The sequence below is a fragment of the Pongo pygmaeus genome, chromosome 1 (assembly GCF_028885625.2).
Source record: "Pongo pygmaeus isolate AG05252 chromosome 1, NHGRI_mPonPyg2-v2.0_pri, whole genome shotgun sequence".
Taxonomy (NCBI): domain Eukaryota; kingdom Metazoa; phylum Chordata; class Mammalia; order Primates; family Hominidae; genus Pongo; species Pongo pygmaeus.
In genome coordinates this window covers 72,422,299-72,494,387 of record NC_072373.2, presented here as the reverse complement: position 1 = coordinate 72,494,387, position 72,089 = coordinate 72,422,299, and positions in this window count along the sequence as shown.

The following is a 72,089-nucleotide window of genomic DNA, read 5'->3' as shown; positions in this document are numbered from 1 at the left end:
CACGCTTTGCAATTGAGAAACTATGAAACAGCTTTTGTTCTGTAACAAACTACCCCCAAAATTAATAGCTTAAAACAACCATAAGTGTTTACTTAGCCAAGTTTGTGGACTGACTAACTGACTTAGGCTGGGCTTAACAGAATTGTTTAGTTAGCCTTGGCTTGGCTCCCTCACCTCTCTGTGGCCAGCTGGGGTTCGCTGTCTTAGGCTGAGTAGGGCTGGGGGTGTGTATACTCCACGTGCCTCTCATCATCATCCTGGGACCAGCAAAGTAACCCAGTTGGCCCTCTTCATAGGGCTGGCAGAGGTACAAGTGCAAGCCCAATCATGAAAGCATTTTCAAGACTCTGCTTGAGTTACATCTGCTAACATCCCATTGACCAAAGGGGTAAAGCAGTGGGACCATTAATGTAATCTACCCAATTGCATTAATCTAACTGATTAACCTAATGAAGAGGCTCTTCATCCCTGTGAGAGCAAACAATTGTTTTAAAAGCCCATCTCAGACATACCATTGTGTGGCATGAAAATAAATGCTTAATTTGAGAGATAAAAAAATCTAAAGCTTTTAGTAGGAAAAAAAAACACCTAGCTTTGGTAGAAATTTAAATCACCAATCACAAAGTTAAATCTTCTTTCTAAAACCATAAGTGGTAATATATTGGTCAAAGATAATTGTGATAGGTCTAAGATTTTACCTTACCTGCATGCTAGCAAGTTAGCCTGCCACAATTTCATGGATATTGGTAAAAGATATTGGGCTCCTGGGTCAGAAATAAAGGATATTTTTATTAATCTCAGCAACAGCAGCATCAGCAGCAGCCAGAGAACCATCATTTTTGCCTCAGTTCCCCAAGCCCAATTCCCATAATGCAAAGCTTAGAGGGCCAGGTGACACCGGCATACTTAGTGTGTTGTGTTGCAGGAGAGGAAAATGGAGTTTAGGGAACCCAAACCCTACCTAATAAACAGTAAGCATCCTGCCGGGCGCGGTGGCTCATGCCTGTAATCCCAGCACTTTGGGAGGCCGAGGCGGATAGATCACGAGGTCAGGAGTTCAAGACCAGCCTGGCCAAGATGGTGAAACCCCATCTCTACTAAAAATACAAAAAATTAGCTGGGCATGGTGGCGGGCACCTGTAGTCCCAGCTACTAGGGAGGCTGAAGCAGGAGAATGGCATGAACCTGGGAGGCAGGGCTTGCAGTGAGCCAAAATAGCACCACTGCAGTCCAGCCTGGGTGACAGAGAAAGACTGTGTCTTAAAAAATAAATAAATAAACAGTAAGCATCCTTCCCTTACTGTGGAAAAAGACACCATGTCTATCTTCCAAGGCTCTTGGCTAAATAAACGTCACTGTAAAGATAGATAGGAACAAAGACAATCAGTGCCCCCTTTCACAAAATGTCTGGACATGCAAGAGATTCATGGAGAATTGTGTCTCAACAATATAAAATTATCTTCACCCTTCTATGCTGGCCTTGGCCAGAGCCAGGATTCAGGTAGGGCTTTCATTTCTGTTTTGGATGCCAACACTACCGGTGGACCAGGGTCACATGCATAGTCAGAATAATATAGGGCAAATACCAATCAGCTTCCATGCTGCGATCTTTGCTCTCAAACTGTTTGAGTTCCTTAGCTGGAGCAAGGCTTATCTTTGAGTCTCAGTTACCCTATCTGTGAAGTAAAGGGTAAAGTCTACAGCATCTTCCTTCCAGATCCTCTTTACTAGGTTGGAGTACCCATCTCTCAGCAGCTGAGAGTGTTGGACAGTAATCCTCTCTGGGAAATTGCCCTTAGCCAAACAAAAGCCTCTTACTCAAGATGTTAAGCCATGCCCACCACTATGCCAAAGGAAATTTATGCTCCCAAGCTCCAGTGGGGTCAAACAGAGACCAAATGCTTACTTAGCTCTTTCCCGTGCCCTACTTCCCTCACTCCTTTTCTCCTTAGAGCATTGTCTCTGTAAATCACATGCACTCAAATCCATGACTCAGACTCTGCTTTTAGGAAATTGAACTTTAGAATAATAGCTGCCCCAGAGGGCTATGATCAAACATAACTGGATACAGTTCAGAATGAAAGGAGTAATAATAGTTTTCCTACCATTTCTGCCTGTAACGCCCAGTATAATGTTGTACTCTAATTGTCCTGGTCTGTGTAGCTGCTCTTCCCATCTAAGCTGGCCTCTGGTCAGCCCGTTCTATCAGGCCCAAGAGTGAGTGCCAGACCCCTACCTCCTATTTAGCTGGTCATGGTCTTTTCTAAGGCATACCTGTTCTGCTCCCATCATGGTCTTTGATGACCTACACCAGCAAAATTCTGAATCATCCAGAGAAGTCATATAGCCTCCAAACAAAGCCATGTGGTGTGCATGCATGTGTGTGTGTGAGAGAGAGAGAGACAGAGAGAGACCAATAGAGAAAGAAACTGAACCTGAAACATACTCTGCTATAGAAGTGCATATAACCTAAAGTAAAAGATTATTTTCCAGGCTATTTGAACCTGGAATCATGTCAAGAAAGACAGTTGATTACTGGGACTGCGCCTAGCTTTCTGATCACTGCAGTTACCCACTGTTACTCCAACTTACACAAAAATTTATATAGATATATAGCAACAATGCCTCTGGCAATGCCAGTGTCTGGAAAGTGGCCTGTCCTCTTCCCTGGTACTTATGTATCATTAATGCTAGTTTCTGGATTAATCAGATTCTACTGTAGTTGCAAGGAGTCAACAATTTCTTAATCTGTGCTGTTAACTGCTTAGGTAAAAATATCAAACCAGACTCTTCTTACCAAAACTTTGAGTCATTTTTACAATTCTTTAATTTCTGTTTCCGGCACCCTTCCAAAATGAATTCACATGTCCTTCCTTTTGAATTCATGTGTTTGTCCCCAGAACTCATCTCAACTGCCACATTTCTACTTGGGAAATGCTCTTTTGTCCTCCCCAAACTGCTTCCAGTCAGCTACGTCTCTCCTGAGTTCAATCAACCCACTTGACTCAGGTCTTTCTTTTTTCTGACACTTTTGCCATCTAAATAAAGAATATTCTGGACACAATGTACTGTACCTTTCAATGTGACACTCTGATTGGCAGCATTTTTTATTAGTGCAAAAGCCATGTCCCTAAAGTCAAAGCAGCCAGGGGTAAGCCACAGAAGTTCAGCTCACATCATCAACCCCATCCTGCTCCTTCATCCCCCACATATGCAGGCAGAACTGCGTTTAGTTTTCACTAGTTAGAAAAGGCAGAGAACTGGTATAATCACCTAGGTAGATAATCTGGGCAAAATTCATCTCTTGTATATAAGCATGTATCTCCCAGAGGGTCTCAAATCAAGCACAAATAAAATAGCATAAAATGGGCATGGAATCACATCCCATCCATCCTAATGGATTTCGGAAGCATGTCTGGCTTCTCCACAGAGTCTCATTTTAGAAGCATAGAAGCTAGTCCCCAGAATGCAAATGCTTCTACTTGGAATGTTCTTTGACTCAACAAGGCAGCATCTGCATATTGGGAGACCTGCTAGCACTAATTTATTTTGGAAGAGAAGAAGAAATTTGTGAGCAATTGGTGCTCAGACTCATCTTACTTCTCAGTGCCTCAAAGGGAATCAGAGACGTGGCGAAGAGACAGGCACAGATGCTGCTCAAGTGCTTCCTCTTTTAGAACATTCAAATCACTCAGAACACCAAGATGCATTGATTCACTGCTCTGAATTGTATTTTTTTGCAAATCTAAAAATATTTACTCTTTTGTCAGGTCTTAGAAAATCAAGTTTTGAAAACCCATCCTTTTCCCCACGCCTATTTCTATAAACATTCACAACAATTCACAAGCGGTCAGGGATGAATAAAGACATAGACTATTCTGTGGAAATCTGCACAGTGACAAAGGTTTTAGAATCTAGTTCTGGTAGTCAAGGAATAGAATTAAAAGTAAAACAATCCGCCTCCACATCTGGTAACAAGGCAAAAAATTGTCACTTGGTGAAGCTGCCTCAGAGGCATCAACATATAGTGAGGAGGCTTTTCTTTAATCTCATTTTACTCTGGTGTATGAGCATAGCTAATATCCACATTAAGACATCTTTTTATGCTGTCTAAAAGGCATTTGTCCACAACATCCTGAAAATGAAAATGGATTATGAAATATTGATGAGATTGTAATAATAGAAAGTGAAAGTTCATAGTGTCCAAAAAATAGAGCAGGGATGTAAGAGTGTTTGTCCACCACTGTCCAAGATAAAACGACATTGTACATGTTGAACACTGTATATAGTGCCTGAAGACCTGTGCTCTAGCATAGAGCAAGGACAGTGGGTATAGCTTCTGTGCACATTTCCTGGGCAATTTTTTTTTTACTCTTATGGCTTCATTTACATAGAAAGTTAGATTATAGATAGATAGATAGATAGATAGACCGATAGATAACTCTTAAATCAAGCTCCAGACCGGTGTTAGACATTGCCACTTATATAACTCATAGATGTCTCACAATTCATAAATCCAAAACTGAACTCAGTGTCTTCTCCTCAATGAACAAAATTTGGAGTTCCTTCTCCCTCAACTGTCACAGTTAATCAACCAAATTCTGTTAATTCTTCACCCATAATACACTTCAAACTCGTCCCTATCTCTTCATTTCCAATGTTACCACCTGAGGTCAAGCTACCACGGTCTATTTCATGAATTATTTCAACAGTCTTCTAAAGGGTCTCCCTGCCTCCACCTTTCTCTCCAACAATTCATTTTTCTTCAAAACCCTCCCTTCAACCCAAAATGACTTTTAAAACAATAATTCATTATTGCATTCAGGCTGGCAATCCTTGCATTCTAAATTCCACCAGACTGGACAACTTGCAGTTCCCTGGAGAAATTACTCACTACTAACTCAGTCTCCCCCGGCCCTTCCTCTCCTCTGTCACCTAAGTGGATTCAATTCATCCCTTGAGACTCCACTCAGACATGACCTGATCTGGAACATCTCCTTATAGCATTATTGATTACACATCACATACTGTGAGAGCCCTCTCTTGACAAGGCTCTTGATGATATGTAATGTCTTACTTAATGGCTCAACAGGAATATATTCAATTTAAAAATTCTTTTGTAAAGTATGTGACATGTCTTGTAAAACTTTTTAGTTTCTTTTTATTCTGAACTCTTTGAGCAAATTCACATTATTTGTTCTGTACCCTGTTACCTTGATATTGGAAAAAAATCTAAACTAGAGGATATAAGAATTTCTGATACGTATTTTTATAGTATAAAGAGCTGGAATCTGAGATATCAAACTCTATGCATAATCACTCATCATATATCTATTCTGGCATTGCTTTCCCCACCCCACCCACAAGATGAACTGATGAAGGTGAGGGGCTAAAATGTCAAAAGATACTCCCTGAACCTTGGCATATCTCCTTCACCCCAGGATATAAATCATGGGACCCTGCCAGGATATTCTGTTGGCCTGGCTGCTTTAGGTGGCAATTATCACTGCAAGGGATGTGACAATAAAGCAAGCTCTGCCTAACATCAAGCAGTAAAGGAAATGGTGGCTGGCTGGCTGGCTGAATGCGGCAACAGATTTGCAGAGCCTTCTGCCTTCACCTCTGTAGAAACTGTTCAAAAGTTTACATGTGATTTTCAGCTGGTACAAACAGAATCTCAAAGTAAACACCTTCCATTCCTCTCACAGACGTTCAATCAGTGGGAATCTATCAGGTACAAAGGAAGCCATCTGTCTTTTCCACATACATCTATTGTTAGGAAATCTTAAGGGTCCTCTTAGCATTTGGCCTGCTCTGCTTATGGCAAAACAGCAGGGGTAGCCATTCCAGATCTGATCTTGGACACCAGACAAAGTGTAGAAAAAAAAAGCCACTAAGATGATTAAAATACATATACACGGGGGGAGGAGCCAAGATGGCCGAATAGGAACAGCTCCGGTCTACAGCTCCCAGCGCAAGCGACGCAGAAGACGGGTGATTTCTGCATTTCCATCTGAGGTACCGTGTTCATCTCACTAGGGAGTGCCAGACAGTGGGCGCAGGTCAGTGGGTGAGTGCACCCTGCGCCAGCCGAAGCAGGGGCGAGGCATTGCCTCACTCGGGAAGCGCAAGGGGTCAGGGAGTTCCCCTTCCAGGGGTGACAGACGGCACCTGGAAAATCGGGCCACTCCCACCCGAATACTGTGCTTTTCCGACGGGCTTAGGAAACGGTGCCCCAGGAGAGTATAGCCCGCACCTGGCTCAGAGGGTCCTACGCCCACGGAGTCTCGCTGATTGCTAGCACAGCAGTCTGAGATCAAACAGCAAGTCGGCAGCGAGGCTGGGGGAGGGGCGCCCGCCATTGCCCAGGCTCGCTTAGGTAAACAAAGCAGCCTGGAAGCTCGAACTGGGTGGAGCCCACCACAGCTCAAGGAGGCCTGCCTGCCTCTGTAGGCTCCACCTCTGGGGGCAGGGCACAGACAAACAAAAAGACAGCAGTAACCTCTGCAGACTTAAATGTCCCTGTCTGACAGCTGTGAGGAGAGCAGTGGTTCTCCCAGCACACAGCTGGAGATCTGAGAACCGGCTGACTGCCTCCTCAAGTGGGTCCCTGACCCCTGACCCCCGAGCAGCCTAACTGGGAGGCACCCCCCAGCAGGGGCAGACTGACACCTCACACGGCCAGCCAGGTACTCCAACAGACCTGCAGCTGAGGGTTCTGTCTGTTAGAAGGAAAACTAACAGAAAGGACATCCACACCAAAAACCCATCTGTACATCACCATCATCAAAGACCAAAAGTAGATAAAACCACAAAGATGGGGAAAAAACAGAGCAGAAAAACTGGAAACTCTAAAAACCAGAGTACCTCTCCTCCTCCAAAGGAACGCAGCTCCTCACCAGCAACGGAACAAAGCTGGACGGAGAATGACTTTGACGAGCTGAGAGAAGAAGGCTTCAGACGATCAAATTACTCCGAGCTACGGGAGAATATTCAAACCAAAGGCAAAGAAGTTGAAAACTTTGAAAAAAATTTAGAAGAATGTATAACTAGAATAACCAATACAGAGAAGTGCTTAAAGGAGCTGATGGAGCTGAAAACCAAGGCTCGAGAACTACGTGAAGAATGCAGAAGCCTCAGGAGCCGATGCGATCAAATGGAAGAAAGGGTATCAGCCCTGGAAGATGAAATGAATGAAATGAAGCGAGAAGGGAAGTTTAGAGAAAAAAGAATAAAAAGAAACGAGCAAAGCCTCCAAGAAATGTGGGACTATGTGAAAAGACCAAATCTACGTCTGATTGGTGTACCTGAAAGTGACGGGGAGAATGGAAACAAGTTGGAAAACACTCTGCAGGATATTATCCAGAAGAACTTCCCCAATCTAGCAAGGCAGGCCAACATTCAGATTCAGGAAATACAGAGAACGCCACAAAGATACTCCTCGAGAAGAGCAACTCCAAGACACATAATTGTCAGATTCACCAAAGTTGAAATGAAGGAAAAAATGTTAAGGGCAGCCAGAGAGAAAGGTCGGGTTACCATCAAAGGGAAGCCCATCAGACTAACAGCGGATCTCTCGGCAGAAACCCTACAAGCCAGAAGAGAGTGGGGGCCAATATTCAACATTCTTAAAGAAAAGAATTTTCAACCCAGAATTTCATATCCTGCCAAACTAAGCTTCATAAGTGAAGGAGAAATAAAATACTTTACAGACAAGCAAATGCTGAGAGATTTTGTCACCACCAGGCCTGCCCTAAAAGAGCTCCTGAAGGAAGCGCTAAACATGGAAAGGCACAACCGGTACCAGCCACTGCAAAATCATATCGAAATGTAAAGACCATCGAGACTAGGAAGAGACTGCATCAACTAACGAGCAAAATAACCAGCTAACATCATAATGACAGGATCAGATTCACACATAACAATATTAACTTTAAATGTAAATGGACAAAATGCTCCAATTAAAAGACACAGACTGGCAAATTGGATAAAGACTCAAGACCCATCAGTGTGCTGTATTCAGGAAACCCATCTCACATGCAGAGACACACATAGGCTCAAAATAAAAGGATGGAGGAAGATCTACCAAGCAAATGGAAAACAAAAAAAGGCAGGGGTTGCAATCCTAGTCTCTGATAAAACAGACTTTAAACCAACAAAGATCAAAAGAGACAAAGAAGGCCATTACATAATGGTAAAGGGATTAATTCAACAAGAAGAGCTAACTATCCTAAATATATATGCACCCAATACAGGAGCACCCAGATTCATAAAGCAAGTCCTGAGTGACCTACAAAGAGACTTAGACTCCCACACATTAATAATGGGAGACTTTAACACCCCACTGTCAACATTAGACAGATCAACGAAACAGAAAATCAACAAGGATACCCAGGAATTGAACTCAGCTCTGCACCAAGCAGACCTAATAGACATCTACAGAACTCTCCACCCCAAATCAACAGAATATACATTTTTTTCAGCACCACACCACACCTATTCCAAAATTGACCATATACTTGGAAGTAAAGCTCTCCTCAATAAATGTAAAAGAACAGAAATTGTAACAAACTGTCTCTCAGATCACAGTGCAATCAAGCTAGAACTCAGGATTAAGAATCTCACTCAAAACCGCTCAACTACGTGGAAACTGAACAACCTGCTCCTGAATGACTACTGGGTACATAATGAAATGAAGGCAGAAATAAAGATGTTCTTTGAAACCAACGAGAACCAAGACACAACATACCAGAATCTCTGGGATGCATTCAAAGCAGTGTGTAGAGGGAAATTTATAGCACTAAATGCCCACAAGAGAAAGCAGGAAAGATCCAAAATTGACACCCTAACATCACAATTAAAAGAACTAGAAAAGCAAGAGCAAACACATTCAAAAGCTAGCAGAAGGCAAGAAATAACTAAAATCAGAGCAGAACTGAAGGAAATAGAGACACAAAAAACCCTTCAAAAAATAAATGAATCCAGGAGCTGGTTTTTTGAAAGGATCAACAAAATTGATAGACCACTAGCAAGATTAATAAAGAAAAAAAGAGAGAAGAATCAAATAGATGCAATAAAAAATGATAAAGGGGATATCACCACCGATCCCACAGAAATACAAACTACCATCAGAGAATATTACAAACACCTCTATGCAAATAAACTAGAAAATCTAGAAGAAATGGATAAATTCCTCAACACATACACCCTCCCAAGACTAAACCAGGAAGAAGTTGAATCTCTGAATAGACCAATAACAGGAGCTGAAATTGTGGCAATAATCAATAGCTTACCAACCAAAAAAAGTCCAGGACCAGATGGGTTGACAGCCGAATTCTACCAGAGGTACAAGGAGGAGCTGGTACCATTCCTTCTGAAACTATTCCAATCAATAGAAAAAGAGGGAATCCTCCCTAACTCATTTTATGAGGCCAGCATCATCCTGATACCAAAGCCTGGCAGAGACACAACAAAAAAAGAGAATTTTAGACCAATATCCTTGATGAACATTGATGCAAAAATCCTCAATAAGATACTGGCAAACAGAATCCAGCAGCACATCAAAAAGCTTATCCACCATGATCAAGTGGGCTTCATCCCTGGGATGCAAGGCTGGTTCAATATACGCAAATCAATAAATGTAATCCAGCATATAAACAGAACCAAAGACAAAAACCACATGATTATCTCAATAGATGCAGAAAAGGCCTTTGACAAAATTCAACAACCCTTCATGCTAAAAACTCTCAATAAATTAGGAATTGATGGGACGTATCTCAAAATAATAAGAGCTATTTATGACAAACCCACGGCCAATATCGTTCTGAATGGGCAAAAACTGGAAGCATTCCCTTTGAAAACTGGCACAAGACAGGGATGCCCTCTCTCGCCACTTCTATTCAACATAGTGTTGGAAGTTCTGGCCAGGGCAATTAGGCAGGAGAAGGAAATAAAGGGTATTCAATTAGGAAAAGAGGAAGTCAAATTGTCCTTGTTTGCAGATGACATGATAGTATATCTAGAAAACCCCATTGTCTCAGCCCAAAATCTCCTTAAGCTGATAAGCAACTTCAGCAAAGTCTCAGGATACAAAATCAATGTGCAAAAATCACAAGCATTCTTATACATCAATAACAGACAAACAGAGAGCCAAATCATGAGTGAACTCCCATTCACAATTGCTTCAAAGAGAATAAAATACCTAGGAATCCAACTTACAAGGGATGTGAAAGACCTCTTCAAGGAGAACTACAAACCACTGCTCAAGGAAATAAAAGAGGATACAAACAAATGGAAGAACATTCCATGCTCATGGGTGGGAAGAATCAATATCATGAAAATGGCCATCCTTCCCAAGGTAATTTACAGATTCAATGCCATCCCCATCAAGCTACCAATGACTTTCTTCACAGAATTGGAAAAAACTACTTTAAAGTTCATATGGAACCAAAAAAGAGCCCGCATCGCCAAGTCAATCCTAAGCCAAAAGAACAAAGCTGGAGGCATCACACTACCTGACTTCAAACTATACTACAAGGCTACAGTAACCAAAACAGCATGGTACTGGTACCAAAACAGAGATATAGATCAATGGAACAGAACAGAGCCGTCAGAAATAATGCCGCATATCTACAAGTATCTGATCTTTGACAAAGCTGACAAAAACAAGAAATGGGGAAAGGATTCCCTATTTAATAAATGGTGCTGGGAAAACTGGCTAGCCATATGTAGAAAGCTGAAACTGGATCCCTTCCTTACACCTTATACAAAAATCAATTCAAGATGGATTAAAGACTTAAATGTTAGACCTAAAACCATAAAAACCCTAGAAGAAAACCTAGGCATTACCATTCAGGACATAGGCATGGGCAAGAACTTCATGTCTAAAACACCAAAAGCAATGGCAACAAAAGCCAAAATTGACAAATGGGATCTAATTAAACTAAAGAGCTTCTGCACAGCAAAGGAAACTACCATCAGAGTGAACAGGCAACCTACAAAATGGGAGAACATTTTCGCAACCTACTCATCTGACAAAGGGCTAATATCCAGAATCTACAATGAACTCCAACAAATTTACAAGAAAAAAACAAACAACCCCATCAAAAAGTGGGCGAAGGACATGAACAGACACTTCTCAAAAGAAGACATTTATGCAGCCAAAAAACACATGAAAAAATGCTCACCATCACTGGCCATCAGAGAAATGCAAATCAAAACCACAATGAGATACCATCTCACACCAGTTAGAATGGCAATCATTAAAAAGTCAGGAAACAACAGGTGCTGGAGAGGATGTGGAGAAATAGGAACACTTTTACACTGTTGGTGGGACTGTAAACTAGTTCAACCCTTGTGGAAGTCAGTGTGGCGATTCCTCAGGGATCTAGAACTAGAAATTCCATTCGACCCAGCCATCCCATTACTGGGTATATACCCAAAGGACTATAAATCATGCTGCTATAAAGACACATGCACACGTATGTTTATTGCAGCATTATTCACAATAGCAAAGACTTGGAACCAACCCAAATGTCCAACAATGATAGACTGGATTAAGAAAATGTGGCACATATACACCATGGAATACTATGCAGCCATAAAAAATGATGAGTTCACGTCCTTTGTAGGGACATGGATGAAACTGGAAATCATCATTCTCAGTAAACTATCGCAAGAACAAAAAACCAAACACCGCATATTCTCACTCATAGGTGGGAATTGAACAATGAGAACACATGGACACAGGAAGGGGAACATCACACTTCAGGGACTGTTGTGGGGTGGGGGGAGGGGGGAGGGATAGCATTGGGAGATATACCTAATGCTAGATGACAAGTTGGTGGGTGCAGCGCACCAGCATGGCACATGTATACATATGTAACTTACCTGCACATTGCGCACATGTACCATAAAACCTAAAGTATAATAATGATAATAATAATAATAATAAAAGAAAGAAAAAAAAGAGAAAAAAAAAAAAAAAAAAGCAAAAAAAAAAAAAAAAAAATACATATACACACACTTATTTGTATCAAAAGAAGACAGTGTCTTCAAATGTAGCAAATTACCAGGAGCTATGGGTCTATACAGATGAGAAGCCAACAACAGTTTTCAACTCTACTTCTTAGAGACATTTAAAGAAAAATGTAAGGATTATTAAATACCAGAATGATTTGTCCAAAATGAGGAATACAATCTCTTATTCCAAAGAGCTATAAAAAAGAAGATAACCAATCTACTTGAGAAGCCAATTGTTGGCATACCTAAAGGCAGGGAAATGGCCTCTATGGACTCTTAGATTCTCCTCTGGTTTTGTGATTCTATAAATCCTTCTAATAAAAATATTGTCAGACATACCAAGTGATTTATGTTTATTTTTGTCTCTGAGTACACACACACACACACACACACAAGTCACCAGCAGGTGGCTCATCTGGGGACTTAGTTTTCCAGAGGAATTAGGCCTTTATCAATACCCAGTGGCCACCTTGCAGTATTTGACTGACAGCTGCAAATGAAACCCTAAAATCAAATTATAAATGAGGAGAACATATCCGGAGTGGCTGTTTTTCCTAACGTTGACTAGGGACACCCCCTTATGCTATCAGCCAACCTGAGCAAGTGTATGATAATAACAATAGTGTACTTGTTGCTAAAAATTTAACACCAAGATTTTGAAAGGTGGACAGAATCGAATATAAAAAAAAAAAACTGAGAAAATCAATGAAAGCTGCCCATACTCATAAGGGGAGAAAAGACAATGCCAGATTCTTCTACTCTTTGGAGAAAATGGAAAACAAGAGATATTTTAAAAAGAGTTCTACTGAGTGAAAGCCTTATAATCTCATTTTAAAGCACCATAAGGGAGGCTGTAAAAAAAAACAATAAAAAACCCAAATTTTTAGAATTAGGATGAAGAGCTCACTAAATTTCAACATATGTTTATGGATCTTTGACCATGTTAACCAGAGTCCTACAAAATGTGAAATCATTAATATACTCTGTACTCAGCATTATATGTTTAATATTGCATATAGTTATTTGTATATCCTTACATCTGTTCAGTAATTACTGGCAATAAGTATGTATCCCTTCAAAAATATAAATTAAAGGTTAAAATATATGTATCTGACAAATGTATATGAAATACTACAACTGGTATGGAAATTTATTTTAATAAATCTTTGAGTTTGTAATAAATTTGCTCCATTTCAATATTTTCCAAGTACTTTTCTGACATTATTTTTCACCAAAAAAAGCAAGGTTTGAAAAGAGAAGGAATAAATGCACTCTAGTTTTTAGGTGAGAAAAGAGTGTTGACCTGAAATCACTGGCTTTGCTTCCACCTTGGTGAAATGGGTATTTGGGGGAACAATAACAGGGAAGACAAGGAGGAGAAAATACTTCTATCCCTCTGCAATCTGATTCACCATTTTCTCCCATCTTCACACCCTTATAGCCCAGCCTTAGAAAGCACCAGGGATTCTGAAATCCTGGACAAGTTCTTAGTCAATGCAGACATCATGGCCACACTTTAGAGATCTATGCCAGACCTTGCCCTCTTTCACAGTCTATGCTGTTCCACAGCTGAAAACCTGTCACCCCAGAACAGCTAAATAAACTCTAGGAGTGCAGTACTGTGGAAGACTATGCAGCAGTCATAAATAACCATGAAATCCAAATGTATTGACATATAAAGATCTCTGAGACATATTACTGAGCATAAAAAGCAAGCTACGGTATGATATATACATTATGACATTATTAATGTTAAAAACAAATGACACTGTATCTTTCTGTACATAACTAGTGTATTGAAAAGTTTGATTTACTGGGATAAAAATATGGAATTGATTTTTTTTTTCACTCACTGCATTTAACTGTGTTGAATCTCCCTTTTCAACCCTTTAATAGTACGCAGGGCAAATCCCATAGCTTTCTGATCACTTTCACATGTTAAACACTCCAGTTTAGTCCTATCCATTTATCCCAGTTTAAATAATCAATCATATACCCCTTTTCCCCACTCAGTTCAGCCTGCTTCAGCTAGAGGACTTGAAGTAAGGAGAGAGGCTGGTCTACTCTTTCGATTCTTTTCCTCCTGTTCCCTCTTCTCCCTCTCTCTCTCTCCATTATACTAGAGTAGAGGTGAGACTGGTGTCTCTGCCTGTGGGGTCCTCTCTTGGCTGACACTGTCTGGCTTTTGGCACTATTGACTTGGCAAACACCTTTCTTTGGGAAACATGGATGAGTTCTTTCTGAAATAGATGAAAGGCTCTGATTTGATCTTTTCTGCCTTATCCCCCTAGTGGCTCAAAACCACAGTCTCTTGCTGACAGGGTCTCCTCTTCTAGAAGCCAGCCATCCTGCTCAGGTAATAGCGAGTACCTTCAAACTACCTTCCTCCATGTTCACTTGAGACATAGGAAATACCTTTATTCTCCCCAAACCAAGCAATGTGTAGCTCCTTCATTTTGCTGTCCTATTAAGTGAAGATCAGCAGGTCCACTCTCTAAGCAGATGTCCAATTAGTGAATTAGGGTCCAGTCTCCCTTTATTGAAGACACTCCCAAAATATAAAAGTATTTATCTTGGAGCCTCTCTCATTAGGCTGAAGTACCTCCTGTGATTTCCCATGAAGAGAGAAAGGAAAAACTACAGCACCCCTTCCTAATCCAACACATCATAACTCCACTTCCTTTCTTACACATTTTGAGAAGGGAATTGTTGGGGGAAGGAGGGTCTCCTAGAGAATCCTGCAAGGAGATGCTCAATGACTCCTCATTCATCATCCTGTTACATGCAGCTCTCTTTATTTAAAAAACGGATTGGTTGACATTGTTCTCCTCTGAGGAGGGACATGGGTTGACGAATGGTGGTAAATGGGCTTTAGCTTCTTTTTATTGTTTCAGTTTTTACAAAGAATGTTTTTATATATTTCATCCATTAATTCAAAATAATATTGGCTGGCCCTTAGAGATATCATAATATCTGCTTTAATCAAGACAACCAAAGTTGCAGTCTCAATCCTGGCCACTATATTGTACTAATTACCATTGACTCCACACTGATAAAGGTTTCCCAAAGTTTGATGGAGGAGTTGCCCTTTCTCCAAGAGTATAACTAACTGGCAACTAATTGAAGCCAAAGAACACAGCACAGATTCCCTTTACCCACATTGCTAATGGGACACAGACTATAGGGACAAGTCAATGTTCCCTTCCATGTTCCACCTGGTATAGGTGTGTGTAATCATCTGCTAGACTCTGATTAATGAAAGCAGCTGAAACTCTGTAGGGTGGGAGGGACAGTCTGACACGAGCATACAGAGGGAGAAGGTGGTGATGTGTTGCCACACTGAGTACCACATGGAGTTACCACTTGTCAGGGCCTCCTAACAAGCATTTAGAAGACTGGGAAAGGGCTTAGCCATCAAGCAAGAGGCCACGGATTATCTCCTGGTTGTTATTCTGCACATCTAGAAAAAGAGAAGGTTCTCAAGACACCTCTATTGGCAAGGAGAGGAGGTAATAGAGCCAGACTCTACCAGGGTGGCACTGGGCATGTGAAAACACAGTTTTTGCATCTCTGCCAAGACTTAAGAATCTCAGTGGGTATCCGGAAAGGAGAGGAGTCTACCACCTCTAGCAAGCTTCATTGATATTGGACAGAAGATTCAAAAGGGAAATAAAAAGAGAAATCTGAAGGTTTGAGATAACAGCACAAGTATGGTGATTTTGGTTCAAGACAATTTTACCCTAAAGAGTATAGCGCTCTAAAAATAATTCCAAAATTTCCTCTATGACCTTGTCCTTTAACATTAAATCACAAGAGAATTGTGATCTTCTTGGTCAGAAATGACAATATATGTTCTGTCATTCCTAGCTTACCATCTGGGTTTCCATTATGATGATACCTCTTTGACAAAAAAAAAAAAAAAAATTGGTGCTAGAAAAGAATTTTGTGATAATCCAGTACAGCTGTCTCAGATTACAGATGTGAAAAGCTGCAATGTTAAATTAGCTGCACAAGGGCTGACTGTGCTGTAAGAGCTGATCCAGCTCCCCAGAGTCTCAGATTCACCATCTTTTACCACATAATTCTGCCTCTAGTGGCACAAAGAAGTAGTTCTTAAAGATATAATTTACTTTGATAATTGTTGTTCTTCAGCATCAGTGTTGATAGTGGAGAATAGTAATAGCATCTTAAACATTTACAGATCATCATAATTACTTTCACTTGCATAACCTCATTTGATTGCAACCACTCTGAGAAGCAAATGGCACAGCCACCACTAGGCCCATTTTACAAATGTGGCAACTGAGTTCAGAGATACTCATTTGCCCTAAATCATGCAGAAACTGTCAGTCCTGACTCTTAGTTTAACTTTACTCCTATATCATCAATCACAAGTCTTTGTATTTTCCACACATTTTTAACATCATAATTGACTACTTTACACCTGAAGTTGATGTTTTATTCATCTCCACATGGATAAACCACACATCAACCATGTGTTTATTTTTAGATGTGTCTGCAAGGATTTTATTATGAGAATGTAGTATATTGAAATTAATAGCCAGAAGCCACACTGACTCAAAGAAGCACAATATGAGCCTGCTTTTTATTTTCATAACTTAGGCAGGATGCCTTTCGGGAAAAGTTTCAGTTTGCACAGACTCTGAGATGCAATGTTAGGAGTGTGGTAAGTGACCTACAGATGGGTGCTCTCAGCACCTCTCCTCCTGCTTCACCCCTCAGAGGCTTTTGCCTCTCACACTCTTTCTCCCCCCACCACATACACACAAAGGCATCCTCAGCTGGCTCTGGGAACAGTAAAATAAGTTAGCTACACTGCAGGCCTTGACACATGGCTCACTCAGCCTCTGGCACATCCGGCGTCTTACCTTCCATACACACCACTTGGCCATATTAATTTCTGTCACAGGGGGGAGATTGGTCAGTGAAATCTAAATGGGCTTTTCCTATTTATTGATACAATTTCGTGGCAAGAGCAATTTTCAGAGCTTATTTTCCACTCCATTGAATCCCATGTTACTGCAAATGAATATATTCCTCGGTCAGTGCAATGGCAAAACACAGTTGTAAGTGCTTTATGCTTCATTTGGATAAAGAGTTCAGGATATTACCAAATATAAAAGGAAGTTAAGGGCCATATTTCATTAGAAACCAGTCTCCCCTGTTAATAAAACCTGATGCCGGTGGTAGATGTGTAAAAACACAGAGCAGGGACTGGCAGCTCTGGCTGGTATTCAATAAGGCAGCCCAGTGGTTCCAGGCACCACCTGAGGAGTACACCATTTCTCTAGTCCAACCAATATCAACACATCAGTCCAGGGATCAGAAAGAAACTGAACTGTGGGATGTGAATTGGATATTTCATAGAAAATTGAAAATCCTACCCTCAGGCCAAGGTATGGTCTCCTTGGCTTTGCCGCCATTAAAAGAAAGCTCATGCTAGCATCACTAAGTATAGAAGGCACCAAGTCAGCCTGTTGTAGCCTGATGTGTTGTGGCTTTTTAAAAATTACCTAGTGGATGGGCTTCCTGTATTGTATCTGTTTATTGAGTATAGGAAAATGTAGCCCCATCTCATTTCTCAGAGGAGAAAATGTAGGAACAGCCACAGGCAAAATTGGGGGACTTAGACTTTTATAACAACTAGGCCATTCTCAAATTACAATGTCAACAACAAAGAATGAAGAGAGCATCTGAACTCAAAATCTAGTCTTTTCTGTAACCTCTGATCCACATCATAATACTCTCCACCATATTATAATTAGTTCACACTGAAGATGGTAGATTATCTCATTTAACCACCAACCCTTGAGAAACAATAGGAGTTATTGGCTTTTACTGGTTGTACTAAGAATACTTCCAAAATCCAAGGTATAAACATTCCCTTTTATTCGTTACCTAACAGGTGGATCATATCCCATACCCCACCTGCATTGAACTCCCCTGAAACTTCCCAGTCCGAGGCAAGAGTTCTGTCACTGACCTAATTCCTTCTCCTCATTTTATTGTTAGGCAGATTTGCAAACCCTGCCCTACCTTTGACCTCCACATTTCTGTTTCCTATCTTAGAGACAATTTCCATTTCTAATACTAAAGCTACTACATTTCAGCAAACTCATTTTTGTGTCACAAAAGAAGGCATGAGATCTCCTCAGAGAAGAAAATCTGAGGAAGAAAATCCTGAGATTTTCCTCATCTACAAAATGGGTATAATAATACCCATCTTATAAAGTTGTTGTAAGAATAACGTGATTTAAGATGCCTGGTACTTAATAGGGACTCAACAAACATTATCCCTTTTTTAAAATTTCTCCTAGAATTTCTACCTGGTCTTTGATTACTGCTGAAGCATAGTTGCTCATACTAACTTAGTTGCTCATACTAACTGTCTGACATCCTTTCTTACCAAAGCACAATTCACCAGGGGGGGAAAAAAAGCCAGAATTAACACTTTGGGCTCCAGGATTTAATGAATTTTCTTCAAAGTGCTGTTGCTTAGAACTATTCACATCAAAGCCAGCTTGTAGCTAGTTCTCATCCAGATTTGGATTCAACACCTACTTTCTGGAAAATTTATATCCTTATGTAAGTGAAATAGTTTTTCGTTATGTTTTCCCTTGAGTTTTAGTAAAAGACATTTAAAAAGAAGTCCAAAACCATTTTATCTGAACTAAAAGAGAATAAAAAGTTTTCTGCCACATTTGTTTAATTATAACTTGATCAGCACTGGCAAGACTTTCCTCACAGAGTTATCTCAGAGGAGTTAACGCATTTCACGCATAGTGCTCAGTATTTGTTTCCTTGTTTCTTGTCCCAATTAATCTCCATATGACTTTCTACCTTTCTTCCTTAACTTAGCCCCTATATTTTCTCATTTGGTTGGGCTAAATACAAATAAGATCCTCAAGGAAGAACTCTGGATATCATTTAGTGGTCTTCAAGAAGACCTGTCTTTGGTTTTTAAGTATTTTTTTCAGTGTTCATGAATTTCTTATTACATTGTTTTAAAGTAGACATTTATTGAGTACTCACCATCTACCAGGAACTGAGCTATGTGCTAAACACTCAAAGTCCTTGACTTGAAGCCTCTGTGGGGAGAACAAGGTGTAAGAGAGAACTTGAATGCTATTCATTAAGTGTGCTAGGACAGTAAAATGATTCTTTGAAGTAGGCATATGGAGAGCTCTCTGTTTTTCAGGTTTTTTAATCATCAACTGTCTTATGTGGTGAATCCAATATTGTCCTGAAGGACTGCAATGTGGTGGAGAGCCTAATAAGAAAAGGGCATTCACCTGAGTGTCATGAAGGAGATGTCTCATGATGGTGGGATAGGGCTTGGACCATGATGGGACTGTGAAAATCAGGATAGGAGCAGTAGGGGTGGAGATGTATAGATTTCCCCTCTGCAGAGGTGAGCAAGATCACAGAACTGCCACAGACTAAATGCCAGAATATTTTTTGAGTGCCTGGAGCTTAGAACACTTTTAGGTTAAGGAACCAGAGGAAAAAATCCTAAGCTGACTGAATATCCAAAAAAAAAAATTAGGGTTAAAATGGTAGAAGTGACTATGTTAACCTTAAAGAGGTAATATTAAAATTTTTCCAATTGGTGGTATTTGAGATTTAAGAATTAAGGTAAATTCAGATATAAGGAAGTAAAGAGAGCTCCATTTGCACAGAAGAGTCTGTAATTACGAAAGTCATGCCATCCCACATAATCATAGTGTTCTTCTACTATGCCAGACTGTGAGCTCCTTGAAAGAAAGATTTTATTCATCTTTGAAGAAAGGTCTTGTTCATCTTTTGAAGAGTGGGCGGAGGATGGGTTTTGGGAATAAGCTAGCTTGACTTTTAGCTCTGCCATTTATTGGCAATAAATTTTTGAAGTTTCCATTTGTTTCCTCATCTGAAAACTGTAGGTCATGTAAGCTACCATTTCTTAAGGGTTTTTCTGAAGACTTCGTTAAATAATGTGTGGAAAATATCTAGCACTCAGATATTCAATTAATGTTTTCTTTTTTCCTGTATCTCCTCTTTCCCCAGCACAAAGCAAAGAATATGGGATGTGTTTTTTCTTGCCATCCCCCTACCTATAGTAATCTCTTCACCTGTCATACACAGCATGATCCTAGGACAGCACCTCCTTCCTTTCCCCCAGAACATTTTCTGGAGAACTTTAATTATATTCAATTATACAAAGTTGTTAATGTTATTACCCATATGTTGCAGATTGAAAAACTGAGGCATAGAATGGTTGAGTAACATCCTCAAAGTCCTGTAGCTAGTAAGATGATGAAGATATTTCTGACTTCAGAAATAACTACTTTTCTCTCTTGATTCTAGGTCCATCCAACTCCAAGCTCACACTTCTTCTACTGTACCACACATCTCCCTTCCACACACTACAGTTTTTCTTCTTGTAAAGTCTTCATTTTGTTTTGGGTAGCTTGGATGAGGTAAAACTGCAAGCTCCCAATGAAGCACTTCATTATTTTGAGCTCCATGAAGCACATCTGCATGTAGCCGCCTTTTCAAATTTCTGCTAAATCAGCCAGTAAGCTCATAGTGGCTTATATGGTCTCGAGTTCCAAAGGATTATGGAACTGCATGTGAAGATCTTGAGCCATGAAGACAGATGGGATAGTGAAATTAACCTAACCAGTGACATGCAGTTCCCTTAGACTTCTATTTTCTCCGTGAGTGAAGCACCAACTCAGGTGCCATGGTGTGACAGGGCTTGGCAGACCAACTCAAGGAGAGAAAAGAATCCAAAGGCAACTTCCTTCTCAAACAAAAATTTCCTTGGATCTTCTTTCATAAAATAATAATAGTTACCAATGTTTCCTTCTATACCTGTTTTTTTTTTTTTTTTTTAATTTTGACAGTGTCTTGCTCAGTCACCCAGGCTGGAGTGCAGTGGCCCAATCGCTGCTCACTGCAACCTCCACCTCCTGGGTTCAAACAATTCTCTCTGCCTCAGCCTCCCAAATAGCTGAGATTACAGGTGCCTACCACCATGCTGGGCTAATTTTTGTACTTTTAGTAGAGATGGGGTTTCGCCATGTTGATCTCGAACTCCTGACCTCAGGTCATCTGCTCACATCAGCCTCCCAAAGTGCTGGGATTACAGGCGTGAGCCACCATGCCCAGCCTGTACCTTCTTGAATACCAAAATGAGGATGTCTTGTCCACCAAGGCTGATCTTTTCAGCACAATGCATGCTCTGGGAGAGCAGGGTCCATTCTCTGTGGTATCCCAAGTGCCTAGCATGGGGCCTGGTGCACTTAGGTTCTCAATCAACACTTATTGGATTCATAATTAAGTTTATTTCCCTTCTCGTTCTGAAAAAATCTGATTAAAAAACATGACATTAGCTCCCAGCTGACTCAGTTTGGCTGGGAAGGCGAAAAGGAGTGACATATATTACCATTACTCTTTATCAGCCACAATGTTTCTTATGTATGGTGTTATTGAATCCTCATAATAACTCCATCAGGTGGATATTACTACTTCATTTTACAGATAAGAAACTGGATCTTAGAGAGGTAAGATAATGATCCCAAAGTAGCACAGCTAGAGGTAATTCCTAAATCAATGACTTTTCCATTGCACTATGTAGCAGTTTTCATGAAGGCCAAGAAATTGATAAATTTTTATGGTTTGGTCCCTCTTCAAAATTACTATTAGATAGACAGCTTAATCAAATTATCATCAATAGTAAGTGTAACATTTCTGAGCACTTATTATGTGCCAGGCATTATTCTAATCCTTAATATGTATTAATATATGTAATTATTTCAACATCTCTATAAAGTTAGTGGTATTACTGTTCCTATTTTACCGACAATGGGTGAGAAATTTGTTCACAAACAACATGTCTAAAGTCATATATCTAATAGGCAATGGCCCCACCTTTCATATCCAGGCAGTCTTGTTTCAGTGCCCGAGCTCTTACCCACTTTGCTACTCTTTCTTTTCAAAATCCACCTCTATTAGAAGTCTACTAGGATAGCTCTTGGCTACCAAAAGTCCCCACCACCAGGGAGAAGGATATTCCCGGAGCAATTCATCACATCCTAGACATTCATCTCCAGCAAAGTAGCCCTGGAAAATTCTCAGTCAGTTTGAACTGTGTACATTCTGGCCCTTTCATATACACAGACTAATTGGTGACATGGCTATGCTTTTTGTCTTCTCAGAATAATCACAATTTGGAATGTTACTACATTTCAGGTGGTGAACTAGTTGGGTTTTGCTTTGTTTTGTTTTGTTTTTTAAGGAAGATTTACGTAGTCATTGATTGCAGGCAAGTTCTATCACTTCACTGATGATAATTCTGCCCAAAGTCACTAGATGCTCATATTTAAAGAGACCTCAGAGAGTCAATGACACAGCTCAGCTCAGTGACACATGACACTGTAAAGTGGTTTAGGATGTGAATCAGACAGAATAGCTAACATTCTAGAAGCATAATGCATGGGAGGCATAATCTCCTGAGGAAATAAGACCAGAGCCAGGTGTACATGAACCAATCAAAGTGCAGAAGCATCACCCTTCAATTTCTTCATAGACCACCACCACACAAACCTTAGCTGTACCCTGCCCTTGAAGCTAAGAATGAGAGTAAATCTTAAATAGGAGAATGAAATTTAATTTTTCTGGTGGCCTGTCATGTGAAACAATGAATAATACAACTTTTAAATATCTTATTGTAATTGGCTAATCATATGATAAACAGTGCTTTTCATTGAATTCTCAAAAGTGATCTCAAGGCTTAACCAAATTATGCTGGGATGTGTCCAAAAAAAATTTTTACCCCCATCCACAGTAACTGCTTTTTGAAATGAAGAGCACTGACCAGCAGATGAAACCTCTGCAATTAACCTGAATAGAAGGCTATCCTAGAATGTAACAGGCAATTAGTTCCTTTTAACCCATTCCTATTCCTGGGTCAGGAAAACAGGGTCTATAACAAAGGGCTTCTTCTTCATGCCTGGCACAGCTGGGACAAAGCACAGATATCCTCTGCCACTAAAGGTTTATTCTCCCTGGTCCACAGAGGACTCGCACTTTTGTCATTTTCCTTTTGCCTCTTCCCTCCCCTCAGCCACCACTACTCCCTCTACCACCAACCCAAGGCAATGTACTAAGATAACTACATTCTAAGATGACAACGAAGACCTCAAGGGCTCCCGAAGACTGTCTTAATTCCAGGCAGCTTCAGGGTTGTAGTTAAGTGAACCACAGCCTCACAAAAACTGAGAATAGCTACTCAGAAAGAAACTTTAGAAACATTACTCCCGGTGTATAAGCCTACAAACCCAGCCATATTCTCTTTTCTAGCATCCACAGACCATATTGATTTGAACATTGAAAAGACAGCATTTCTGTGTCTAAGTAACCACGTGACTTCAGACAAGTCTTTTACTTCTCTGGGTCTCCATTTTTTTTCATCTCTAATGGGAAGATATTGGATTCTTAAACTACATAGATGAGGTTGGACTTCACTTCCTCAAAATACTATGGTTTTAAGACAAGCATATTGTTTCATTTTGTTGATTCATAAATTAATACATTTTCATACAATTTGAGACCCCAAAGACATTTTATTTTTAGCAAAAACATGTCTATATATCCCAAAGTGTCTCAGCAAGTAAGGCTTATATTCCTGGGTGGCAGACCTGGTTAAGTCTAGATTTTGTGTTTCTCTACTGTGAGATAAGTGAGATTCTATAATTGCGGTTCTCGCCATTTAAAAGTTATGGCAAAAACCACAATTACTTTTGCACTAACCTAATAATATATTTCAAAAAGGAAGTGGTTTGGAAGGATGTGTGGAGGAGGTATTATTGGTTCAGATGTCCTGGAAGCAAGCTTATAATTGTCAGTGGCCGCTGTGGATCAGCAGGTGACCTATATTTATAATTTATTATTTACTACTGATGTCCATCCAACCTGTTGGAAGCAAATGCATGCAGTTCCTATCCCAAGGAGCAGATCAAGGACAGTGATAAGTAATACTGACTTATGTCAGTGTCTTCAGTTCTAACTAAAACATAAGCACTGGGTCAATTTAACAAGCACATCGACCAGCACTACACAATGTCTGCACAGAGGAATTCAATGCTATTGAGAGAAATTAGAGATTTTTCCTGAAACTTTGCTGAGCTTTACAAGAGACAGTTTATGGGCAAAGGAGAGATTTGCTGAATGTACAAGATATATGCTACATTGAATATAGGGTTTTTTTTTTCTTACCAGGTTACCAAGGTTTCTTACATAAGTTTGGAAAAATTAGATGGTTCATTGAGTTAGTATGAAGAATTATGAAAATGTTGAACCCAGGAAGACCATAAATACAGCTACTGCTATTCTGAAGTCTAGACTGTATCACCACAGTGGTCCCTAGTGTGCTATTTGGCATTCCTTTTAATTTGCCTCCAGTTGTAATAAGATAACCATGGTTTATAATACAGTAAATGTATAATTAAATGCAGATGATACGCTATTCCTGGCAGTACAATTCAAGACTCTGGGTTGACACTATCAAACACCATGACTACTTTGAACACAGGGTTGCTCTAAGAAATGAATACATAGTAAACTCGATCACTTTTAAAAGTCCATGCTGTTAAATTTGGTGTTGATTGCGAAATTTGGCCATTTCAGGCAACTTTTATTCACTCACTCATTTAAGAAATATTTGTTGGATGCCTACTCTGTGTCAGGGACCATGCTAAGCCCTGAGTACATAACAATATATGCCCATATGCATCTTATATTCTACTGGGTAGATGGACAGTAAATAGACATAAATAAACAAAAGGTATATAATAGGATAAATTCGATGTAGGAAACAAGAAAGGAGGTGTGATAGCAATAATGGGAGAAAGGCAATGTTTCTGGAAGGTCAATTTTACCATTAGAGTGGGTGAAGTGCACCAGGCCTATGCTGCTGAAACAAATTGGATGGTTGAGGAAATGATCTAAGGAAACTGGTGCAACATTGTTGGCACCCTTGTCTGAACCATCAGGGACCTAATGCAGGTGGACACTAGTCCTGGCTGTCACAAGGCTGGGGGTAATGCCTGGAATATTGTCAGCTTTTATCCCCAAACCTGGTTGGGAGGATGTGGGGTAGATATTATTTTACTAAACTTTTAGACAGAAACAATAGAGAAAAGGGCATCATTTTCCTATGGCTGTGGATCAAAACCACTTGGATTCAATTCTTGGCTCTCTCAATTATTAACTGTGTGATTTTGGGCAAGCCATCTGCCCCAATTATTTTTTTTTATATACAGAGTGGTATAATACCTGTTCTATTTATTTCTATCATGGTGCTAATGAGGAGCAAATAAACATGAAATTATAAAGTACTATACAAATGTTAGCTGTGCGATTATTAGAGAAGCTCTAGGAATTTCACATCCTTTCTCATACCATCAAGATGCCAGCCATGGAGATTTTACCTCATTCTTTTCCTTCTGGCTTTCTAAATAAAGTGCCAAGAATGTAAACTTTGCCTCCTGGCAAAATATGACCTCTGACATACATTGTGCACAAACTGCAGTCTGCAAGTGAGAGAGGTATCTTAAGTGCTCTGCACATCAGGAGTTGGAAACATGTTTATTAGTCAGTAGTTTGAGGTCTTGGTGGTGACTTCCTTTCGGCGCTCAAGTTACATAAGGAAATAATCAGTAAATAGATAGATTGCCTCATTATGCAAAGTGAAATACAATCTGCCATAGAAAGGAGAATCATGCCGAGAAGCTTGCTGAACAGTCTCTGCCTCCAATTAAGCTCCGATTACAGAACTGTACTTTAGTTGAAAATTCATTCTCCAGGATGGGTTAGATTTCAAGGGATATGGTGAACATGACAATAATAATGATATTGTGCTACTTTCTACAATTTTTCCCCAGGAGTTCAGAGTACCATCCCCACATTGTCTTGGCTTTTATCCTCTAATTTGGTTGGTAGGATGTGGGGTAGATATTCTTTTACTAAACTTCTAGACAGAACCAATACAGAAAACAATCCTGAAGGTTTTGCCTGGGAAGCAGGTTAAGAATTGAAGCCAGGTTACAAGTGTTTCCTCACCAGTCTTGTTGGTTGGCATCATTTAAGCACTGACGGGTATTTGGTGTTGTACTAAGAGTTATAAATAACAGAGACACTGCCTCAGTCTCTTAGACAACAAAGATGTTGGTGGGGAAGAAAAAGCACCTGACTAACATTGAACAAATGCACACATTAGCAAAATCCTGAGGCATCGCATAAGTATTACCATTACGCCTTAGCAGCTACTGCTCCTTAAAGAACACCAACAATAGACCAATACTGTATTTTGTGACATTGAAAGTGAAGGTGAAGACACACCTTTATCTTTCCTTACCACTAAGAAAGAAAACATGTTGCCAATTAAATTTTGATACATTGCTTTCTTAACTTGATTATAAGACATATCTTCATTTTAGAGATGTTAAAATATGTGGGAGGGGAATAATGTGTTTTGAAATCATTTAAATACAGTGTATTGAATGACAGATGTGTTGGGTTTAGCACACCCCCTAAAAGACACACCAGACATAGAGAAATCTCAGGAAAATGTGTAGCCAATCTGATAACAAATTTTGATGGTCTTCTCTATAAGGAAAAGCAAAGAATCTTCAGAAAAACAAAGAATCTTCAGAAAAACAGAGGCTCGAGGAAGGATATAAAAGAAGCCTGCTAAGTCATGCAGTGTACAGGTAGAGGGCACACGACAGAGGGACCTACTCACTAAATCCTGGAAACTCAGAATTACTGGGAGTTCCTGTAAGCTTAGAGGAAGAAATTTCAGAAAACACAAAAGGATGTGTTATTTCACACAGCAGGCAGTCCACATAAGGAACTCATTACTCCAAGAGCTAGTGCAAACTTAAAAAAGATAATTTGGTTCAAAAAGGGTTTTAGATAAATTCATGGATGATAGAACCATAATGGAGTCCATCCTCTATACAGTTAAATACTCTTATTAAGTTATCACTTCAGCTTTTTCCTTCTATGCTAAATAATAGTGCTGCTTCTAGCTTTTCCTAATAGTCCTCATTTTCCAATCCTTCAATTTTATCTGTCCTCCTTTAAATCAGTCATCTGTGCCTCCCTTTTAATGAGCCCCTGAAAATATCATCATGGAAAATTTAGGTGTAATCTAATCCCAAGTCACAGTCAAAGTTTAAAGCTCATTGGGGGCAGAGACATTACCATTTTTATCTTTGAAGCTTCATAGCACCTTACACAGTGCCAGAGATACATTTCTGTTGAATTAATGAGTGAATCAATTAGTAAATATGTGCAACCTCAGCTGTCTTGAACTCTTATTGAGACCTAGGGTGCCTAGGTGTCCCCATGTGATATGCAGGTGTTTTATGTGTGTGATGGCAGATTTGGGGAATGGGGTTGGGCAGGAGGAATGCAGGTTTACACGAGGGATTTAGGTCTGTTGCCAAACCTCCTGAATATCCAAGTTTGGTTATAATCTCAGCTACAACTGATTTTAAGGGACCCTTATGGAATATGAGAGCTCACCCTGAGCCAGCTAACAGTCAGGTGCCTGTTCTTGTCACAGAACTTATGGTAAAAGAACAGATTAGGTAGATGGGTGGGAAGGTTAAGTAGGCAAGCAGAGTCCATTTTGGTTTTTGTTTGGTTTTGGAAGGAGGGAAGAGGGATCTTTCTCCCCACAGGAAAAAGTTGCTTAAGAAATCTGTTCTTGGCATGATGTTCATGATTCTGCAGCTGCCCATGGGGCTCAGCAGACAGCCCTCTGCAAGGTGAAGGAGAAGGAGTTTAATAAAGTTGTCACCACGGCTTCAGTATTTCTAGTTCAGAGAGAACCAAGAAGGGGTTCAAATTTAAATAGCCACAAGGTGATAGTGAGATTGGAATATTAGGAGTTGTCTGGGGTGGCAAGGGGTTAAAACACTCACAGGTAACAGACTTAGAAAATGAGCTTTACTCCCCTTTAGAGTAGAGGGTTTCCTCTTATTTATGGGCATAGAATACTGATGGAAGTTCTCTCAATTACAAAGACTCATTTGCCAGAAGGTGGCTTCGGTGACCTGAACTAAAATTGTCCAGTAAGCCTGAACTGTACACCAGCAGTACCTGGGTGTGGCTGGGTAAAAGGCATGTCAGTGACATCATTTAGGACACACAAAAGAACAGTTAGTGCCTCTGTGAATGCAAGGATCATGTCGCTCCTTACTCAGCAGTCTAGATTCCTGCTGATGGAGAAATACTGGAGGAAAAGTAATTATTCATATATATATTTATATACACATACATATATGTGTATTTATTTATTTATAGCAGTTTTGTAACATACTTTTGAGACAAGTTTTAAAACTTCAATTTGATAACCAAACCTTCTTTATTAACGTTTGACTCTTCCCCAATGACCTGAGTTAGCACTCATCATTGTGTTCTTTATATACTGCGTTTATGGAAATGACACCATGTGAGAACGAAATGCTGTATGACTGGTAATCTCTGTCTTGTTACATGTGATTTGTGGGACAAGCGGGGTAACCCTCATCACTGGCCTTGGGCCTGATATCAACATTTTATACATTTTCCCTTCTTCCTTGTTAAGGGATTAAGAATTCATTTTGCCTTATCTATTTATTTTCCTTCTGTAATATTTGTTAAATATTTTTTAAAATAGAAGAATACTACGTAAGTGGGTGTTTTGTGATCTGGGCATGGGTCTGCGTGGGCACTTGTGTGTGCCTATGTACCTGTATCTATATGTATGTCTGCATGTCTGTGTATCTGTGTGGTTGGGACTACTTGGGACCACACAAGGAACAAATCCCATTTCCAGACAACAACAGCCAAAAAAGAAAAAAAAAAACATTTCCTCTAAACACCATCCCATCTAATGTGATCCTGAAGCAAGTTTGCATTCTTCAGGAAGCACAAAGGCAGTGACTACCTCCTGCTGTATACACTGGCCATATTTTGGAATTTCCTAAACCTTCTCACCTAATAAATACCATTTATCTTCACAGACATTTTGCCTTCCCTGTCACTCATAAAACATCCTCGTTGCTACCAGCTTCTGCCTCTCTCAAAGGGCAATGACAGATCACTCAGTGTTCCTGAGCTTCTAGGTAAAAGTTTGTTTTCTGTTAGGGTTGAAGGTGTTTCGGGCTCAGTCTAGTGGACCGGGACTAGGAATTGTTTAAAACATGCATCTTTATAGAACATCCTTCAAATTTAGTGTAGAGAGAGGCAGAAGAGACAGAGGAATGTGGAGACCTGCCGGGATCTGCCCTGAAACTTCTTGCTTTGACAATCTTTGTAGAAACAAAAACAAACTTCCTGCTGTGGATAAGGTAATGTTTTACTTTCTCAAAGAGCTTTCATATCTATTAATACATTAATATAAATGGCATTTTCAGCCCACCGTTTCTGCTTCTGTATATTGTTACCTTCTTGATACAGAAGAAGGAACAGAAATGCAGAAAATTTGAATGGCTGGCCCACAAGCAATAATGGAGAACAATGGCTGAGTGTGGATTCAGTCCCAGCCAAACACAGCACTACAAAGTGACGGCTAGGAGGAAGGCATCCAAAGGCTGGCACCCTTGGATGCCACGGGTGCCTCTTGCTGACTTGCACCTTAGGGGGGTCTCTAAGCCTCAGTTACTTCATAAGGAAAATCACTAATGAGGGTAGTTTTTACCTCATGGGAGTAGATGAAATAATTGAATGAGATAATGAATGTTGAGCCTTAAGCAGAGTCCTAGGTCCATAGTAGATTTATCATAATAGTTGATGTTTTATGCTCATATTTTATATTTTATTATCAAAAGGGACCTTTGAAAGTTTCACATTGTCCCAGGCACCACATGGTTCATTTTGGTAAAATGTGTAGAATTTGCAGATTACCCAGGAGAAACTGAAAGGTAATTTTTTTCTATGATAAATAAGCTAAGTGTAAGGTTTTTATGAGCTAAATGTTTTTAATAAAAAGGAAACAGAAAAATCACCAAATCAATTGTTACTTAAGGCAATAAAAAATTAAAGGAATATCTTTAATTACATTCATAAGCTTGTAAATTCTAAAGGTTATTGGGGTCTCGCCTTCCTTGTATACCCTTACAAAATTAACTAATCCTGGTTGTGTTCTATATTCCAAACAGTGATAAACCAAGCATTTTTCTTTGCTTTCATGAAATCTTCTTCCACTCTAGTGCATGAAACATTTTTACCTTAAACTTTGGTATAACCCACTTCAGGGGAGCCCTAAGGATCTTTCCAGGTAAATAAAGACCAAAATAATGATGCTCTAGACTTAGATTAGGCAGCAGTTATCTTTTGCTATACAACCAACCACTCAAAACTTAGAGGCTTAAAAACATAACTATTTATTTAATGTGTGATTCTGATAGGTGGTTCTTCTGGCTTGGGCTGGGATGGGCTCAGCTAATCTCAGCTAGGGTTGCCACATTATACTCAAAATGGTGATCTATTAACCTGCCTCAACTCTTATAATGCCCAAGAGACACAAATTAAAATCTGGCTAAATGTTTTTGAATATGTTAATGAATAAATAAATGCAGTTATTTGCACTTGGTTCTCTTTGGACATTTTGTGGCACAGGACTGTCTTCTAGAGAGTTGCAAAACAATTAATTTATTTTTCCCAACAACTTCCCAACTCTCCTCATCTTTGAAGTTGATCCAGTACAGTCTGCCACTTAGTTAAACATATATCCAGACCTGCCTTCCCTGAGTGATATACCAAGTAAATCACATTACTTTTGCCAAATCATCCCTTCCTTCTTCCCTCTGAAAACTCCCATTCTTGCAATGCCCTGAGAAAAAGGGAATCTTCCCCTCTTGATGGGAGAAACTACAAGGTCGCATCACAAGGACATGTATACTGGGAGAGGAAGAAATTGTGGCCATGTTTGTAATCAACCCTGGGCCATAATTGATGGATTCTAAAGTATACCATGCCATCCCTGATCACTAGGTAGCATAGAAATATTGCTACAAAAGAGAACAGGGTATCTCTTTCTAATACTCATTCTTTCTATTTAAAAAAAATGCTCCTGGATGTCAGCAATTCTCAACCTAAAATAGATGCCTCAGCTCTAGTCAAACAGCCTTTAAGCTCTTAAGAATGCATTCATCACAGACTGGAGAAGTGACAGACAGACTCCAAAGAGGAAATCCCAAGACCAAAATATCATCTGTCACTTCCGACAGAGGATGGCATGTGTGGCTGGAAGAGGGACTATACGATGGAGAGGATGACCCTGTGGAGAAGGCTGCTTTCGGTCACCATCAACTGCTCTGGGAGGCTGGGGGGATTGAGGTATGGCAAGGAATCCAGGCCTTGCAAAGACTGAGAAATTGGAGACCTCCATGCTGTGAAAGTCTGATTTAAATGAGCTCAATTTCTTAAAGCAAATAATGGCCTGAGCATGACTGAGGTTGGGATTGGTTCTCTATTTAACTGAATGGAGCTGTAGATGATGCTAGGTTCCCCTCCCAGAAGCTGAAAGTAGCTGGACCAGTAGCAGATACCTACCCTCCCAGTGAGGTAAAGAAACAGTTAAGTAAAAGTAGCAAGTTACTAACCCCAAATTATCCATACATTTTAGTTTCTGGGAGTCATTCTGACTTGTCACACTTATTATACTCAGTCACAGAGCTTCGTATTTTCAACTTCTGCAGATTCTATTAGCTCTCCCACTGCTTCCCATTCTGCTGGCCAGGATGCCTTAGTTCATGCCCTTACTGCTATTGCTTGGGCTCTAACTGAGCTTCCTGCCTCCAGGCGAACTCCTCCTATCAATTCTGCCCTCTTTCTAAAATGTCATTCTGGCGGTGTCACTGTGACCCTGTTTTCAGATTTCACAAAGCTTTCGGGATCAAGTTCAGAAGTTTTGGCTATACCATCCCTTATTGCTCTGTTATCCCCACCTCTGCACACACCTCTCTTCCCGCCTACCCCCACCACCCATCACACACCTTCAAAGCAATCATTTGAAACTACTTGTTCCTTAAAATATGACAGGCACTTTAGGCTTCCAAGTCTTTGCACATATTGTTCCCTCTTCCAGGAAAATGCTCTCTCCACCCCCACATCATCTAAGACTTACTCATCCTTCTAAATTCAGCTCAAGCATCACCTCTTCCAAGAAACCTTTCTCGAGCTTCCTAATCCAATATAGATGCTCCTCCTCTGTGCTCCTCTCGTAGTCTTGCTACCTCAATCACAGCTTTGCCACATTATGCTGAAATGGGTGATCTATTAGGCTGTCTCTGCTACCACTTTGTGAGACTGTTTTATTCAACCCTCCCAGTGTTGAGCATGAAGCGAAAGCTGGTTAAATGTTTTTTGAATGAATGGATGGATAGATGAATGAATAAGTGAAGTTACCTGCATTTGGCACTTTTTGGACACCATGTGGCCCAGAGCTTTCTCTTGGAATGCTACAAGGTGATTAATTTATTGTCACCAGCAATTTTCTACCCTCCCTGTCTGTTGGGTTTATCCCAGTATCTCCCAGTTAGACACATGGCCAGATCTGCCTTTGACAAGTAAATCATGTAACTTCTCCCAAATCATCCCTCCCTTTTTTCCCTTTAAAACTCCTGTCCTGAAAGAAAGAGATAAAATTAGCAGATATATTTATAATGAAGTAAAGACAGCTGAAAAGAGTAATCCCTTACAATTATATAGTAGCTTTAAACTCTCACCTTCATTACTTTAATCTTTCTAACAATCACCATAGGTGGGCCACACAGGTATTCTCATTTCATTTTATACCCAAGAAAACTCCAGCTCACAGATGTTTTGCAACTTTGCCAGGATCATAAAAATAAATATTAATGCTTCAGATACTTTTTTATTTTTTCCATTTTATTTTTCAAAAGATTGTGCTTGGATGGATAAGAAAAACCTTCAACCTAAAAGAAAAGCATTACTAATCATGAAGATAGATCATAGGCAAAAGGACCTCTCTAGACCCACCAAATAACAATGCCATGTACACCTATGGCTGATCAGGGTAAGATGGAAATAGATTCTAGGTTCTGTGACTCCATATTTAGTGAGTTATTCTATAAGCAATGTTCATGGAATAAGAGATGGTGGAAATTCTTTGTCAAACCACATTAATATGTTGACAAGGATCTTGACTGATGCCCTAAGGTCCATGACCTGCTCATCAAAAACAGCTTCTCCTCACAAGATTTCCCACTGAGCCTGCATCTAAGTCCATGATACATTGGCCTGTCCTACAGATATTCTGGGAGGCTGCCCTGACTTTCAGGGCAAGAGTATGTGCAGCAAGAACCAGGGGCTCTATTGTAAAGGAGAAAAGAAACAGGACAAGATAGCTAAAAACTCAAAGAAAAAGAGTTTCAGACTATAGCCATTTTCCCTGCCCCAAAGATATATGGTTATATAGGTTATCTTCCATGTCTATCAAAAGACTGTAAGCTCCTTGAGGGAAAAAATGTGATGGATCCCTTTCTCAGCCAGCCTGTACCACATTGCTCCCACTATGCCCTACCACCGCTGCCAGCATCTGTGGCTGCACTCAGTGTTTATAATCATTTACTTATTCATTGCCTCCCTCCCCACATCCAGTTTCATTCTGAAAAGGAATTCAGGCCATTCATATGAATGATTTTTCTAAAAGCGGAGGTGGGATTATCTTTTCATTCTGGGATCCGGTACCTTTACAAGTGAGTAGCACATCCCTGAAGAAGGTCGTGGTTACTTCTAATCAGTTTCGTGTGTTTTTTTGTTCATGTGTTTGTTTGCTTATAATTTCCCTAGACCCTGTGGTAGATTAGGTTCTCAGGAAAGCAAACTTTGAGACTGAGTTCAGTGTACAGAATGTTTATTAGGAAGTGCCCTTGGCAGTTCTTCCAAAAGCTAAACTTAGAGTGACTTTATGATCCAGACATTCCACTCTTAGGTCAAAGTCCTAATAGCACCAGTTTAAAGGAGGGAAGCACACATGACTGGGTAGAGGAAGAAATTGAGCTATGCTGGTGGCCTGACAATAGCCTCAGCCTACACTACAGGGCGCTGTGCAGCTAAAAGTGACACATGAGAGTTATCTCACATTGGGATGAAATGGCTGAGCCTTTAGATTATTTCTTCTATCAATTGCTGCAGGTAGACTGACTCAGAAGCAGCACTACCTTGACCAAGGTGTCTTTGTGCAGCTCAGGCAACCCTGAAGAGACTGACAGATCAAGGCTATTCTGCTTGCAGTACTCACCAGGCTTAGTGGATCAAGTCACTCCTCAAAGGAAAGCTGAAGGGCACATAATGATGTCTAGTATAGTCCCCCAGCCTTGTATCACTTGGGTCAGCTTTCACATAGGCCTTTGTGGCACAGCTTCTCCAGGATTTCATTAGGCCTCTCTTCCTGTGAGAAACTTAGAAGTTTGGTGGCAGGTCCCGGACTAGGGTGAAGCACATGGAACAACTATGGCACAAAATTTAAGGAGGTGTTTGCATGAGAATAAATGCCTCCTTAAATTCTGCACCGTGGGTGCCTCACTCTTTTACATTTTGGACAGCTTTACTGACTTATCACTTACATACTGTAAAGTCCAGCCTTTAAATGTGTATGGCCCAGTGGTTTTCAGTTTTGTGTGTTTCGTTTTTAGTTTTTGTGTGGACATTATGTTTTTATTTTTCTTTGACCTAAGAGTGGAATGTCTGGATTGTAAAGTCACTCTAATTTTAACTTTTTGAAGAATGACCATTTTACATTCCCCAAAACAATGTACAAGCGATTTGATTTTTCCATGTCCCTGTCAACCTCCTTATTGTCTATCTTTTTATTATAATATTATAGCCATCCTACAGGGTATAAAGTGGTATCTATTCATGGTTTTGATTCGATATTTTCCTAATAACTAATTGATGTCAAGCATCATTTCATGTGCTTACTGGCCACTTGTTTGTCTTTGGAGAAATTTCAGTTCAAATCCTTTTTTCATTGTTTAATCGTGTTGTCTTTTTATTGCTGAATTGCAAATGTTCTTTATACATTCCAGGCACTATATCCTTATCAGATATATGATTTGCAAATATTTTCTCCCATTCTGTGAGTTGCCTTTTCACTTTCTTTATGGTGTTCTTTGAAGCACAAAAATTTTTTATTTTGATGAAATCTAATTTATCTACTTTTTTCTTTTGTAGCTTTTGTTTTGGTGTTATATTTAAGGAACCATTGTCCAATCCATGATCATAATGATTTACACCTATGTTTTGTTCTAAGAGTTTTAGAGTTTTAGCTCTTGCATTTAGATATCTCCTTGATTTTGAGATAACTTTTGTATCAGAGTAATGCCAGCTCCATAGAATGAGTTGATTGGTGTTCCCTCCTCTTCTATTTGTGTTTTGAAAGAGTTTGTGAAGGTTTGGTGTTAATTCTTCTTTTACACATTTGTTAGAATTCATTAGGAAAGCCATGTGAGTCTGAGCTTTTATTGTGGGCATTTTGTTTAAAACAAATTCAATCTCTTTACCGGTTTTAGGTCTATTGATATTTTCTATTTCTTGAGTCAGTTTCAGTAGTGTGTATCTTTCTAGGAATTTATCCATTTCATCTAGGTTAATTCGGTGGTGTACAATTGTTCATACTATCCTTTTGAGTTCTGTGAAGTTGGTAGTGATATCCTCTGTATCATTCTTGATTTTAGTAATTCAAGCCTTCTCCCTTTTGCACTTGGTCATTCTAGATAAAGATTTGTCAGTGTTGTTAATCTTTTAAAAAAAAAATCAACTTTCTTTGATTTAACTTTTATTTTAGGTTCAGGGGTACATATGCAGGTTTATATAGGTAAATTGCATGTCATGGGGATTAATGTACAGATAATTTTATCACTCAGGTAATAAGCATAGTACCCAATAGGCATTCTTCCTGATCATCTTCCTCCTTCCACACTCCACTCTAAAGTAGGCCCAGTGTCTGTTGTTTCTCTCCTAGTATCCATGTGTTCTCATTGTTTAGCTTCCACCATTAAGTGACAACATGTGGTATTTGTTTTTCTGTTCCTGCATCAGTTTGCTTAGGATAATGGCCTCTAGCTCTATCTATGTTGCTGCAAAGGACATGATCTCATTCTTTTTTATGTCTGCATAGTATTCCATGGTGTATATGTACCACATTTTCTTGATCCAGTCTATGCCCGATGGACATTTAGGTTGATTCCATGTCTTTGCTATTGTGAATAGTACTGCAATAAACATACACATGTATGTGTCTTTATGGTAGACAGATACATTTATATTTATAGTTCTTTGAGTATATACCCAGTAATAGCATTGCTGGGTTGAATAGTAATTCTGTTCTTTGAGGAATTGCCACACTGCTTTCTGCAATGCCTGAAATAATTTACACTCCCATCAGCAGTATATAAGCATTCCATTTTCTTCACAACATTGCCAGCATCTGTTATTTTTTACTTTTTAATATAGCCATTCTGACTGGTGTGAGATGGTATCTCACTGTGGTTTGGATTTGCATTTCTCTATTGATTAGTGATGTTGAGCATTTTTTCGTATGCTTGTTGGCCACATATATGTCTTCTTTTGAAAAGTGTCTGTTCCTGTCCTCTGCCCAGTTTATAATGATATTGCTTTTTTTTTCTCATAAATTTGCTTAAGTTTCTTATAGATCTGGATATTAGACCTCTGTTAGATGCACAGTTTGTGACTATTTTCTCCCATTCTGTAGATTGTCTGCTTACTCTGTTGATACATTCTTTTGCTATGCAGAAGCTCTTTAGTTTAATTATGTCCCATTTGTCAATTTTTGTTTGTGTTGCAATTGCTTTTGGCATCTTCGTCATGAAATCTTTGCCAAGTCCTATGTCCAAAATAATATTTCCGAGGTTATCTCCCAGGCTTTTCATAGTTTTATGTTTTACGTTTAAGTCGTTAATCCATCTTGAATTGATTTTTTTATATAGTGTAAGGAAGGATTTGAGTTTCAGTCTTCTGCATCTGGCCACCCAGCTATCCCAGCACCATTTATTGAGTGGCGAATCCTTTCCCCACTGCTTGTTTTTGTCAGCTTTGTAAAAGGTCAGATTGTTGTAGGTGTGCAGCCCTATTTCTGGGTTCTCTTTTCTGTTCCATTGGTCTATGTGTCTGTTTTTGTACCAGTACCATGCTGTTTTTGTTACTGTAGACCTGTTGTATAGTTTGAAGCCGGTAACGTAGTGCTTCCTGCTTTGTTCTTTTTGCTTAGGCTTGCTTTGGCTATTCAGGCTGTTTTTCAGTTCCATATGAATTTTAATATAGTTTTTTCTATTTGTATGAAGAATATCATTGGTAGTTTGATAGGAATAGCCTTGAATCTATAAATTGCTTTTGGGAATATGGCTATTTTAACTATATTGATTCTTTCTATCCATGAGCATGGAAGGAGTTTCCATTTGTTTGTGTCATCTCTGATTTTTTGGAGCAGTGTTTTATAATTCTCATTGCAGAGATCTTTCACCTCCCTTGTTAGCTATATTCCTAGGTATTTTATTCTTTTTGTGGCAGTTGTGACTGGATTGCAATCCTGATTTGGCTCTCCAGCTTTCTATTTTATTGATTTTTCTCTATTGTTTTTCTAGTCTCTATTTTATTTATTTCCGCTCTTGTCTTTTTTATTTCATTTCCTTTCTTCTGTGTGCTTTGGGTTTAGTCTGCTCTTCTTTTCTAAGGTTTTAAGGTGGGAAGTTAGGTTACTGATTTGAGATCTTTCTGTTTTTTTAAGAAAAAAATAGGCATTTACACTATACATTTCCCTCTAATTCCTGTTTTAGCTGTATGTCATAAGTTTCAGTATGTTGTGTTCTTGTCTTTATTTATCTCAAAGTATTTTCTAATTTCATTAACTTGACTCATTGGTTGTTTGAGACTGTGTTTAATTTATGTATATTTTTTAATATCCCAAATTTCTTCTGTTACTGATTCTAATTTTATTATAGTTGGAGAACATAATTTATTGGATTTACATATTTTTTAACTTATTGAAGCTTGTTTTTTGGCCTAACATATGATATATTCTGGAGAATGTTCGGTGAGTAGAGGACTGCGTATTATACTGTTGTTAAGTGAAATATTCCACAGATGTCAGATCTAGTTGGAATACTGCCTTGTTCATGTCTTCTGTTTCTTTGTTAACCTTGTGCCTAATTGTTCTATTATTAAAAATGAGGTATTAAAGTCTCAAACTATTATTGTTGAATTATCTGTTTCTCCTTTCAATCCTATCAGTTATTTATGCCATGTATTTTGGAACTCTGTTGTTCGGTTCATATATGCTTAAAACTTTTGTTATGCTCCTATATGTTATAAATGTTTTGTTTTTCTGATGGATTGTAGATGCTTCATTCTTAAGGAAGTATTCATCCTCAGGATCATACAGGTGCAGGGTCAGCACTTGCATGACCTTGAATGTCTCCCTAAATTTTGCACATTTTCCCATCGCTCTAGTCCTGGCCCCAGTTATTGGGATAAACTTGAGTTGATCTCAGAGCCACAACTAATACTAATCATCTTCCTGTTACACTATCATTCTAGATTCCCTCATCCTCACCTAGTTCCTCTGCTGTTCCCAGTGGCTTACCTTGATGGGTGTGAAATGGATTTTCATCTTATATGGTCGTGTGACCTTACCTGACGGTGTGAAATGGAACTCATGAGTGGTCTGAGTTCCTGGTCAAATGCCCTTATTAGGCTGAGTTTTCTGCACTCATCCACTTACTATTAAAAATAGGAAACAAAGAACCAAAAGGTACCCAAGCAGATCAACTGGATGTCAGATAGATTGCTTAGGTAATAGCAATCACATTTCCTCTTGGATCAGGATCAGTTTCCCCTGCCTAGATTATGCCTTCTCATGCCTATTGGTAGTCGGACACAAATAACTCTAAATTCCCAGGTAGTGACTATAATTTTTACTTCAATGGGATGCTTGCTTTATAATGTGTTTTCCATTTGGGGACAAAGATCTTTAAATCTGTGGATGTCAGAAACACAAATTCCTCAAGTAGATCATTAAAATTGTTGGATTGGTAACTGGAGCATTTCTGCTTTCACCCAATTTACAGACTCAGGTAGTCTCACTAATAGGAACAGAACATCATACAAAAGTCTAATTACTGCAAAATTGGTCTGCCGCTCTTATATGATGTTATATAGGGTCATACACTAAGCCCTCAGACAGTGGTACTGCCTGAGGAAGAAAAGGAAAGCCTATTGTGAGAACATATGTCTATTCTTTTCTGGATAAATGATGCCCCTTTCCAGGATAAAATGGGACCAATATATTTAGCTTGCCACCAAGTATCCACTTGTCTCCTTAAGAGTTGGTGCCATGTTATAAGCTAAGCATTGGTCTTCTTTGTGGACAGTTTGGGTATTCAGTAGCGGCAGTAGCTAGATCAGCCTTGAAAAGTAAGAGACCACGCACAATATTTTGGGCACTTTGTAGGTTTCATCTGTACCACCATGAGCAAAACTTCATTGTGTGACCATTAGGTCAGCACTGGGATGACCAATGGAAGAGGCTAATTGACATCAATTGGCCAAGTTACTTTGTCTACTTGGTCATTTAGAGTTTCTTTCATGATGGGTATTCTCTGATGAGTGTTAACATGTGGTACAAAAATTTTCACATTTTCTCTCCACTTCCATATATTTACTAACATGCCTCAAACCCCATAGTTTCTTGCTCTCAATCTCCAAATCTTTTATTCTTCAGACTCCTAATAAGTCATCCGGGTTATTCTCCACTACCCATGAGTCTATGTAAATTATAACCTTGGGCCATTTTTTTCCCTCAACACAAAGTGGACAACTGTGCTCAGCCTGAAGCTCTGCCTATTGGAAGATTGTTTGCCACAATCTTTCAAGTCCACCCCTGAGTGCCCATGTAGTGCACCTATTATCCATTTTCAGCATACACCCACATAAAGAGCTAACTCATCCTTAAACAAAGCTCTGTTAATTTTCTCCTTTCATTAGCCTGTTGTAAGGCAATCCCACAGGTCATTGGTATGAACTGAGAGGGGAGTGCTGCTACACAGTGATGGATGACATGGGATCTGGGCCACCTGTTCGTCCTGCTTGCCTATGCCCTCTTGTCCTTTTTGTACTTGATCCCAGACGTACAAGGCACAACTACGTTTTACAATGAATTGTTTCTTGGCCTGCTCAACCATGCAATTTGGTAGGCCTGACCAAATCTAGATCCTGATGAGAAGTTCTAGATGCATAACCACTTGATGCTCCATGATCTCTGTCTTTACTCTGTCTCTCCTAGGGCCCAGTAGCATTCCAAGTGCTGTTTTTCAAAGAGTATAATTCTTCACTGTAGATAGCGTGACCCTGCTCCAGAACTCCAAGACACCATGGGATTCCCTGTTGGAGTTTGCCATAAACTCCACATGGCATCTTTTCCCACCAATTATATCTCTAACAACACTATAAGGTGTGCTATATTATATGACCCCAGTGGCAGACTGCTTGTTCCATAGCCTGGACATGCTGAATATTTTCAGATTCTAGCCCCATTTTTTCTATTCTAGCCCCATTCAAAGCTAGCAGCCTTTTGTATTATGTAATATACGAGAAGTGTGAATTATACTGATTCCAGGGTCTGAAAGCCTTATTGCTTTCTTCTTTGTGACAGGAGGAACGAGATGCATAATTTGCATTTATTTTGAAGAGGATGTTGTAGAATGCCCCTGATCACTGGACTTCAGATTTTACTCTTGTTGTGGGCCCCTGAATCTTCATATTTTATCTTCTACCTTCTTCAGAGTCTGTATGCTACCAAGACTTCAAACATGCTAGTCACTTCTCATTTGCTCAACATGATTAGCATAATGTCTTTGATTTAGTATATCAATGTGATATTCTTTGGGATATCCACATGACCTGAATCTCTTTAGACTATATTATGACAGAAGATAGTAGAATTAGCACTGAGTGGGTTTGGGGATGTGGAGGGTGTAACTGTATATACTGTTGTCTGGTCCATGGGAATGCAAACTGTTTCTGATCCTCTTTTCTAACCAGAATAAGGAACCACACATTTGCCAAGTCAATGGGCACATTCCATGTACCTGAGGCCATGTTAACTTTTTTGGCAAGAGATCCCTGGTCTGGCATGGCAGATGCAATACAGATTACAACTTGTTTAAGTTTGTGATGGGATCAGTCTGGTTTTTCTACAGGGACCAGACTGGTGATTTAAATGAAGATAGGAGGGTGACTACCACTCCTGATTTCTTTAGATCCTTAATGGTAGCACTAACTTCTCTTCTCCCATGGAATGCAATATTGTTTTTTATTTAATATCTTGTCTAGGGGTAGGGAAGTTCAGGCACTTGCATTTGACCACCCCCTACTATGATAGATAGCTTTTACCTCACAGGCCAAGGACCAAAATATGGAGGTTCCACAATTATCAGATATTTCTAGCTTATTTATACTTTTGGGTACTGGGGAAATTACCACAGGGTAATTGCAAACCCAATGAACCCATGAGCTGCATTTTTTCACAGTTTACGTTTAACCTAAGCCCCATATAATATTATCTTAACAAACCAGAAAAACATTTCATGTCTCTAAGTATCAATATTAACTCTAAGACTGTGTCCAACAGTCTTGAAATATTTAGGTGTTCTGTTTTACAATGTCCCTGAGTAAATTGCTATAAATCCCTTTGTGGGAGGACTGGAGAGATCATTACTGTGGATTTTTGCCATGGTGTTGCAGTCTTTCCTCCCACAGGCCCAGTCTCCTCTTGAATCAGTGGCTTCAGAATCCAAAAACTGTCTCAGGACAAGAAAGTTGGCAAAGAAACATAATTTTTATTAGGGTGACTGCCTGAGCCTCCTGATGATCCATTTTGATTTCTTCTCATGATAACAGGTTGAACCCTTGTTAGATGCACATTTATTTAGCCCTGAGGGATGCCACAGTCTGTTAACAATTCATAACTCTCTGCAGATCATATCTTCCTGGCTACCATTCCAACCTTGCTGCTTTTTATAAAAATTACATCCACCTGACCGTTAAGTGCCGTCACCTAGGTTCAATTGCTTTGGTGATCCAATCATCCCATTGCTATCAGTGAGCTTTGTTCTGTAATGGTTTCTCCTACCATTATCCCTGGTCTATAAACGAGAGCCATTGCTAAACTTATTGATGTTAGTGATCCTCTCATCAGAGCTTTCCTAATGGCCTTGATAAATTGTATACCTGCTGGGTCTTCCCATAGAACACAATATCAGGTGGGGTTTTGGGCTTTAGATATTATATCCCCTTTGGCATACCTACTTCCTTACCTTTTTTAATTAATTTCCTCTATCTTCTTCCATAAAAACTAAGACATTTTATCCTTACTAGGTGTGGGCTATTGCATTTTTATGTTCCCAGAGCTATCTTTGTAACCAGTTTGCCATATCTCTAGGGTCCTTGCCACAGTATTAAATCCTGTAACTCAAAAGAATACTCCTAATTCAATAAAATCTCTCTTAACCAACTCATATGGTTTGGCCATGTCCCCATCCAAACCTCATCTTGAATTGTAACTCCCACAGTTCCCATGCGTCATGGGAGGAACTCAGTGGGAGGTGATTGAATTATGGGAGCAGGTCTTTCCTGCACTGTTCTCCTAATAGTGAATGAGTCTCTCGAGATCTAGTGGTTTTAAAAAGAGGAGTTCCCCTACACACACTCTCTTTGCCTGCTTCCATCCACGTAAGATGTGACTTGCTCCTTCTTGCCTTCTGCCATGATTGTGAGGCTTCCCCAGCCATGTGGAACTGTAAGTCTAATTAAACCTCTTTCTTTTGTAAATTACCCAATCTTGGGTATATCTTTATCAGCAGCATGAAAACGGACTAATACACCAACGGTATTTTTAGTCCCCTTGATCAAGTGACCTCAGAATCCAGTCCTACACCTACTCCCCCATCTCCTGCCAGTATATGCTGTCTAAACCCTCCAGCTCCACTTAGGCAAAGTCTTTTTCCTTTCTTTCCAGGCCCAGCACACATCTGGGTGCTAGACATAGGTCTAATGACCAGGACAGAAGATAGGGCAGATATTGAGAGGAACACATGTTGTTTCTCAGAGGAGAGATCTCTGCATTTTTTTCAAGTAATAAAGGGGGTACACTAGCTCTTAATAGGGATAGGCGCACTTCTATAGGCTCAAAAGGTTCAGAGGTACCTGGAAAGTCAAGATTGTTGGAGGCATCAGCCTAGACGCTCCTATCCTATATGTCAGTGTTCTCTTCTTTTCTAACCAGAGTCCTCACCTTAGCATAGCAGACCTGCCTTGGTTGAGAGTTTACCTGTTTTTGGAGCTCAGCTACTTCACTGAATAAGTCCTGGTTTAGCTCTGTAGCTTTCTCGAACCTCCCACTGCATGAGATGAGAGCCCCTTTGTGCTTTGCCAAAAAAGTCTTCTGGGTTTCACACTTGGTTTTGCAATTGCTTGATAATCTTTCTTTTTCCCTGTCCTTTCTTGTTGTTCAGATGTCAGCAAACTTTTTCCTTATAGGCTCATAAAGACCATAGTAATCATTTTAGGCTTTGAGGCCATAAACTCTCTATCACAACTATTCAACTTGCCTTTGTAGTGCAAAATAGCTATGAATAATATGTAAATGAATGGAAATGGCTTTGTTCCAATCAAACTTTATTTATAAAAACAAGCAGTGGGCAGAATTTGGTTCATAGGCCAAGGTCTCCTGACATTCAGTCTAGTGCATCAATTGAGCTTAGCAATTGCTGCTCAATTCCATTGTTCTTCTAGTTACAATTTCTCCCATATTTCTCAAACACTTGGTGCACAACATTATCAGCTAGTACATTCCCTTCCACTGTATACCATTCAACCCTGGTGAAAGTTTTAATAACTGAACTTTTGCCTTGTGCCAGGGACTGTCTGTGCTCTACTGGTGATGGGATCCTCATTGCCAGATGGGTAGTAAGTCACCTAGCTCCAAAATTCCATCTTAACACCTGCTTTCTTGGACTACTCATGGCACCAACTGTTGAGTTCTCCAGGAAGCAGACTGAGATGGAGGTTAGTGTGGAGGATGCTCATCAGGGAAGTAACTGTGGGTAGTGGAAGGAATTGAGTTGCAATACAAACCCAAACAATAGTGTCAGCTAATCCCACAGGAAGCTCTGGGGCTCTAATGCCCTAACAAACTGGTCCTGCATTGGGTTGAAGTGACTGGGGCTTTTTCTTCCCATCTCTGCCAGTCAGTAGATTCAGGTCACCTCAGGCAGGTACTTTCATAGCTGATGCAGTCCCTAAGTGGCCTGAGGGTGGCAGGCTGTCTGCAGCTAGCCCTCCGTATAGCTGCAGGAACTAGTTCTTTGAAGGGGGACTAGGTAGTGCAGCTCTAAGGCCATCCCAGCCCTCTAAGCTTAGCCTTCTTATCCCATCCTGCTTCACCCATCTGTGTTGATTCTGTACCACCCACACTGGCTTGGCTTCTGCCTCTTTACCAATTCTAGCCGCAGTACATTTCACTATACCTTTCACAAGGCCCACCACCCTATGCTCCTTTCTTCCTTTGCTAACTGGTGCTCAGGTATTTTGTTGGGCTCTCACCACTGACTTTCTGCTTCTCTCAGAATCAAAGCCTTCCTGAATGCTGGGTTGCAGTGCTGCCATGACCACACTCTCACCAGTATTGTCTCTGCTGCCCTGCTGCTCCTTTTGTGTTTCTTAGCATGGTGGGTGAGTAAACCTATGGAAGCCTTTTAACAATATTTATGTTTTCCTTCAAAAAGCAAATAACAGCCTTATTGGGGATGGGAATTAAAACCAACAGATAAATAAATTCAATGCTTTGTATAAATGTTCAGACAGTTGACAAAATGGTCTCCTGTTGGGTGGGACCAACAGAGCCATCCAGAAATAAGTAGGCTGCACTCAGTCCAGGCTAATTTGTCTGGTGGCCTGGGGCAAGTCTTCCTGCTCCATTCTCCCCCCTTCTGTCAGTCCATCTGTATCTTGAGGAACAAAGCTTTTCACCTCCATTTCTGTCCCCTAGTGGGTGGGGGGATTGAAGACCATTAAAAATGTGAGTTCTTTTGAAAAAGGTGGTGAAATAAGTAATATTATTTTGAAGAAATGGAAAATATTGTGGAGGAAGAAGGAAGAGATATTCAGAACAAAACTATAGAAGATGGGTTAGGTTTTACAGATGGAGAAAGGAAAACAAAGTAAAGTGAAAAAGGAAGTAGAGATAGGAGAGTGTATGAAACCTAATGTCCATTTGAGAAGGACATTTAAAAAAGGAGGAAGAAGAGGAAGAGAGAGAAGCAGATAAGAAGGAGGGGGAAGACAGGGAGGAAAAAGAGGAAGATGAGAGAGAGGAAGAGGAAGAGAAAAACGAATCAGGGAAAACCGGTATGAGCTCCAAACTTCCCACAGAGCAGCATATTTCCTTTAGCAAACCATATTACATCCAGACTGAGCCCCAAACTCATCGTGGAAATGAAACTGGCAACTGGATTAGTCTGTTTTCACGCTGCTAATAAAGACACACCCAAGACTGGGCAATTTACAAAACAAAGAAGTTTAATTGGGCTTACAGTTCCATGTGGCTGGGGAAGCCTCACAATCATGGCTAAGGCAAGGAGGAGCAAGTCCCGTCTTACATGGATGGCAGTAGGCAAAGAGAGAATGAGGAGGACACAAAAGCAGAAACCCCTGATCCGACCATCAGATCTCATGAGGCTTATTCACTACCATGGGAACAGTATGGAGGAAAATGCCCCATGATTCAATTATCTCCCACTAGGTCTCTCCCACAACATGTGGGAATTACGGCACTACAATTCAAGATGAGAGCCAAACATATATCACAGAGCCAAACTATATCAGCAACCTAGCAAGTGGACAGGGAGATGAGGACGCCAAGATCTTAGACAGAATTTCTTCAACTACAACCTTGCCTTGCCCCTTGTTTATTTGTTCAGTATAACTGGTTGGCTGAGATGTAATTCTCCCTAGAGTCCAAAAGGATAACCTGAAATAATCTCCTTAAAAAATCAGAAAAAAAGTCCAGCTTCTAACAAAGAACAGAACCCCACCACCCCCAAGCCAGGAGATTACACAGGCAGATCCAGGTCAGTCTCTCTGGTCTCCCCTCCCACTCACTCCACCATCAGAACTTATGTTGGGAAACTCAACCATTATCAGAAGTCTTTTTTAAGGTCAGGAGAGAGTTGCACATTACCTTTGTCTGCAGATTTAATACTCTAGGAATGCCATAAGAAATTTAAGATAACTGGAATTATTTTTTAAATATAGCTTTATTGTGCTCCACTCCCCTGCCAGCAGTAAAGTGGACTCCTTAAATAGTCCTTGTAAAAACAGATTATAAAAGCAAAGGTCCAAGAGAAGCAGACATTTAAGCACCCACCTGCGGTACACACCAGTCGCCAAGGACCTCTGAATGCACACTCTAGAAACAAGCACAGATTTTTATATTCTCTTTGCCTCAATTACACAGATATCATACTCCCAGTCAATCACCTTCACCTTTGGCAGTAATTATTCCCCATCTCAGCATTTACCCTCTTCTTCCCTTTCTTCTTGTATAATAGTTTTAGCCCTCCAGGGTGTAATCATTTATTTGATCCAGAGGACAGAATCAAATTTGGTTTTATATAGAATCTCTCATATCTTGCTTAGGGGGCTTGAAAAGGCAATGCCGACGCACAATGGTAAGTAGGAAAAAGGTCCTAACAAACACCCTACTTCTCTGTGTTTACTTAGGCAGAGAAGCCTACCCTCGTCTATTGTTACCCAGATGTTGGGATCTGAGCATGCCACTATAAGATACATATCAACCCCTGAATGATCCTTAAATCAAGGAAGTGGACTTTTCTTTCCTGACATTGACTAGAAAGCAGCCAGTTTTGTTGGCTGTGGTCTCACTTAATTTACAAGGTCTCTAAAGTTCTTAAGTATGTATGAGCAAGTGGGGTGGGTGGAAAGGAGGGTCTTAAAAGCTCTCTGACAAGGAAAGAAATGATGAGAATGAGATAGTTCTATTTATTAAATGCATGATATGTGCCAGGCATTTTTCCATAAATTATCTCTGGCCAAGGTATGAGATTAAAGCCAAATCTTAGCTCCATCTCTTACTAGTTGTGTGATCTTTGACAAATTAGCTAGCCTCTTCACACCTCAGTTTTCTCATCTGTTAGGCAGGAGTAATAAAACCTACTTCACAGAATAATTGAGGAGGATTAAATAGGTAGCACTTTGACTAGTAAATGGGAAACGTTTACTATATGGCAACCATTATTATTATCACCCTCAAACCAACTCTGCTATCTATGCATTTTTAAAATGAGGAAACCGAGGCTCTAGAAAGTTTAAATAGCCTGTTCAAGGACATACAGCAATAAAGAGCAGACCTGGGATTTAAGCCCAACTCTGCATGATTCTCTTCACTGTGGAATGACACTTCAGAGCACCCAAGATAGTATCCATGGCAACTGCAGAGTGACTTTGGGGATAGTTTTTTCCAAAAAACAACAATATGCCAGTTCAACTGCCAGTGTGAGCACCTCTATGCCTTATTCCTGCCTATTCAGGGCTTGGCTTAGCTCACTGCACGACCTGCAGAGGCTTTACTGTGGTCCAGTAAGAAAAAAAAAAAAAACAGTAAAAAATGAATAATGGGTACATTTCCATCTTAAAATAGAAGAACATTAGAGGGAGACCAAGAAATGTATGCCCAATTATCACCCAACACCTGACCACTTTGTCCTTCTAAGCCTCCTTTTTATTCATCCATTCAACTAATGTTTATTGAGCCCTTGTCATAAGTCAAGCACTATTCTAATGCTGAAAAAATAGCAATAAACAAGAGGGACAAGATTCTGGCCCCAAAACTAACAGGTATTATTATAAAGACACTGAAATTGAATATAAAGACAGGAAGGAAACTTACAGATTATGTTGCCAATGTTGTACCACCTAAGAATGACTTCAATACAAATAATACATAATTATAATAATTGAAGAAATGTGTAATTGAAGTAATTACATGAGTTAAATGAGAAAGAAAGAAGGGTCAGAGATTTTAATAGCAGCATGATGGATGGATTTAGTTAATTAGATAAGGCATCTTCTTTACACTAATGCCTCCTAACATGGGCTTGTCAGTCATGGAACTTGCCACATTCACCATCCCTTCTGTATTACTCCATTCTCACACCGCTAATAAAGACATACCCAAGTTTGAGTAACTTATAAAGGAAAGAGGTTTAATTGACTCACAGTTCTACAGGGCTGGGGAGGCCTCAGGAAACTTACAATCATGGCAGAAGGGGAAACAAACATGTCCTTCTTCACATGATAGCAGAAAGGAGAAGTGCAGAGCAAAAGGTGAAAAAGCCCCTTATGAAACCACCAGCTCTCGTAAGAACTCATTCATTATCACGAGAAGAGCAGCATGGGGGTAGCCGCCCCCATGATTCAATTTCCTCCCACTGAGTCCCTCCCATGACATGTGGGGATTATGGGAATTGCAATTCAAGATGAGATTTGGGTGGGGACACAGCCAAACCAAATAATCACCTAAGGAAAATTGTCTGCCCACAGCCTTCTCCTGAGGGAAATAGCCCTCAGCTGTTTCATAAAAAAGGGTTGGCCACTGATTGGACAACAAACAAATCTGATCCAAGTGTGGTCAATGTATATGCTGGTAACCAATCATCTGATAGACTGCTAAGAAGCTCTATACAGTCAGGTAGTATAATTATCCATGACATCCAGTATGTTTTTCCAGAGTTACAACAGGGCAAAATTGATAGAATATATTACTAACAAAAGCTTTAAATATATGAATTCTTTAGTTACCACAACAGCCAATGAGGTAGGTACCATTATTATCTCTATTTTACAGATGAAGCAATTGAAGCGTATGAAGGTTAAGTAACTTGCACATCTAGTAAGGAATAGTGTTAGTGTTTGCAACCACACAGTTTAACTCCAGAATCTATGCCCTTAGTCACTATCTCTCTCTCTCTCGCTCGCTCGCATGTGTGTGCATGCACAACTATAAATTGTGAATCACTCCTGATGAGAAGACCTAAGAAAAGAGGAACCTGGGGATTAGCTGACTATGTGGACTTTTTGTATCTTCTGTGTTCAGCACATGGAAATCTGATGGCTGATTGAAAACCTACCAAAAGACACAATAAATTCTTCTGTAGGAAAACTCAGCCAGCCAAGCCTGCCCCACCTCACATGTTTGTCACTCTTGGACAAGGAATAAGATGTAAGTAAATCCTCTGAGCATCTCTCTGTTCTTTATCTCACACTCCCACATTGATCTCTCCACTCACTCTCCTGACAAAGACTCTTACTGCTTCTTTTTTCCCATATTTTTTAGGGTGAGATTTGAATTCTCATTCCATGTATGTGAGTACCAGTTAAGTATGTCCCTTCTTTCATATATAAAATGGTCAATTATATGGTAACTGCTTCATTCTCTTTATTTTACTTCCCGAGCCTCTTCTTGCTAATTTTACATACCATGCCCATATATACAATCTCCTTCAAATCTTTTCAAAAACTCTTTCAGATTCTTTATTTATTCAGAAGAGTTTGTGGTTAATAACTACCATTTGTCTTTTCACAAAAAAGAAAGCTTTGTAGGTAAAGGAAGACCTGAAATTAAAATTTAATTTGTGCTAAAAGTAGGGGAGGATTTTGGGGTTAGAAAATACCTTGAAGAAAATCTTCTCTTTGTTTACCAAAATATGGCTTCATTATTAGACCTGGATACAAATTATAAGACTCCAAGAGAAGATGAAAAGCATTTTTTTGTTTACAGGGACCAGAACAAGCTTTATACACCATCTCTGATTAGAATAGGAATTTTCTGTATCCTATATATCAATAGTCTAGTGATATTGAAATCTCCTTAGGCAATAATATGATGTTATTAGCAAGGAGAATGAAAACACATAAATAACAACTCCACTTTTTTTTTTTAATTTAAAGAGCTTAAAAGAAAAAAAAGTGAAATTTTTCTCCTTCAAATTTTCCTTGATTTTTCTGTCTTTGTGAGGATAAGAACACTGCCAAGTTTCAAGCTTATAGCTTTAGACATTTCTGAGTTATACAATCACAAGAAAGAGATTGAAGTATTTTTTTTTTTTTGAGAGGGGGACTTGAAGGAAAAAGAAGCCTGTGTGGTCTGACTTAGAGGCAGAGAAGCAATGGAATTGTATCAGTTCAAACTTTCAAAAAAGAAAAAAAAAAAATCTCACTTTAGGGTGAGCCATGAAGCACAGCTATTTCCAAGCCAGATCTTTTTGTGATGAGAAAGATGAACATCCTTAAATGTCAGAGGAGAAACGGCAGTTGGTTCATAATTATACTGGGTTTCTCTTTTACTTAATAGGGTCCAAGCCCACAGTTAACTCCAGCTGACTCTAGCAATCATCACTCCCATAAAAATACTGATTTCTAGAGAATAAATGTTTACAAAGTATGGAATATATTCCTCAAATCAGCTCCTGGGAATAGATATTATTACGTCCATTTTATGAATAAGCAAGCAGAGGCTCACTGAGATTAAATGACCTGCTTAGGAGCACACAGACGTTAATTGGTACAACCAAGCAGTAGAAATCCAGACCGTCTGACTTCAAACCCTGAACCCATTTCCTTAGATCATAAAACCATGGGTGTATTTGTGAATTAGACTAAGTCACTGGACCACCCAAGCAAGATGCTACTCTGTATCTTTCTACTATCACTCCCTCCAATGGAAAACTCCAAGTAGATTTTGGACTCATTGGAGAAGAAGAATAAAATGAAACAATTCCTCTCAATGGTAGCTTAACTACCTTTAATTTGTTCTACTACCAGGTCAAGCTAAAGGAGTAATAACTTTCAAATGGAGGACACTGCATCAAATAACTGATTTTCCATGACACCTCTTATTTTTTTTTTTTATGTAAACTGGACAAATCCTAGAACAAATGCTGCTTTCTATTTGTAAACTGGACAAATCCTAGAACAAATGCTGCTTTCTATTATCAACCAAATGTTATAAAGTTCCAACAATGCAACAGACATTGCCCTAGGTCCTGGGGTTATGAAGAAGAATAAAAGATACTCTCATCGAGGAAGATTACGTCCTAGTGTTACAGAACAATGAAAAAAAGAATTATTATACAATACGGGTATAATAAAACAGAACGAACAAAAGTACAGAGGGAAGACCAAATACACTGGAGAGTCAGATAAATCTTCATAGAGGTGATATTAGAGCTTACATGTGAAAGAAAATTAGTTGAAAAGAAGAGGAGGTACATTCTTGAAGTTAGTTCTTTTATATTATTTTGAATTGCATTCAGGGCCAAGCCTGAGAAGTGGGGAGATGCTAACTTCTTAGATTGTGCAGGACGTTCATGAGTTGCCAAAGGTTATCCCCGGTGTCATGATACTGGGTTGGCTCCAGATTTATTAATTAACCTAGGTTTTGGCCAAGACCTCAGGTTTTAAACACCCGGACTGTCTTCTCATCCAAAAAAGGACGGTGGATTTTATTAATGAGCATTTTTTAAAGAATAGGAATCTTTATTTTATAAAGAATAGGGTGGCCAGGTGCAGTGGCTCATGCCTGTAATCCTAGCACTTTGGGAAGCTGAAGCAGGCGGATTGCCTGAGCTCAGGAGTTCAAGGCCAGCCTGGGCAACATGGTGAAACCCTGTCTCTACTAAAAAATACAAAAAATTAGCCAGACGCAGCGTGCGCCTGTAGTCCCAGCTACTCAGGAGGATGAGGCAGGAGAATTGCTTGAACCTGGGAAGCAGATGTTGCAGTGAGGCGAGACTGTGCCACTGCACTCCAGTCTGGGTGACAGAGTGAGACTCGATGTCTCAAAAAAAAAAAAAGAATAGGGTATCTTGTTAGGTTAAGTAATTTTAACAAATTGTAGTGATTATGGTTATGAATTTAAAAGCTAAAAAGTCTTTGTCTGGAGTAGTCCCCAGGAATTAAGCTTGCTAAGAAAAGAAATGGACTTTGCTTTAAAAATATGAATTATCTTAATACCATATCAGAAGCTGTAGAAGAAATAAAAAAATTTCCTTGCAAACTCTTGGAGAACTGCCTAGACCCATCTTAATGTGAAAATAAAACCTTAGATGTCAATAGACAGATATAAAAAGGAAAAAGAGATGTTTCCAGATCAAATGGCTCAAAGAGAGGAGATTAGAAAAGGGGAGGAAATGTTTTGTTTTAGATTCAAAAGGGTTGCTCTGGTCCAAAGAAATCCCACAGAGCAAGAGAATAAGAGCTTAACCAATCTTAAAGGAAGCCTGGATCCAAGAAAACCCTCCTTTTAAAGCTGAAGGTGATTTATGAAACAGCAACTGGAGAACCACTTCTTGAAAGTTGGAATAGCTATACAAAAGGTTTCAGGAGAAGAAATTAGACTACTTTAGGAAAGATCAGCTTAAAATACTTGCAGCATTATTGGGATAAATTTCAAGGAGACTAGTTATTGTAGGTGGAATTGTGTTGATTATTGTTTAACAACCCACTCTCTGGAAAATAATAACCTTATTTGTAGCATTTGCTGATCTCTGAGATATGAATACTCCCTCCATGACTGATTTCAAGCATTCAATGTAAAGTCACTGAACACAAAGTTGGAAGAGATGCACACAGCCAGCTCTATGAGTCAATGCGAGCCAGCTCCAGCACACAATGGTGCAGATGCAGCTATTGAAGTATGCCAAAATTTGTGAAACTTGGCCTCTAAGAGAATATGAGGAATACAGAAAAAATACTAAGAGGGACCTGGGGAAAACAATAAAAGATGAAATCCTGTTCTGGTTTAGATGTTGGTCTGCTGCAATACTACTACTTAGGTTTACCAATCCAGGTTTGGAAGCCAAAGTGGATTTGCTTGAACAATAGATTACCTTATTGACCAGAACTCACTGACTTATCATGTCTTACTGTAAAGCCTCCCACTATAAAATATATATATATATATATATATATATATATATATATATCTCATAAATTTTTAAAAAGCCAATGTCTAGGGCTGGGCCGATATTCAGCACCAGTATATACCAACATGGCCATATGTCTTATTTACAGTCAGCATTTCTTTCTATTGGTTAGTGACTGTGCCATACTAATTGTTAAATACTTGAGTATCATCCCTGTCTAGGGAAGAGATCAAAAAGGAGAAAGGAAAGACAGTGCTTAGTCCAGCTAATACTGCTAGTCTTCCATGTTGTGGTAGAGAATGAAAGGAACAAACTAAAGAAGAAAGTTAAACTGTCAGAATCTCAGCTGAGCTTTTCTTAAAAGGCAAAGAGAAACTAGCAAGGAAAATGAAGCATTAGAGACATATCCCATTACTGGAGAAAAATATTACAGTGAAAAAAAATGTTACTCAAGGCTTGTAACATCTAAAAGCAGAGGAAAAATAAGAATCGCATGGCAGATGTGCTTAAGGGCATAGACTTCAGAAATGTCAATGGCAATCTCTGTTTTAGAGTCTTCCAAGGGTAATGCCCTAGCTAAAAGGGATGTCAAGGCAAGGGTAAAAACCTTCTTAAAAGACAGAAGTCTTAGGATTAAACAATGCCACAGGAAAAGACATGGTGGGGCCACTGAGGCACAAGATTGGTAAATATCTGCACACAAAGCTCAAAGAGGCTATATCTCTAAACAGAGCCCACATCCAACTTGGTTCTCAGGCACCAGGTACAAGCACTCTAAATAGGCCAAGACAAAAAAGAGGTTTTGAATGTGCAAGATGGGAAAACAAAACAAAAAAAAGTCCCCAAACTGGTGCTTGGGCCTGCCATCACTGCTTGTCTAAATTTAGAAGAAACATGTCTCTCTGAGAAAGGGGACTGAGTATAAATCTGATAAATCTATGGCCATTATAGACTCTTTCATGGGAGTTTTTCCCCAACTGGGTCTACGTTTCCTAGGCCATGTCATAAATAGACTGGAATCCTGGCAAAGTTACAACTGTAACGTTTTCCTCTTTTTAGTCTACTTTCTTTCAAATATGACTAAGTCTCAACTGTCATCTCGGCAAAGACCAGAATGGTCTGTACAGTAAATATCTCCTGTTAGTGTTCATCTGAGGTGAGGACACATTCCTGGCTCCATTCTAGGTTGATTACTTAATCTAAGATGTCACCAATCAGCCTTTCTCATCTAGGGTCTCCTAAAAATTTAAGGCTTAATAAAGACCTAATGCCCTAAAACAGGAGTTGGTAAACTTTTAATGAAAGGTCCACACAAAATTATTTTAGGTATTGTGGGTAATACATGAAAACTGCCATAGGCAATACGTAAACGTGTGGGAGTATGTGTGTTGCAACAAAACTTTATTTACAAAAGTATACAATAGGCTGGATTTCACCCCCAGTAGTAGTTTGTTGACCCTTGCACTAAAATATCCACATTATATAGTAACTTAGCTTCTCTTCCACACACCTAGAATGATACTAGATATTTGCAACCTTGAGAGAACTGAGAAAATGGTTCCTGAAGTGTTGTGCGTGTGTGTTTTGTTTCAGAAAAGGAACCCTAGACTGGGAAAGGCTCTACTTAGTAATCTAGATACCTTGATTTAGATAATTCCAATTCAGACTCCAAAACGTCTCTCTGAGGCTGTTTGAGACTCCCCTCTGCAACCCCTGCAGCTCCTGAATATAAACTTGCTCCCTCTGTTTTTGCCTCACTTACCCCGGATATAGAGAGCTTAGTAGCTCTTTCAAGTCCACTGAAGGAATCATGCCAAAATAGGGGCTGGTATCAACAAATGATGAAGTAGGAGTTTTATGTGTGACATCTCACACCAAGAAAAACCCTTAAATGTTCCCACTAGACATATCTATACCTCCAATTCACTTCTCAGTCATGCCACTACTGGAGTTTCTCTGCATCTAATTACACAACTGCCCTTTTACCTGTCATTTACTCCTGGATCTTTCCTTGCCAACTTTCTTCTCTATTATGCAAAGCAATTCTGCTTGGTTCCAGGGCTGTATGTGAAGGCTTCAACTTCACATAACCAAATCCATACTAGACTTCAGAAAAACCAGGGCTTTACTGTTGTCCATATTAACCCCGCTTAAAAGCAGGCTCAGGTTTAGAGAGCAAAAAAAGACTTCTCATTTTATAGATATAGTTAATCAAGTGTTCTAAAATGGCATATGAGTGAAGGAGAAAGACGTGCATGTTTTTACCTATTTATGTTATCCTCAAGTCATGCTGTTTGACCTTGGGATCCAAGCTTTACATGTCACTTGCAGTTTAGGACATCAAGACTCTTGGACAAGTCTTAGCATGCTGGTGAAGGCCTGATGCACACAATGTATGACTAGGCTGCGGAAGTTGCTGGAGGGAGAAGGTGGACAGGGAATGCTGATGTGATCTAGAAAGAAGAAAATGGATGCTGAGTGGGTAGCCAAGTACACAATGATGTTAGAAAGCATGTGCAAACTGGGTGAGAACAAGCATGTAATTGGGTATGAATCATTAAGTTACATAATTATATATTATGTTTAGAGTGACCTGAAAGAGCGAATTAGAGTGGGAGAGAAATCTGGTTGCTGTATCTTTATGGGATACTTCCAAGGTAAATAAACCTTTTTTTTTTTGCCAGAGAGATTCACAACTGGCTGAAGGACACACAAGATGTCTTATTTGTGTGTCACTTGTTTGTGTCACTAATGACTCCTGCTGACACCACCCTTGCTTCTTCAGGTCAGTGGGTCTTTGTGCCTTAGGTCTCTGCATTACCATCCCCTCATCATTGGAGCTACTTCGCTGAGAGAGTGGGTTAAGGTATGAACCTTATGGTCTAGTAATAAAGTCCACACTTGCAGGCTTTGCAGACAGAATGGCAAATAATTTTCAATCTGCATACTAGTACTAATTAATCGATAGTGGCTACTTAGATGCTGTGTTGAGAATGATTCTTAGGGCACATCTGGGGTAAGCAGGAAGAATTTTGTCTCATTTGATACTCTAAGTACTGTTGGCCTTCCCATACTAACAAGGATTTTTAGGGAAAAAAATTTTACAGAATGTCAAAAAAGCAATTGCTCTGGGGAAAGGCAAGCCTGGATTTGCCTCCTCTGCTATCTGTGTTTTGGGGAAAGACCACAGAAGCCTAAGTCCAGATACCTTTATTTGTGTAAAAGAGACAACAGCACCCACCCCACAGAGTTGCAAAAAATGATTTAGCACATGTTAAAATCTAGCACATCCCTGGCACATGGTTACTAATTCAAAGTACATTATTTCTACTTCCTGACTAGAAAAAGACCATATTTTTTCATGCAAAAATCTCAGATATATCATTGGGTATAAAAATTATCTGATGGAAGCATGACTGAAAGACTAGATGTTTTCAGTCCGGGACAGAATGCTAGAGAGATCAATGTGACTGTCAACAAGTTTGTCTCTCTATGCAGGACACAAAATTGAGAAGCAGGGACTTGAAGTGAATAAATATGTAATTTAATACACAATCAAATAAAAATTCTATAGCTTTAGAATCAGAGAATATTCTTGGAATGGACCCTTTTTCAGTACCATAAATTTAACCAACTGAATTCTTTAAGTATCTGCCTTGTCAACCCTTTGAAATGAAGGTTGATTAGGTTCAATGGGAAATCTACATTTCATCATGAAAATGGAACACAACGTGTCCTTGGCTTAGTCTCCTGTGGAGTAGCAATTTGGGGCACTGTGTGCAAAGCATGAAGCAAAAACACAGGTAGAAAATTTATTTCAGGCATGACAAACAGGAGGCATGCATATGCATAGCCCAAGAAGCATGAAAAGGCAGAGCTTCCATTCTCACTGCACAGGCCTCCGTAAAAGGAAAACACAAAGGGGCTTCTTCAGCCTTTTATTTTACAAACAGTAGTTTATGAGAATGGAGACATTACAAGAAAAGGAGACACTTAAGATTAAGTGAGTTGATGTGTTTAAATATTAGGACGAACAGAAACTCAATTATCGAGGGGTAAATGCAGCAATAGTAAGTCTCGTCAAAGAAATCAAGCCCCATTGGGTGTTTCTCAAATTCTTGCTTTTGACAAGGTTTAATGCAGAACCCAAGAGAATTTGACTATCTAATAACCTGAGCAAATAAAAAAGTGTAGAGGAAGAACAAGTGTGCACATTATGCATCTCAATTCTAAGACAACAGTGAGTCGTGCACTAGATTTATCAGGTTAATTAAGGAGTCTGTTAGCAATGAGGTGCAAGCTGGCACACCCTCAATTCTGGCTGTTACCAGCCAAGGCACAGACATAACTGATGTTTCTCCAATATGACCAAGATGTGTCACCTAATCCAGAGAGAACACATTATCTATAACAGGCTTAAAGTCAGTTTGGAGGCCAAAATGTTGCCAATGTTTTCAGATCAAGTAATAGGCCTCTGAACAGCTGAGTAAGCTGTTTGGCTGATGGAACAGTTAAAACTGAAGGAACAGTTCAATGGGCTGACGCTGGTTAAGAGAATCATTTAGTCAAGTTCATGACATACTCTTCCTCAATCTTGTACCTTTAAATCAAGTTGACCCTCCCCTGGAGCAAGAGGCTGGTGGCCAGTTAACTTGAGAAGGATAGGCAGCCCATTCCCTGTAACTGTTCTGGCCCTGCAGGCCCACTGAGCCTTTGGAACAACAGAGCAAAGTGCAGCAAGCAGGAAATACAATTTGGTGAAGTCATGCCAATGAGTACCCAGAATGCATCTGGAACTATGCTTGGCCTTGTGGATATGCTTGGCATTGTGGATACATACGCTGATGAAACATGACTCTTCCTGCAAAGAGCTCACCTTTGAGTGGGGAAAATAGGTGGTAAATGTTAGCCAATAATGCAAAATGGTAGAGTTGAATATAAATTGAAATGTCAAAGGACAGCTACTTTTGACTCAAAAACGTAAAGCAGAAGTCAGATAAAATGATAGAGAAGTAGTGATCCTTAAACAGCAATGAAGAGTTTTCCCTGTGAACAAAAGAGGAGTGCACACTTCAGGCAATGGAAACAAGAGCCAATGTGTGGAGGGATGATATACATGGCATGGCTAAGGAGTCACAGTAGAGTTCAGGGTGGCTGGAGCAGAGAAGCTGTGTTCTAACTCTGAGATTTTGAACCTTTGGGACAAGGAGGGGAGATCTTGATCTCTTCATGGTGTCCTACAAAATGCCCGCACCTAGTGCCTCATCTAGCTGAGACTGTACTCCAGGGAAGACAAAGTTACTGATGACAATATCCCATACCCTTTACTCCCTTCTCTGATAAGATTTAATATTTTTAGCAAATATTTTCTTTCAGCAAATATTCATTGAGCATCTATTGCCTGCTAGTACTATGAAAGGCACTGATATTTTAGAAGTATTGTTATTAAATGGAATTAATATAGGATAAAACTAAAAGTCTGAAACCAGTCTGTCTGGGTTCAAAGTTTAGTTTCAACACTTAGCAGCTGTACAATTTTAGATAAGGGACTTCATTTTTAAAATACAGATAATACTAGTATTCCTCTATAGCATGGCTGAGGATTAAATGACAAAAATCATGTATAATACTTAGAACATCACCAGTTATAAAAAGTGCCCCATAAGAGCTGGTTGTAATCATTATCTTTGGGTGCTAGAATGAACAGTGCACAGAGTGAACTGTCAATGTAACTATTAATTCTGGGAGGGAATCTTTTGTCAGGCATATGCATCCCTCCCTCACCTTTTCATCAGTGTCGCACTGCTCTGCAACAGAAGTAACATCCTTTCCTCATGGCTCCAGGATGTCTTCCCTGGGTATTGGAAGAGCTCATTTTGTTGGGTTATTTCACCTAGGGATTGTATTCATTCCTCACAGAGCATCAAGACCCCCAATATCTAAACGATCCTTCTCAACTTTAACCCACACTCATATTTTCACTGACAGAAAACAAATGCTATTTGCAGCACTTGTGAAACCCATTTATTTTAACACGAAATAAGCTTGTTCCTGACAGATTGCAGCAAGAAAGGTAAGCATAATGGGACTGTTCAGAGATTGGTGGTGTCTGACATTAGTGGAATCATCTGGATTTCATATTTAGCAGATTCAGCAAAAGAGAAGCAATCAAAAATCATGTCTGTTTGGCATGGGAATTGTGGAGAAAAGACATGAGCTTGGGAACACAGTGAGGAAGGAGTCAACAAGGCCTGTGGGGTCCAGGCTGCTCAGAATTTGAGTCCAAAGAAACCTAGAAATCCTAGGATTTGCCTTACAACGAAGGGCTTCTTTTTCTTGTTCCCGAGCCTGAGTGATTCAGAAAGAGTACATGGGGAAAAGGAGGAGGAGGGAAAGATCAAAGTGAGTATCATTGGCATCAAATAATGGAAAAAATCAGTACAGGCAGCATAATGGTTGAAAGTCTGTGCCAGCATCTACAGCAGGATGCCACCTGCAAGCTGGTCACTGTGACATTCTGAGAATGAAACCAAGGGGAGGCGTACATGGTAACCAGCAGCTGCAGGACTCAGGGATACAGCAACCTGGGCAGAAAGTAACTGGTGTTGCCAAAGAGCCCTCATGCATAGCCGTGTGTCTGAGGGTGGCCAGTGCCCTACAGACAGTAGAAGATTTAGCTACAGCCTTCTGATTAACCTGCCAGAAACTGAAATATAAGATCAGGGAGACAGAGAATGATACACTAATGAAGCAATGATTTAAAAAGGCAATCCCCAAACAGTCTTAGAAAAGTAATTTGATTTTCCTGCCACTGTGCAGGACCATTATTCTCATACTCCTTCCCTAGGCTGTGGGGAGAGGTCACCTGTCTGAAGGAAGGTGACCTTTGCCCCTCTGCCACTATCAGAAATGAGGGCAGAATTCTGATCCCAAATGCCTAGAGACACATAAAGAAAGAGGTTGGAGAAACTGTTTGCTGTTAATATTCTAAGGCTTTCCTATTCCCAAAGAACCTTACTATCTAGGTACTAAAATCAAGATGAGGAGTCCAAAAAGATGTTTGTTGTGTCCTTCTGAGCCATTTACCCCTACTACTAGATTTATATGTGAAAATGACCAGCTATTTAAGGTAAGTTTAATGTTTAAAAAATAAAAATCTTTATGACATTAAAAAAAAAGAGATAACAGTCTGCAACCAGTCCTGCGGCCATAATCCAGGGCACCCAAATGCCCTTCTCAACAAGAAGCACACCCAGACATCTCCCCTAACCCCCGAACTGTAAGATAACTTCCCATCCATAACTTAAGTCCTCAAATTATTTGAAAATGCAGCTATCTCCAAGAATAGTTGACATTTCAAGCAAACAAACAGCCATTTAGACCTTGGTAAGAAGGATTTATAAGCAGGCTTTAACATAGCAATATAGTCCTTGCTCAGTAAATGTTTGCTAAGTGAGTCTGCAAGAATTCTATGTGTTAAAAATCCAATGACAGAAAGAAGCAGTAATACCCAGATGAGATACAACACAGGTCTAGTTTAAAGAAAACACCGCTGCAACAAAACATAAATTACATATCATCAAAGGAGCAGGTCAAAATTCTGGTCACACATAACGCATCTGTTTTTCAGAGAGGGAGGGGGCTAGGAGAGAGGAGGTGAGAAGAGCGCGGCGAAAGGTGGCGTTCTGAGGAGTTTTGACTGTGATTGATACTCTGTGCTGTGCTCTCACTCATGTAGAAAATGAGAGTGAGATCACTCCAGATACGGGCCCATCTGAGTTCCTGCTTGTGTCCATCCCCTATACTCATTTACTCATTTGGGAGCCCTCCCTTCCAGGCTGTGGGTCTCATTCAAAATTTCAAGTGGAAGAAAGCAAAACTACTTCTTTCTTCTTCCCTCTCTCTCTTCCTCTTTCTCCCTCTTTCTCTTTCTCTCTCTCTTCCACTTTCTCTCTCTCTTCCACTTTCTCTCTCTTTTCCACTTTCTTTCTCTCTGTCTCTTGCTCTCTTTCTCTCTCTTCCACTGGGAAGTATAAAATCATTATTTTAAGGATTTCTTTACTTAGTGACTTGAGAGAAAATTCATTTCTCTTGGTGCTTCAGGTTATTTTTCCAGAGGGCTAAAAAGCGACAGTAACAATTACTTCTGAAAGCGTCTTCATCAAATGTGCCATGGCTCCATCTCTGCTAAATTGGCCTGACTGTCTCTCCACCCTCTGCCCATCTCCCCCGCTCCCTCCCACACATAGCCTGCTTTGTACCAGACAGGATTTATTTTATAACTCTGCCTCTCCACTTAATTAGTGTGCTACTGTTTTAGGCAGTTCTTACAAGGTTTCAGTTCCCATCCCAAGGGGTGGAGTGATGAGCAGTTGCCTCCTTCATGGGGTCTAGACTGTGTTGAAATCTGCCTGCGGTCCCACCAGGAGCAGCCATTTACAAGCCACTTTCATGAGATACTACTAGGAAGAAGTAAGGTGGAATGTTGTAGCATCATTCAAACCCAGAAGTGTCATTCATAGACTGACATTCATGGCACTCACATCTATTTGTACAATCTCTGCTAATATGTCATATTTCACAAAAATCCAAAGTCTGTTGCAAATTGTGGCCAAAGATGTTTAAAAGGATTTGGCTGCCATTTTGTTTCAGTGTGGAAGTCTGAAACACCCACCCAACGAAGGTTAAAATGAGATTACTTTTGTCAAAGTTGCCACAGAACACTCATGCCAACCAACAGATAAATGAAAGATGCCTAGTGATTAATTTGAGGCAAAGACCTCACTCTGTATACTTATTTCATGTAGTAAATGCATACGCAATCAGTCCCATATACATTTTATTAGAGACAACCAAACTACATTTTTTACTTTAGGAGAACTTTTCTTTTTAAATCCTATAGCAAAGCAGATAAATTGAGATACCAGGCTTCTAACCTCACCAGAACAAGCAATGTGTTTGCGGCACAGCAGGGATTTGAACACATAGGACAGGAAAGGGTGTTGGAAGATATCTCTTTTACCCCTCATCTCCAAACCTCCTTTTACCCCATATCAGTGAAACACTGCAGCTCTTCTCAAGTTCAAATCAGCACCAGAATGCAGATCCATCCAGCTGGGTTGTGCGGCATCAGGCATGACCTCTGAAACAATTAGGCTCCACACTGCTAACGCTCCGAAGATTAAACCCAACAATTTGAATTGCATGAGGGATTGGGGTGAGGCAGTGATGGACAATGGAACTAAGATCCTCCCTGGGCTGGACAGGTAGAAATGCCACTAGAAATATCAAGTGCGTCTCCAGTGAACTTTATTTTTAATATGAAGGCCTTTCTCTGCAGGAGGACGTTTGCTGAAACGTGATCTAAACTCACTTCAAGAAGAAAAGTACATGCCAGGAATTGAAACCAAGAGCTTTCTTTCCATCCTGGAGGCCCTTGGACCTCGTGGAAGGTGACTCCTTTGAGCTTTGTTGCAGATCAGCCATAGCCTGTGCAGTGTGCAAGGTGACACCTTCCTTAGGGGCTAACGCCCCTTTCTGCTCTTTTCCCAGCCTGGACGTCCCCTGCTGTTCGCTTCGGTCTTTTTCGGCCTCCTCCCTGATGTGGCTTTGTTCCGTCTTCCGCTTAATGCCACAGGCTTTGGTTCCTGCCACCAAACGAGCCCTCCTATTGTTAAACTCTGAGTCTTTTTTTAGGCTATGCCTGCCTCCTCTGCACCCTTTACTCTTATTTTCATTTTATTGATTGCCTATGTGGTTTTTCTCCCAAAAATCTGAAAGTGGTATGGGAGTCAGTCTGCCTAGTTCTCTCTTCTTCCTTGTTTTCCCCAAGATAACCTCAAAGTCCCTTTTGGTTTTAAGGGTTTACTGTTAATAACTACAAAAAAAAAAAAAAGCCAAAGCCTAGCAGTGACAATAAATACAGTGAAGTCACAAATCTTAAAAAATCCTTCAAAGTTTCTGCAGCATTGGTCTCTAGGCTATAATTATGGCTCCCCTTCAAGATGGTAACTGAAAACTACATTTGATTTCTGTTCCATGTTTTTATTTTTAAAACTGGAGCCTACTAAACCCTTCTGTCCCTAACACACATACATTGTCCACCTTTTAGTTAGAGCATGAACCGTGTCCATCCCTGAGGACCTTCCACGCTAAGTGGTCTTCATCTGTCTTGAACTCCACCTCATGGCAATGGGTCCTTTGGATATAAATATTTCAGCAAACATTTAATCTCTACCTAAGTTCCCATCTTTAGGATCCCAATTTAATTTGGTCCTTCAGCTTATTTACACCAAGGGGCTAATAACTACTTTCTATGTTACCTATCCAGAGGCATTTTCATTTTTAAAAATTGGGAGAGGAAAATAAATAAAGGGAATACAGGAATGACACTCTGGTTGGGGATCCTTAGGCATCACAGTCACAGGTGAGAAGAGAAACTGACCAATATACTTGAATTGTCCCAAGGCTAGGGATGGAAAAATACTAGCTCAGCTTTGTCTCTGTCCACTGTTAGAGGCTTTTAATATTAATGTAAATTGTAGTTCATTGTAGTTAAGAGCTGCTCCACCACATTCTTTATACTGAGATCAGAAGAATCTGGGTTATAAAATGGAATCTAAATTCCAATGGATGTGAATTGTGGTTAAATAGACTTGAGAGGAGCCAAATCAAAGAGCTGCCATCTGGCATTCAGTCTGGCATCCAATTAGTGCTAAGGGGCACCCAGTTTGCTCAGCACTGTTCTAGGCACCCAACAGAATCAGACAGCGCCTTTGCCCTTTATGAACTTAATTGAGGATGTACAATAGACAAATATAAAATCAACGCTTGATTATACACACTAATGTTGAAAAGCAATGATGCAGATAATCAAAAGCAGCAGATCATCTGAAAATTACACATGCTCTGCTCCCTCCATGGCTGTGGGAAGCAAAGAGAAAGAGTAAAAAAGCAGCACCAGGCAGCACAAGCAGAATAACGATGCATCGGGCAATAATTTGCATCACAGCAACTGTCTTGGCAAACTGGTGGGAGCGAATGTTTTGTATGTTTAATTATATGTGTTGGTTAAAAGATATAACTGTTTAATATATATCCGTTGTATTGGGGTTTTAAAAAATTCAGAGAATAGAGTCACTTGTTCAGAGAAAGCCTAAGGGAGATGATGATAACAATCGCAACAACAAAACAACAGATAAAAGCTGGGGCTTTGGATTTGGGCTATGGTGACTTCACTAAAATATTTTTTTCACTTGGTATTTTACGGTTTATAGACTTATCAAAAGAATTGGTTGAATAAGAACTGTCACCTTAATTTTTCAGTCTATTTCAGACTGAGAGAGTTGAGTCAAGCCTATATCAAGAATTCTCTTGACTCAAAATACACTAGCATCCAGTGGCCTTTATGCTAAACAAGGCCTTACTGTGTCCACATCCCTCTGTGTGTCAGAGCACCTGAAATGACGTAGTAAAAGAAGAGTGGTAATCTTCAGGCTCCAGCCTCCCTTTACTGAGGCCCTGACCCCTGCCTCTTCCCCTCTGTGACTGACTTCATCCATTCTGCTAAGGATGCCTGCTCCTTCTGCCCCAAGTGAAAAGGAGGTCTTCCTGCCCAGTGCAATGGCTCTTGAAGCCTGAGCCAATTGGTAAATGTTTGCAACTGTATTGATCTCTGAGATGAGCTGGGCAAAACAGAGTTGGTGAAATCCTAAAGTAATGGCCCAGAAATGTAGCTCATCTGCCCTTCATGCTGGGATCTGAGGTCTGGTTTCTGTTTTCCCACTTTCCTCATATTAGAATGTGGGACTTCCTGGACACTTCTCCAAGGGAGTCGAGGACAGATTGTTCTCACCTCTCTCGGGGTTCTTCAAAGTTCCCATCACAGCTCTTCCTGAGTGACTTGGGAGACTTCATGAAAATAGAACCCCATGTAACCTGCTGTGGTATCACAGAATTCCTGAGGTAACTATGCAGATTAGACCCCTCTATGATCCTGGGCGACTTTAATTTAAGGCAATGTGCTAATTAAGTACTAAAATGAGTGGTACAGGCAGCAAGTGCAAAGGGAGTTCAGAGTGGGGAGAAAGTTCATGTCCCTCTCAGTTCAATTTATAAAGAAGGCCAAGGAATTTCATTCTCTTTGCCTTTGAGATTTCTCCTCAACCCCTTCTTAAGCAGACCACCATCACTACCACCCCCCCCACACACCATACCCTTGCTCTGTGCTTAGCTATGGGAGTGCTCCCAATCCAATCCCTGAAACTGGGCCACTAAAGTGAAATTCATTTATTTGGCAAGTATACAATGAGCACCTACTATGTGTCAGGCATTGTGTTTGACTCGGGAATATAAAAATTAATAAGATGCCCTCGCTGCCTTCATGAAGCCTATAGTGGAGGTGAGGGGTGGGTAAGCACGTTAGCAAATCGCTGAGGTTCAGGTGAGAAGTGCTTCAACTGCGGCATGGGCAGGCTCCTGGGGAGGCAGAGGAAGGACCAGACACAGAGGAACTGGCAGGAGACACCACCCTGACTACTGCAGGTGCAGGCAAATGATACTCACAACTTTTAAACTTTTGAACCCAGAAAACCCTCTGAAAGGCAAAACACGGAACAAAAGTACAGGAGGATGATACACATAAATTTGATGTACAGGTGGGGGGAAGGAGATGTCAGACTTTTTAAAAGAAGAGCTAAAAGGGGATTCAGGTATAGTGATAAAACATTAAGCACCTTTCCGATGCTTTGTGAACAATAAAAGGTATATTCCAGTTAGCATATTTATACTAAAGCATGCAATAAACATGAATAGGCCAGTGTGATGTCTCACATCTGTAATCTCAGCACTTCGGGAGGCCACAGTAGGAGGATTTCTTGAGCAATGGAGTTCAAGACCAGTCTGGACAACACAGAGAGACCCCATCTCTATAAAAAAATTTTTTAAATTAGCCTGGTATGGTGGTACACACCTGTAGTCCCAGCTACTTGGGAGCTGAGGTGAGAGAATCACTTGAGCACAGGAGCTTGAGGCTGCAGTGGGCTGTGATTGCACCACCACACTCCAGCCTAGGCAACAGAACAAGACCCTGTCTCAAAAAGAAAAAAAAAAAGGAAAGAAAATACACCAAAAATCGACAATAAAAATCCCTTCTAGGCTGAGACTCTTCTCTGACTCTGGAAAAATAAATGACCACAAAGGTCACAATCTTTTGTAGATGGGTAGGATAAATTATCTGATGAATTGCAAATGAAAACTTTCCCAAAAGATGTTGGCAACACATGTGTCTTACTTAATGGCTTGATAAAATTATATAAGTGCACACGTACCACACACACACACATACACATCTCCTGTCATGTCTTGGCTAACAATTTGATTAAGCTCTATATATGTCTACATACATCTCCTGTCACAAGGCTTAATGGATTTGACTAAGAGCCTGCTTCAGGTTTCCTCATCCAGCACTCCATCAACCACTAAAACTGGAATTCTGATTGATGGCACAACCCACGTGAATGCAGCCCTAACCCTGGTTAGATTTTTCCTGGAAAAGCCTAAAGGCTGGCTAGAACTTGCCCTTACCGTTGAGCAAGGCTACAGTCCTCCAAGAGAGCAGAGAAAAGGTATATATCATGCATGGACCACATGTGCACCCAGGGAAAGGAACTGAATTTGAGACCTCACCCACGAGTTCACTATTAATCTGGGACAATGAGGTGACCCCAATAAACAGAATTAATGTGGGGTGGATCACTAGAATTCAGATTCCTCATCGGGACTGAAAAAGAATGGAAAATGACCAGCCAAAGGAGTCACCATTTATAGCAGCACTAAACAGAGATCTCCTCAGCAACAGGGCAATGGCCCTACAGAACTACACAAGCAGCTAAAGGGAAAAGCCAGCAACGGACAGGCATGGTGGCTCATGCCTGTAATCCCAGTGCTTTGGGAGGCCGAGAAGGGTGGCTCACCTGAGGTCAGGAGTTTAAGACCAGATTGGCAAACATGGTGAAACCTTGTCTCTACTGAAAATACAAAAATTAGATGGGCGTGGTGGCAGGCGCCTGTAGTCCCAGCTACTGGGGGAGGCTGAGGCAGGAGAATCGCTTGAACCTGGGAGGCGGAGGTTGCAGTGAGCTGAGATCCCGCCACTGCATTCCAGCCTGGGTAACAAGAGCAAAACTCTTGCCTCAAAAAAAAAAAAAAAAAAAAAAAAAAAAGCCAGCATCTGAATATCTGCTAAATCCAAAAACATTCAAAACCAGAGACAACCACCTGGGCTTAAACTTGCTGCTTTCTCACTGTCTTTGTATATAATCACAAAATTCCCCTCTTAAGGTATATTGCTTGGGACAATTATATAAAACAACACACTTTGGGAAATACCAACAAACACCCATCATCTCCTCTCCTGCCCTTCATGCCTGAACAGTCTTGTTCCCTACATCACCATTCTATTGACACTGCCCTTGTTAAGGTCACTGGTTATATCTGCAGCCCTCTTGCTTACTTTTCTTTCTTCTTTTTTAAAATTTTAATTTACATATAAAAATTGTATATATTTATGGGGCAAATATCACAACAGTGGTGTTGTGATACGTATAATGTATAGTGATCAGATCAGGATAATTAGCCTTTCCATCACCTCAAACATTTATTATTCCTTTGTGTTGAAAACATCCAATATCCCCCTTTTATCATTTGAGACTGTATACTACATTATTAACTATAGTCATTCTACAATGGTAGAGACCACTAGAACTTACTCTGGTCCTCTTTTTTGGGGGCATTTGACAGTGTTGGTCACTTCCTCCTTCTTGAAATGTAATGTTTGACTTTTGTGGCAGAAATTCTGTTCTGGATTTTTTTTTTTTTCCTTTTCTGGATTCCCCTCAAGACCATTCTGTACCATCCTTCCTTTTATGTTTTTTTTTTGTTTCTGAGACAGAGTCTCACTCTATCAGCCAGGCTGGAGTGTAGTGGCACAATCTCGGCTCATTGTAACCTCCACCTCCCAGGTTCAAGGGATTCTCTTGACTCAGCATCCAGAGTAGCTAGGAATACAGGTGCACGCCCCCATGCCAGGCTAATTTTTGTATTTCTTGGTAGAGACGAGGTTTCAGCATACTGGCCAGTCTGGCCTCAAACTCCCAGCCTCAAGACATCTGCCTGCCTCAGCCTCCCGAAGTGGTGGGATTACAGGCATGAGCCACTGTGCCCAGCCCCTTCCTTCCTTTTAAATATTATCAGCACCAGCATTCTATCCTTGCTCCTATTCTCTTCTCATTCTGCACATTCTTCCCTGGTAATTCGTTTCAATCATCACCTTCCTTATTATCATTTTCTGGCCCTATAAGCAAAATAAAAATATACAAGAGATGGCCTTTCCCAGTTCTCCCTAATGAATTCAGTTATTTTAATATTAAATTATTTGAAGGATATATTGGTTACAATGAAGTGAAAAATAGAAGCAGTGTCCTAAACAACTACTCCCAATGTCCGGTTCCAATTGCTGGCCTGGTGAACCTCTAGTGATACAGAGGATGGGAATGGTCCTTCTTGAATCACACCCCGGAGTCTTCTTCGAGAGCAAGTTAAGGAGTCTAATACAATATGAAACTCATCCAAACAAGCAGTCCCCACATCCCACATCTTGTAACAGGGATTCAATCTTCTTGTAAGGGACCTGATTACAACAGCATACAATGCTCACTACATTGCTTCAGAAGTGAAAACTGGAAGAGTGATTTTCATGGTCTCTATCATAAATACATAGAAAGAACTTAATACAAGAGTGGCAAGATAACAATTTGAGATTTTAATTATGGTTCCTCCACAGTTCCAATGACTTTTTTTGTCCTTTCTTCTCTCATTCAGTAGAAATATCCATTTACCTCAAGAGAAGATTGTTACAACAGAAATACAAAAGGACAGTATTGCTTTTGAGACTCAATAGTGTCTTGATATGATTGCTGGAGAAAACTGTCTGAGAAAAAGTTTTTTCTGTTCCAAAATCTTGACTTTTGAGTATCAAAAGCAAAAGTTTTGAAAGATTCTGAGACTAAAGTTTATTCTGTACAAACACAGGTTTGGGGAAAACAGGAAGCATTAGACTACTCTATCTAACTAGGCAAAAATTCTGCCAGGTGGGGTGAGGGAAGATTGTCAGAGAGGAGGAAAACAGTGTAGAGGCCAAGGGTTCTCTGAGATAAAGCCCTGTCCTATACCCTATGCCAAGTTTTAGGAAAGGGGATGTTAAAAAGTGCCAGAATTATTTGAGAATCTAAGATCAGAGAGCATCTTGGCCCTGAGTCAGATAGGGCCCAGGAAAGCGCCAAGATCCCCAATCATATGAGGCAGTGTGGATGCATACAAAGGAAGGTCCTGATGTCACTAGCACCCCTGAATTTCTCTTTCAAAGTGCCTTTAGGGAAACATACAGAATTTTCCCACATACTCAACAGATATAAGAAAGTGACACAGAGAGTACTTGTGCATCCAAAGCAGCCTCCCAGTTTCCACAAGGAGGGGGTGGAATGATCCAAGTGGGACTCTCTGCAGACCATGTAAAAATGCATAATTCTCAGGATGCCAGGGGGAAATGGGGCAATGACCGAAGACCAGACACCACCCCAACCATGAGGTCTGATGCTACATAACTCCTGGAAACTCAGAAGACATTTCAAGGAGAAAGGTAGGGAAGGAAAACTCTAAATTGACCAGGTGCACCCTGAATTGCTCTATATTAAATTTTCTTATCCATGAAAATATGATGTAATAAATTTAAATTATGAAAAAGTAGATGAATTTACATTTTGACACACTTGAATTTGTGGACTTCGAATTCGAAACTCCTACATGTGTTTTTGCTTCTGTGACTGTTTGTTTAATATATACAGCAGAGCCATCAAGGTTGTGACTAATCTTATATGATGTCCAGACCCCTCAGGCAAGCCCAACACATCAGTCAGTCTGACTAAATCTTCAAGCTTTAGAAGCCCTAATATCAGCATAACTTTCAACATCCCACTCTCCTCCCCACTCTCTTTCCCCAGAAGATATTCCAGATGAACAGAAGGTGAGAAATGGGGGTAAATACTGGATAGGGTGGGCAGAGTCTGTCTCCCACATCCACAAATGGTCCTAGAGCCATAGCCTGAATGTTAGGTATCTATACACCTTTAAAAAACAAAAACAAAAACTGTTGGGCAGAATGGGAAAACTGCACAGAATGAGCAATCATACAAGTCCTTTCAGGGACACTTGTTCTGCTGCTTTCTGCCTCAGAGCTGCTGCTGAGTTGGAAGAAGAGGGCATCCTTAGCTCAGAACTGCTGGAAGTAGTGCTTCCCTCCCCTAGCCCAGTCCTACTGCTGTGGCTGCTGTTGCAGCTCAGCCTGTGGCAACTGCTCCCTTCTCCCTGTGCCTCTGTCCTCACCTCCCCTATCTTCCAGCCTCCTCAGGAAAAGCTGCAGAATCAGGAACTCTGTACCCTCCCACTTGGTCAAGCCACTCCTCTTCAGCATCCCAGGTCCCAGGGTGTCTCAGCTGCTCTCTGCAGGGGCATTGGAAGCTCATCTAGGATCTTATTGGATAAGATCTGTCCTGCTGCTACTCCTCCAACTATGATACAAACTTGACTTTCTCAAGGCATTTGCTAAGACAGAGGAGTCAATGAAAGCAAAAGAGCTTAGGGCTTGGCATTTGAGGTTATACCTTCCTATGAATTTGAATGTAAAGAATCACACTCTCTCAGAACCTAAGCAGGAGTTTCATCACCAAAACAAACAAACAAAAAACTCCAGGATATTCTTGAACAGCTACACTCCCTTGAGGTACAGTGAGGATTAAGTTAATTTTGATTAATGCAAAAAAAATCCATAGTTATAATGTTTAAATGGAAGTTATAACATGTTTCAACATTAAACCTGAAAGAGGCTCTCTGCTGCTTAAAGTAAGTGAGAAATATGTAGTATAGTTGAATTAAAGACATATTAATCTTTTCTAAAATAACTAATCACAGCTGGGACAGGTATAGGGTTTAGGGAAAACAAAGACTGTCTTGAATGTTTTATATCCAAATTTAAACAAAGTGTTTGCAAGCTCATTAACTTTAATACTAGCAACTTGCTTGCCTCTGGTTTTTTTTATTCCATCTTGAATAGAAAAAAAAAAAGGTTGATGAATTTTGCAGTCAGAGAATCCATTTCATCAATATTAATGAGGCATTCACCATGGGCCAGGCAATGCTGGGGATACAAAGAAGATCAAAACACAGGACAAGTATACAGAGAACTCAAAACTATCAAAGGATGCATTCCCACAAATGTGTATAATATAATGGGGAAATGTTATAACAGTTATCAGAGTATTATACAATGGTAATCCAGGGAAAGGAGCAATTAATACACCTAGGGGTGTGTCAAGGAAGAACAGAGAGAAGTGGGTAACACTAAAACTAAGACCTCTTGGGGCACTGGGAGTGTCTCCAGCAGGTAAGTGGAGAAAAACATTCTTGCCAGAAGGAACCACAGACAAAATCATGGAGATGTGACATCTTGGTATGGTTTGGAAAACTTTGGCTAAAGCCCAGGCTACATGGGGCAGTGTGGTAGTATGAGATGCTAGAGAAGCAGACTGGGGCCTCATACAGGAAGACGTCTGTGTGCCAAGCCAAATAATCTGGTTTTCATCCTGTGGAGCCATTAATTATTTTAATCAGGGTAGTGACTTGATTAGAAGAATGACGGGGGGCTCAGACAGAAAGAAACCATCTGGGAGGGAAGCTGTTGCAATAGTAAGGGCAAGATGGGAAAAAGAAACCGTAATTTTTTTCTGGTTTAATCTACACCCAGGAGAATGCCTTCTCCACCCCCGCAAAACTGATTAAAACATTTATCACCGGACTAACATAAAATATTGTTTGAATCACACAAAATTGTCATTTTTGTATATCAACAATAGTTGA